The 71863-nt window shown below is 45.0% G+C and overlaps 2 protein-coding genes across 4 annotated transcripts in view; one reads left to right on the top strand and one right to left on the bottom strand.

The window, feature by feature from the left end:
• Positions 1–6351: 6351 nt before the first annotated feature.
• On the bottom strand, positions 6352–41334 carry SLC30A4 (solute carrier family 30 member 4). Of its 2 annotated transcripts, XM_075007056.1 has the most exons (8): positions 41268–41334; positions 40159–40727; positions 29791–29937; positions 13099–13252; positions 12640–12841; positions 12280–12385; positions 10667–10801; positions 6352–9085 (listed from the first exon to the last, which is right to left on the bottom strand). In XM_075007056.1, the coding sequence occupies exons 2-8, from the start codon at positions 40553–40555 to the stop codon at positions 8931–8933; spliced, it is 1296 nt and encodes a 431-aa protein (XP_074863157.1). In that variant the 5' UTR covers positions 40556–40727; positions 41268–41334; the 3' UTR covers positions 6352–8930. The 2 variants fall into 2 exon arrangements, 1 of the variants encoding a protein (XP_074863157.1); XR_012647198.1 differs by lacking the exons at positions 6352–9085; positions 10667–10801; positions 12280–12385; positions 12640–12841; positions 13099–13252 and adding exons at positions 23394–24081; positions 24688–24798.
• A 22424-nt stretch (positions 41335–63758) lies between these two features.
• Positions 63759–71863, top strand: part of BLOC1S6 (biogenesis of lysosomal organelles complex 1 subunit 6) — a 10656-nt gene continuing 2551 nt past the window's right edge. The window contains exons 1-5 of one of the 2 annotated variants that reach the window (XM_075007008.1): positions 63759–63961; positions 65138–65282; positions 67342–67429; positions 70226–70312; positions 71695–71863. The exon at positions 71695–71863 is cut by the window's right edge and continues 2551 nt beyond it. In XM_075007008.1, the coding sequence (XP_074863109.1) occupies positions 63898–63961; positions 65138–65282; positions 67342–67429; positions 70226–70312; positions 71695–71814 (504 nt within the window). In that variant the 5' untranslated portion in view covers positions 63759–63897 and the 3' untranslated portion in view covers positions 71815–71863. The remainder of the gene's footprint in view (positions 63962–65137; positions 65283–67341; positions 67430–70225; positions 70313–71694) is intronic. The other variant, XM_075007009.1, reaches the window with a different exon arrangement.

Here is a 71863-nt window from a genome sequence, read left to right on the forward strand (position 1 = left end):
AGCCCTGACTGGAATGGTTTAGTTGGGGTTGGCCCGACTTTGAGCAGCGGGTGAATTAGATAACCTCCTGAGAACTCTTCTAACCTTAAACTTCTATGAACCCACTAATCAAGATTTTCTAGGCCTATTTCATGTATGCCCTTAATCATCTCCAAGCTGAAACGTTCCAACCCTTTAAAGCTCTCCTCTCAAAGAAACTGTTGAATGCCTATGAGGTAAATAGTGAGATGGCAAAATTACTCAAGATAGTTAAGTCCAAATCAGACCACAAAGAGTTATGAAACTGGGTGACTGTGGAACAAAAGGGAGATGAAATTCAGTGTTGATCAATCCAGAGTAAAGCAAACTGGAAAACATAATTCCAACTGTACATACAAAATGGTGCAGTCTAAATTAGCTGTTACCATCAAGAGATAGCAGAGTCTTTGTGCATAATTCTTTGACAACAGCACAGCTGTCATTTCAATATATTTTTTGAAATAATGGGCATGCTGTCAACATCCCTGTACACTTCATCACGGAAAGAGTAAGAGAAGCCTCAAAACAGTGTTTATTTCTAAATAGACTCTAGTTTATTTCACGTTTAGACTGTCGTGTAGACATACCTAAGCATGCTGCAGCAATTGAAAAAGAAAATGTGATGTTGGGCATCATTATGCAAGGGATAGAAAATAAGGCAGAAAATATCATATTGCCACTATGTAACTCCCTGGTATGCCCACACCTTAAATACTGTGTGCAGATGTAGTCATCCCAAAAAGATTTACTGAAATTGGAAATGGTTAAGAAAAAGACAAAAAAATATTAGGGATATGGAATGGCTTTTGTATGAGAAGAAATTAATAAACACTGGGCCTTTTCAGCTTGGAAACGAGAGAACTAACGGGGGAATATTTGAGGTCTATGAAATCATGACTGCTATAGAGAATTTAGATAATGAAGTGCTATTTACTCCTTCCCATAGCAGAAAGGGGTGGGGTTACCAAATGACATTAATAGGCAGGTTTAAAACAAACAAAAGGAAGTATCTTCTTCACATAACACAGAGCCAATCTGTGGAACTCCTTGCCAGAGGATGTTGTGAAGGTCAAGACTATAACATGTTAAAAAAATTAGATAAATTCATGGAGGATAGGTCCACCAATGGCTATTAGCCAGGATGGGCAAGAGTGGTGTCCCATAGCCTAGCAGGGTCTGCATGGACTGAGAGGGGAGTACTTGAGCTGCCTGAAGCCATAGTTCTGAGGGCAGTGACCCCTAGCAAAAGTAAAACAGCTCTTCCTCATGCTAAGGGTATGTTGTACTCAGGACTGTGAGGTACTTTGAAACCTCCAGGGAACAGCCCACTTACTTCTATAATACACATTTGTACTCTGATGGTTTTAGTGTGCTTAATTTATTCCTTGGTTCTCAGCATTAAAAACAGTTACAAATCATTCACTGTATTCCCGTTACTTTGGGGTTAATATATTATTGAAGGCCTTCAGTACACTGCCCTCTCAAGTGACATACGAAGGGATAAAAAAGAGCCCTTGACACTGAGTATTTTATAAAGATGTAGCAGTCTGGTGCTTGGACAATCAAATCTTAATTTTCATCCAGTGATCCCCACTTCTTTTGAAGGCGCGTGTCCACACACAAAAAAATGGAGCAAAAGAGTGATCTGCTCTTTCGAAAGACAGTGTTCACACAGCCCCCGTCTTTCAAAAGAACAGGCCAAAAAATCAGGTGCCCTGAGGATTGGTCTTTCGAAAGAAGGGCCCTGTGGAGCATCTACAAGTTTTTCTTTTGAAAGCTTTCAAAGGAAGACGTTCATCCTGAAATGGGAGTGGAAGAACACTTTCAAAAAGAGCACTGCATTCTTTTGATTTACTTTTGAAAGCTTTTTGTGTGTAGACACTCAGCAGGATTTTTCAAAAAAGCCCTCTTGAAAAATCTTTCTAAAGAACTTGCGAGTTCAGACCCATCCTCAGTCATTACAGCTGTGATTAGTTAGAAGGAGCTACAAGAAGTATCTGTATTTGAGACTCTCTCTGAGATGAGACAATGGAGTCATCACTTTAGGATCTCTCCAGCCTTTTGTTCACTCTTTTTTGTAAGTTGTTCCCCAACACAGTGTTCCAAGTATCGTCTTGCTAGGTACTGAAAGGGAACTGTGACTAGCAGAACAACCTCTAACAATCTCTGTGGGTATATATTTTTCAAAGCATAAGCACTACATGGTGGAAGACAAAAGACTGATGACACTGTATAGCTACGTCTACATGGGGATGCTACATCAAAATAGCTTATTTTGATGTAGCGACATCGAAATAAGCTATTTCGATGAATAGCGTCTACACGTCCTCCAGGGCTGGTGCTGTTGACGTTCAATGTCGACGTTGGGCAGCACCACATCGAAGTAGGCACTGCAGGGGAGTGGCTACATGCCAAAGTGGCCCACATCGAAATAAGGGTGCCAGGAACAGCTGCAGACAGGGTCACAGGGCAGACTAGCACTTCCAGGGCAACAGCAAGCCACTCCCTTAAAGGGCCCCTCCCAGACACACACAGCCTGCACAGCACGCAGTCTGCAGAGCCACAGGCACGCACACCCGTCGAAGCAGTATGGACCCCCAGCAGCAGCAGCAGCCAGAGGTCCACACAGCCACCCCTGCAGGAGCGGTGCTTGCCCTGCTCCATGCTATGCAGGAGGCAGCTGACCACCTTCTATTCATGGAAGAGGAGGTGCCCCCCAGGGGAGGAGAAAGCAGCCCCGGACCTTGCTGCCCTCCAACATCCCCCCCCGCCACCCGGGCCGCACATGCCGCCGGCTGTGGAGCTACCCCAGGAGCACCAACTGGTGGGAGCGGCTGGTGCTCAGCGAGTGGGACAATGACCGCTGGCTCCAGAATTTCCGTATGAGCCGGCAGACATTCCTGGAGCTCTGCCAGTGGCTCACCCCTGCCTTACGGCACCAGGACACCTCCATGCGACGTGCCCTCACGGTCGAGAAACAGGTCGGCATCGCTGTCTGGAAGCTGGCCACTCCAGACAGCTACCAATCCGTGGGGCAGCAGTTTGGCATGGGCAAGGCCACCGTCAGAGCTGTCCTCATGGAGGTAAGAGGACCTGGGGGCGGGGGGCCCTAGGGGAAGGGGGAGCCCTGGGAGCGGGGAGCCCGGGGTGGAAGGCCAGACACAGCCTGCACACCCCTCACTGGTGCTCTCTCATGTCCTTCCCCTGCAGGTCGTCTGCGCAATCAATGCCCTGCTCCTCCACAGGCTCATGCGGCTTGGGGACTCGGATGCTGCCATCGCGGGGTTTGCCAGTGTGGGCTTCCCAAATTGCTTTGGGGCTCTGGATGGGACCCATATCCCCATCCGTGCCCTGGAGCACAGTGGAGGACACTTCCTCAACAGGAAGGGCTACCATTCGGTGGTCCTCCAGGCCTTGGTGGACAGCCGGGTCCACTTCCTGGACCTTTATGTTGGCTAGCCTGGCAGCACCCATGACGGCCAGGTATTCAGAAATTTGGGCCTGTGCCACCAGCTGGAGGCAGGGACCTACATCCCCCAGCGGGAGATCCCTGTGGGGGACACCACCATGCCCCTCTGCATCATCGCAGACACGTCGTACCCCCTCCGGCCCTGGCTCACGCACCCTTACACGGGCCCTCTCACAGCCAGCCAGGAGTGGTTCAACACGCGCTTGAACCACGCGCGCCAGGTGGTCGAGCGCACTTTCGGCCACCTCAAAGGGCGCTGGAGGTGTCTCCTCACCCGCCTGGATGCAGGCCCCACCAACATCCCCCAGGTTGTGGGCGCGTGCGGCGCACTCCACAACCTGGTTGAGAGCAAGGGGGAGGCATTCTTCCAGGGCTGGGCTGTGTAGGCTGGCAGGGCCAACGTGCAGCCACCCACTGCCCCCAGTCGCCAGGTGGGCCCCGAGGGGATCCGGGTCCGGGAGGCCCTGCGGCCCCATTTTGACCAGGCTGCAGGGTGAACGCTGGCAGGCCACCCACTGCACCCCCCCCCATCCTCCACAACACTCCCTGCCCCCCTGCCCACACCACAGAGCACCCAAGAGCACACACCCCCCAACTTCTCTTGCAAATAAAGGGACCTGTTTTTTGAAACTAAAACAGTGAAATGTCTTATTATTAATACTATATATATATATATATAAAAGAACAAAAGGGGGGAACTATTTACATGGGGGGGCAGGTACCATAACACAACAGGGGTCCAACACAAACTATATACAAATATAATGGGGGATATGTACAAAGGGGGAGGGGGGGGCCACGTCCTCGGCCCCGCACCCCTCTACTGTCCAGCACCCGGCGTTGGAGGGCACGACCCTCGCCTCGGCCTGAGCCCTGGCCGAGAGTGGGTGGGGGCTCAGCGAACCAGCAGGTACGGCCGGCGGGTGTCTGCAGGCCCCAGGCCCCCCCTCGCTGGCAGGCCCCAGGGTGGCAGGCAGAGTGGCATGGGGGGCCAGGTATTCTGCTATGCGCTCGAATGTGCGCATGAAGGCCCCCCAAGCCTCCTGGCGCCAGGCCAGCGCTCGCTCCTGGAGCTCCAGCCGCCGCTCCTCCACCCGCAGGCACCGCTCCGACACCTCCAGCTGACGCCTGGAGGGTCGCGAGCAGCTGGGGGTCCGTGGCCATCCTTTGGTGGTGGTGGCTCCACCGTCGGCCCTGTCCTGGGGCTGGTCGGTGCTCCGCCGAGGGGCTGGCCTGCTGCGATGGCTCCGGTGGGCTCTCTAGGACCACAGACACCTCGCCGGCGCTCTCCGGGCCCTCCGATGGTGCAGCTGTGGAACACGGGGGAAGAAGAGTGGAGACAGCCATTAGTGTGGGCCCCGACCCGTGGCCCTTGTCCCCCCACCCCTCTGCTGCTGGTTCCCCATCCCCGTCCCCCTGAGATGCTGGTGCTGATGATGGGTGTCCCACCCCCCCCCCGGGGGACCCTAGGTTCCGCTCCCCCCATCCCCAGGGATGGGGCATGGCGCTGTCCTGCTGGGGGGGCTGGGGCTGATGCATTCTTCTGAGGGACATGCCACTGCTGTCCTTGGGGCCATGGTCATCTGGGCACGTGGAGGGCCCTGGTCATGTCTGTTGTCCCCACCCCTTAACCCCGGGGGGGTGCACCAGGAGGGTACATACCTGACGGTCCGCTCCCACAGTCGGGGGACACCCTCTGGGCGGACACCCTGCTAGAGCTCCGGAACGGTATAGCGATCTGCAGCCCCCCGTCGCTGGAGGAGGAGGATTCTCCCTCCTCCTCCTCTGGCATCCCAGGGGTGGGCTCCTGGGGGGGCCCCTGGGGTGCGGGGCTTGCCTCCAGGGTGGACTCTGTCTCCGGGGCCTGCTGGGGCTTGTCGGCTGAGGTGTCAACAGTGGCCGGCGGGGACGTGGTGTACTGGGTTCTCAGGATGGACCTGAGCTCCCTGTAAAAGGGGCAAGTGGTGGGGGCGGCCCCAGATCGGCTGGCCGCATCCCGGGCCCAGGCATAACCCTGCTGCAGCTCCTTAACCTTACTCCTGACATGGTCAGGAGTACGGACAGGGTGACCCCAGTAAGCCAGGCCCTCAGCCAGCCGAGCGAACGCATCCGCGTTCCGCCTCTTGCTCCCCATTACCTAGAGCACCTCCTCCTCGCCCCAGAGCTCCAGCAGGTCCCGGATCTCGGCCTCCGTCCAGGAGGGGCCCTGCTGCCTCTTCCCAGGCTGGCTGGCTGCCTGGGAGCCCTGGCTCCCCTTGGGGGAGGGGCCTGGGGGCGCTTGGGGGGCTGCCTAGCGGCCATCACTATGGGGGTGGTGAAATGGGGCTGCTGCAGGCATGCAGGCTGGCCGCATGGCAGTGCTGCTGCCTGCACGCACTCTCAGCTTCCTGCACAGGAACGCAGGGGGCAGGGAGCTTTAAGGGGCTGCTGAACGCGGCGACCATAGAGCTCAGGGGCTGGAGAGAGCGTCTCTCAACCCTTCAGCTGATGGCCACCTTGGCAGACCCCGCTCTTTCGATGTTGCGGGACGCGGATCGGCTACACGTGCCCTACTTTGATGTTCAAAGTCGAAGTAGGGCACTATTCCCTCTCCTGATGGGGATAGCGACTTCAACGTCTCGCCGCCTTACATCGATTTCAACTTTGAAATAGCACTTGCCATGTGTAGACATGGCGGGCACTATTTCGAAGTTGGTGCAGCTACTTCGAAGTAGCCAGCTTGTGTAGACGCGACTTATAAGGAGGTGAGCAAGTGAACTAACTATGGTACATTAGAAGTTATTTCAACTAAGGCTTCATGTAAGCAATTCTACAAAACAATTGCCAGGAAAATTAAAAGAATAGTCTAGAGTCAGCAGTATAAATACATATTTTATAAGACAGCAATGTGTAGTTTAATAACTGATTTAATAAATCCCACAGTAAAGCAACACATCTTTGTTTTTTTCTAATTAAACAAGTGTATAGTATATCATTACAATAAAAAACTCCAAATACAATACAAGTTTATCATATTCCAACTTCTAACTACATGGACTGTAAACCGCAACTTCATAAAATCCTACTTTAATAGCCAGTATGTGCAAAATACCTGGTTTTTCAGAAAGTTCATATGGAAAGAATACACAATTTTTCATAAACTGTGATATGGCTTAATTGGTGATATCCTGTATGAATGGAAGAGTTAGCTTCTCAAAGACACTGGTACTCTACCTCTTAGTTGAAGGTGCTGGCAAATTGTATTGTTGCATTTCATCCTTTTTGGAAGAAATACAAGCATAATTCAGAGTTACATGCACTTTGTCCAAACTAATACTGTGCTGTTAATTAGTACCTCTGAAATGTTATCGTGGGAAGCTCTAACTCAAGAGAAAGCAAAAAGCCATATTTTAGTCCTAACTGGAGCTATAAATTCGTTTGTTGAAAATACAAAACATTAGCAAAAGTCAAAATGGTTACCTTGGTATCTACAGCTGAACAGCAAAGCTGTTAATGTGAGGCAAAAGTTACCTTTTTCTGATTCAGGCGCAGAATTATCACTGATGGGAATCAAAGCTTTGGCTGGAGCTCAAAGTGCAATAGAAATCTGAGGCCAAATTTTGATTTTCTTTTCAGCTTTTGCAGCCTGTTTTCATCAAGTGGTCTTTAGTGAGGCTGTAACCACAGGTAGACCAGAGATAGGGGACACGTTTAAACTCCACCTAAAGTGAAAGTGCAGAGGATCTACAAAGGACCTTGTGCCTCAGTTTCATGGTTCTGCAGTGCCAACCACGTAGCACAACGATACACTACCATTCCCATTCCTGATTGTATCATCCATATGCCAACACAAGGAAAGGCCCACCAGAGTGTAAGCCATGCAGAGTGTTTGTGGGCTCTCTACCCGAAACACAATAGAAAGGAGGATTCTGGCAGAAGATTGGTAGAAATAATAAAAGATAATGAGTTACTGAGTTCATGGAGTTTTTTAATAAAGCGAGGCTATCGGGTATAGTTGGGCATTGACATTTCGCTGGAATTATGGACATCTGTTATCATGCACAGGATGTATTTCTCTAAAGGAAATGCAAAAATTAAATTAACAGATTATTGAATTTCTAAGCTTAGGGAACATAATGTATCTGAAATCATTCCTTCCCCCTCTCCTCTTAGAATATTTATGGCATGTTGCATGTCTGATTATATGACAGTATCACTATAATTAACATGGTTTCTATAATTTTCTTTTTGCAATGCAAAATATAGTAAACTCTTCCATATCTGTCAGCCCTGGGACACATGAGGTTCCCAAATATTCAAATATTCTGAATAATAGAGAGGCATATCTAGCAATGCATAACACTAAAAAAAACAAGATTAGATATTAAGAAACAAATGTATGCAGAGTACTTTATTTACCAACAACAGTAGTAGTGTATACTGTAAACTTATACTGTATTTGCTGTACATATTTGTATTTACTTTTACTATACTGTACTTACTGAAAATGTACCTAAAACTTATAGTTAAAATGCCAGTTACTTGAGAGACCCAGAAGATAAGACTGCTGGATATAAAAGAGCTTACTGTACTCATGAAAAATGTTTCCTACAGCACATTTATTAACTCTAATTACAATGAATGCTAATTAAGTGGCCTTTGAATCAAGTTAAAATATTTTACATACTTAATTTAATAAGAAAATCATTTTAAGAGTCAAATCTTTGTAAAATAAGTGCTTCTAAGGTATAAATGCCATACTAAAATACATGGAAGATAAGAGATGACTTAAAACATTTTGGGTCCAGTCCTGAAGTCTCTAATTAGGCACTGGAAATTTTACCTGGGTGACGGCCTCTTGATTTGGACCTTTGAGTGCCTGCATTAAATCTAAATTTCTCAACTGAGTACAGTGAACTCTGTATTTGGCAACTTTTCTGAAAAGAGTTTAGCAAATGGTTTGCCTAGCACAGTATGCATCATCTTCTGAGAGATGCTTTACAAGAATACTGCATAACCACTTTAGGGATCTTTAAGCGTTAGGGACCCCTGACATAACCAACTTTTTCGAAGTTTTAAACTCCAAATACTGAATTCTTTATGCTCCATTGGGAACTCAGGTACATTAGTGGTATACAATTGGCAAAGTACAACATGGAAGTGTAATTCATGAGGTATCTGCAGAGCCATATCACAATCTGTAAACAATACTATGGAAACATCTTTGTCTGAAAATCATATCAAACTGACAGTAATTGATAAGAGTAAGAGAAAGAGAGAGCACAATTTTTTGTAAGGTACTTCCTGCACTTTTTGCCAGACCAGTTCTTCCTCTGGCATCAAATACTGGTACAAGTCCACACCTTAATGATTCCATTCAATTGTTTTAGTTTTGCATTTATTGCTCTTTAGTCTTCGAAATACAAGACAAAGAATAAGGCAGCAGTTCCCAAAATTTATGACATTAGGCACTGGAACTCTGACAACTTGCACAGGTCTTGTTTACTTCTTGCTTGTAACTTTGAAGCTGGACAGAGCATTTATACATTCCAAATGTGTTCAGAAGCAAGTGTCTGGCCTTGGACTGAACTTCCTCCCATTTACGTGAACTACCTGGAACTGGACAAAATGAAGAAAATTCACAATCCTACAAAAGATCTGACAATCCACCTGTTTTACTATGCACTACAGCTGGCATAACTGCCTCCTCATCTTCACTTGCCTTCATGGCATCTGTTAGTTTACTATCAGACTGTATTATATTGTACCCTTAGGCCCTGATTCTGAAATCAGATCCTTAATGCAGCCAAAAAAGATGATTTGGGATTTATGCTTTCTATGGACAATACATGAAGGGATTAATATGATAAATACATTACTGTTATTATACAACATTTTACTTAGCTGCTAAACATAAATCCTCATTCATTGTATTGGACAGATATCTGCTTCTTTAACATAGATGGACCCAACAAGTCAGTGGTGTTAACAAAGCCCAGTCACTCTAACATTAGATTTAAATCAACTTCATGATTTGGTATACAGAGACCTCAGCCTGCTTATCATTTACAATGGGGAAAACCACCATCAAAAATCCCTTTCACTTTTTTATGAAGGCACCAAAAAGAAGGAAAACAGTTAAAACATTTGAAAGGTGAAATATTAAGTAAGGCTTTCATTTTAACAACCTGCCTTGTTCCTTTTCCTGTGAGCTGAGTAAAGTTTTTAGAAGGAAAACCACCCTTGTTTGACCATCTTTAAGACTGCTGCTTTTCCTCAAAAGGGACCGTTCTCATTGTCTTTGAAACTATTTGATATGGGCTGGAGCTGTGATTGCTGCTCTTGTTAAAATCTGTTTCCTAAAGACTGAACAAGACAAATACATACAAAAGGGAAAAGAACAACAAAGCTACAAAATGCAGCTTCGGTCTCTAGTGTTCACTTTCCCTTGCAGCCTCACCATTGGGGAAAAAAGTACATGCTCTAACCAGCCACTCCAAGACCTAGCAAATTTATACCAATGTTAGGCTGTTTAGGGAACTGAATTCTGGTTTTAGGCTTACAACGGTATTGCACATTTCTGTCCCCTAAGGGTGTTCCACCCCTGCTCTGCCCTGACACCCCTATCTGCTCTCTTGTGGCTTCACCTCTTCCTGCCTGTTCTGCCTGCTTCCTGAGGCCCTCACCCTCTGGCTGCTCTCCACCCTGCCCCCAGTAAGCTCCCTAGCCACCAAACAGCTGACTGGGGAGTTCCTCCAAACTGATGTAGCTGGTGGGTGCTCAGCACCCACTGTTTTTTACCATGGGTGCAATATTAGCCTTGAGAGGGTAGCATGAAGCCCCTAGAGAGTTCTAGGTTAAACCATCTCTTATGGAAAAACTTTTTTCTTTTACGGCAGCAAAAAATCTGTGCAAAACCATCAACATTTTCCTTTTATATGACTCTGACCAAATGGTACTTGCTCCTGATGATGTGACACTTTAGTGTTCTAGCACAGCTCTCTACAGTATACCTATGATAGCAGTTTGGTATATTTTAAAAGCAAGTCATTTTCTATGCAAAGCATAGGTAAAGCCTTGCTCCCAAAATGGATACATCATGGCTCAGTTTAATCAGAAGCATGAAGATGGAGTCCGTCTTTTCTGCAGCTAAAGCTTATCTATAGCGTTTTATGGTTGCTATAATATGCAGTAATTTACCTAATTGCAAATGGACTACAGCAGTAGTTTTTCCTGCAGTGAGAGACCAAATATTTAAATCTTCTATTGAATAAACATCTTCAATTTTCATTAAGTCATCTTTTATGCGGTCCACATTCAAATGCTTTGGAACCCCTACAGTGACAGAATGAGAGAGAAATGAAATGTTTCTAATTAAGACACATGCTAACTTTCAAATTAAAATGTTATGAAAGGTCACAAGAAGACAAACAAATAGTTCTAATAATATTTAAAGAGCCTATTAGTATCTAAATTAGTGGTGAAAAACATGGGATTTGCCACACTGAATCAGAACAGTATCAGAGGGGTGGGTATCTGTGTTAGTCTGTATCAGCAAAAACAATGAGAAGTCCTGTGGCACCTTACAGACTAACAAATTTTTTGGAGCATAAGCTTTCATGGGCAAAGACATGCATCTGATGAAGTGGGTCTTTGCCCACAAAGCTTATGCTCCAAAAAATCTGTATCAGAACAGTAATTCGTCCAGTCTAATAACATAGAAACTGCACTATTGTCTCAGAGCCTGGGTCCAGTCAGTCTAGCATCCTTCTCTAAGAACTGCCTGCACCAGATGCTTCAGAAAAAAAAGTAAGAAAAATTCCCTTACATAGCTAAGGAATAGTTGACCACCCTGACAATCTCATACTACCTCCTGCTAGCTAAAGATTGACTTGAAGATCTTGAATCTTAGATTTTGAAACACATCCCTCTCAAAACTCATTTTGGTGTTAACTATCCTTACTCTGGATATTCTTGTTTGCTACACAACTGTCCCAACCTTCCCTGAATCCTTCATGTGACAGTGTTGTGTACCAGATACTTCAAAAAAGGATGCGAAACCTCCTCATGGTGAACAGCTATGCAAAAACATGCACCTAGGGAAAGTTTCTTCCTAATCCAAGTCGGTGAATGTTTGTTGATGTGCTGATACTTGCTGGTACTGAGTACTAGCACCTTGGCAGCCCCAGCCATGGGGTTGGTTGGAAGCAAGAGGGGGAAGCCGGCTAAGTACCGGCACCTCTTTTTTCACACTAAAGCCACTGGCTAGCAGCATGAGGATTGATATCACTTATAAATTTTTTTCTAGCTAATGTAACTGCAAATATTATTCATGCAACTTTTTAATCCTTTTCTTAAAAAAAAAATCTTAATGTGTTTTTTGTCACAAGATCTTATTGAGACTAATTTTTCCACAGGTCAATTATATGTTGCATAATTTTCTTTTATCAATTTTTGAAATTTGCTACCTTTTTAATATCATTAGATCATGAGGTAAAAAAACAGAAGCACCAAATGACTTTCCTACACCAGTCACTAAATAATATACACATCCCACATACCCTTTCTAAATATTCTTAAACCCTTTTAACCTGGGTCTGTAGCCAGGTTCTGCTTGTGATGCCATGCAAGAGTTTGTAACCATCCAAGAACCTGGACCATGATGTCTGTGATCACTTATACAATGTGATTTAAATAGTGGACACTTTGTTCAGAGAAATAACAGAATTAGCCATTACCATAAAATGTCACTTTTGCTACTCGCTGGTATGTAAAATTAAAAGAGAATTTCACAGAATTCATAGAGATCTTACCTTCCAGTATAATGATTCCTGTGTCTCTAATGATTCGGACTGTTGTAAAAACCACAAGTATTGAGAATATGTAAGTACATATAGGGTCAGCAATCTTGTATTCTGGCTGCAAGATACAAATTAAGAGTATAAAAGGAAACAGGCCTCGTGTAAAGATTAAAAAAGACTTTATTTTATATTTAGTTCCATAGAATATTAGAGAGGTCTTAATCTTTATTCATTTTGGATGAATGTATATTGCTCGAAAATAACTAAATACTGCATCTCTCACAAAAAAAGAAAAAGTGAGGAAAAAAGCCTTTTAAATCCAGGATAGACATCACAAAAGTCCACAGTTACAAAACACTAGCAACATCCTACCTTGAAACGGATGATGTATGCAGCTACAAGCACACCAATACTTTGTACCAAGTCTCCCAGGGCGTGTACGAATGCTGCTCTCACTGCAAGGCTGCCATGTCCTTGGCTTTGCCCCTGGGCTGTATTAGGAGTGTTTGATGGAGGTACGTGAGAATGGGAATGGGAATGCAAGTGACCTGACTGATTCAGTAAAAATCCCATTCTGAAAATGAAAGGAAAAAGTATAAGAGCAGAGGGATTTTTTAAATCTTTTGACCAAAGGATGGAGAAAAGTACTATGATTCATTCCTACTGCATGTCTCATTTTGTGAACATGAAGAGATTTAAAAAACACACTAACATACAAATAACATTTAAACTGATTCAATAAAAATAAAATTACAGACTGAATGAATGAATTTATATATTATACTTTGCAAACATATGCAAGGAATCTTAATGTAGGGAAATAGAGCTTACATCAAGTTTACTGCAACACCCACAGCTGCTGTAATAAGCATTATATCTCCATTAATTTCATAGTCCATATGGATAGTTCTCTGAACAGCTTCATATAAGAATACCACCATTAGGATATAGACCAGCAATACACTAATGATGGCTGACAATACCTCTGCGAACAAAAAGGGAACAATGTTACAAGAATGACCTATAGATCTACTGTATCCTATTTAAAATTTCATTTGTACTTTTTTTACCATGGAACTTGTGATTTTCAGGAGACTGTTATGCCTTGAAATACGTTCACAGAGAGGTAGCTGTGTTAGTCTGTATCTTCACAAAACAAACAAGCAGTCCTGTAGCACTCTGAAGACTAACAATATAATTTATTAGGTGATGGGCTTTCATGTGCATCTAGTCAAATTCAGAAGACACAGTCAGCAAACAGAACAACTTGTGATAATCAAATAATACATACTCTCGTCAGTTTTGTTCCTAGAAATATATTTCCTCTATTTAGATCAAAATTTCCAGGGGGTTCAGGATATTTCCAAGCTAGTAAGAAGCTTTACTTTATGCAATCTCTGATAAAGACCTAATCCTGATATGGCCGAATCTGGGGATCTCTGAAATCTAAGCCTTAGGTTGGGAACATTTTAGAGATTTCCATTTTAGGCAAAATCACATCCCAAACACTGAGCATGAGTAGCAGGGCTTAACTCATAGGAACTTTGTGGACTTGGGAGGAAAGAATCCAAAGTTGTCCAAGGGTGTAACATAATTTAGGGACAGTGTTCGTTCCTGTCTAAAGTGTAAGACCAAACTGTTTAACCATATCAGGGGACTAATATGCTACACAATAGTTTCTTTTGGTATAAGCAGGAGCTTAGAGCAAAGCTATGATCCAAGAGCCAGGCGCAGAACAGACACAGAGAGAAAAATCTCCTTCACATGGAAGTTATGAAGTATGCCTGCAGCCACTCCACAGAACCTGTTTCAGTGGGTCCTGATATATCTGTCTTCCCCAGGAAGAGAGGAAGATGGAAGAATCTACCCAATGGAGCAGTCCCCTCTGCAGCCTTTCCCAGCATTCTGCCACAGAGTGCTTGCATGGTCCTATGTAGAGCTCTTGCACACAGGAACCTCACTGGTGCAACTGCTTGGAGAACCTCCACAGACAAGGACCAATTAGTGCGTAGACACTATAATTCAACTAGACTGTAAAAACTGGAGCTGATCATCTTAGAATGTGGAGTTTGCAAGATCCACACAGGTCATTTTTAGACCATGTGCATGTTACTTGTATAACATGAAGAAAACTCAAATGAGAGAGGCAGAGGCTCATCCTTTACATTCCTTATTTTGTTCTTCCTCTAGCTTCCTTGATAACAGAAACTGTAAACAACCTGCCTTGCTTTGGTACCATCTGGGTGATGATTTGTCCCATATTAGGAAATAGGATTTAAAAACTGCTGTTAAAATGTTTTTTTGTTTTTTTTACTGACATATTTGCTTGGTTTCATCCACAGATGAACAAGTTAAACCCTATCAACACAGTTTTGCACAGCCGTATTAGCAAAAACAGCTTTTACAGCAAAGTTATATTGTTTCTTAAAAACTGGTGGAAACCATAGGGGAGATGGCCAGTTTGACCCTAGCCAAGGCTACATATTAGTTGAAGCAATTTATTCTTTCATAATTCATTTGAATCTGTTATAATTTTGCCCCTTCTCTTTGATGTGATTATTTGGACTGGCAGTAAATACAGCTTAGTATAACGCACAAAACAACTACATTAAATGAACATTATTAAGATTGCAGAGTAAAGCACTCATAAATTGGGGACTTCAGGAGCTGTGTCTTAATTTGCCTCCTTTATTTGCATGCTTTGTGATACAATCCTTAATGGCATCATCCTCTGCAATTTTTCACTACAGGACTCTTGCCTACTTCAGTGCATGAGATGGATAGCACTCACTTAAGCAGAAATTCAATGTTTTATTTTCAACTCATTGTTCAGTGTATAGCCCCAGACTTTCTTTACTGCAGAATATTCAAAGCCTATTCATGGTGCTCATCACCAGTGCTATACTTAACACTGGCCAAACAATTAGTTTTTACCATTGCCTTGTTCTCTGAAACATTTTGCTGGAAAATTTCCCATAAAACTCAACTTGAGGCAGATTTCTGGCATGGAAAACAAGTCAAGTCTGGCAAAGTGTCACAAGTAACTGAAAACCAAGTCTTACAATGCATAACATTGGAGAAATCTTAAGAAATGGTGCCACTCAACCAGCATATACATCTTTAGAACTTTATACATGATTATTATTTGTAATAATTAAAAATAACATTCAGGGCTGCTATTACAATCTCATTGTTATTTATATCAGCAAAGGCCTTCTGTAACAACGCCTCAAAGATCAAAGTTGATAATCATTTGTTCTCCTAGATGTAGAAGTGTTGCTGGTATTTCTTTGTGTTCCACACATGCTGCTATGAATTCTTTCACAGCTGGCACAATATTCTATTCTCAGAAACATAATGTACTCCTGCAGTGTGGTTCTGTGTTGGCATTTTATAATTGCCTCAGTTCCCCCATCTTACATCTGTCAGTATGCATAATATATCTTTGACAGCTGCGGAATCTATCATTCCTACCAAAGAATTGTCCTTATTTCACTCCTTCAACATCAACATAAAAAGAGTGCTCTGTACAAGCCACTGATGTCTCCAGAATCATTTGGCCCATAAGCTGAACTTTAAGATCAGATTGGCAGGAAGGAACTCACACCAACACCTTCAGCTGTTCAGTTTCTCACTGCAGGGATAAGGATCAGTATTATAAAGCTGTAACCAGGCACTAGGAGGCAGCCGTCATGATCTCTGATGATTTAATAAAGCTACCCGTCTTTAAAAAATCCTGGTATTATCCAGGCAATTTCAGGAGTTTTGTATGAAATAGGAAGATCATTCAGATTGATGTCCCTAAAACAACATAGTTTCATAGATTCGTCAGTGATGTGAAATGTTGGCATGCGCACCACATTCCATTAAAATACACCAGCAGAGTGTGTTGTTATTTTTGTTTTAATTCAAAGCAATTTTCTCTGTAGCTGCCTGAAACCAGTGCTTTTCCTGGCAATAGATTACAATGAGATCCCTGTGTTGCTGGCCATGTAAATTTGGTCTGGCTGCAATCCTTCATTTCTCATTACATTAACCAATTGCAGTCTAAATGGATCAATCAATTCTGTAGCTATTGAAATAATCTCACTGGCAATGGAGAATTGCCCAAGTTTGTATTTGTCCCGAAATCTCTTAGCTGAAAAGGGGCATCTCCACTTAAACTGGTTAAGCTGAAGTTCAAAGCTGTACCCCATTCCAAACTTGTACATATTGACTATGTTTCATCACCATTTCTCTAACCATTCTAGGATCCTGCAGTTTCACTGCAAAGAGAATAAAGCCCAGGACACAATATACATTCTGCATTTAAATATCATAGAATCACAGAATCATAGAACAATAGAGCTGGAAGAGACCTAAAAAAGCCATCACGTCCAGCCCCCTGCCCTAGGCAGGACCAAACCCATCAGATCAGCCCAGCCAGGGCTTTGTCAAGGCAAGACAACTAGAGAGGGTCCAGAAAAGAGTGACAAGAATGATTAAAGGTCTAGAGAATGTGACCTATGGAAAAAAGGTTGAAAGAACTGGGCTTGTTTAGTTTGGAAAAGACAAGATTGAGGGGAGACATGATAGCGGTTTTCAGGTATCTAAAAGGGAGTCATAAGGAGGAAGGAGAAAAGTTGTTCTTCTTGGCCTCTGAGGATAGAACTAGAGGCAACGGGCTTAAACTGCACCAAGGGAGGTTTAGGTTGGACATTAGGAAAAAGTTCCTAACTGTCAGGGCAGTCAAACAGTGGAATAAATTGCCAATGGAGGTTGTGGAATCTCCATCGCTGGAGATATTTAAGAACAGGTTAGATAGACGTCTATCAGGGATAGTTTAGATAGTACTTGGTCCTGCCATTGTTATAGCCGGCTGGACTCAATGGCCTCTCGAGGTCCCTTCCAGTCCTAGTGTTCTATGATTCCATAAGACTTAAACACCTCCAGGGATGGAGACTCCACTACTTCCCTGGGTAGACCATTCCAATGCTTCACCACCCTCCCAGTGAAAAAGTTTTTCCTAATGTTCAACCTGGACCTTCTCAACCGCAACTTGAGACCATTGTTCCGTGTTCTGCCATCCGAGACCACCATGAACAGCCTCTCTCCAGACTCTTTGCAACCTCCCTTCAGTAAGTTGAAGGCTGTTATCAAATCCCTCGTCAGTCTTCTCTTCTGCAGACTAAACAGTCGCAATTCCCTCAACCTTTCTTCACAGGTCATATGCTCCAGCCCTCTACTTATTTTGGTCACCCTCTGCTGGACCCTCTCCAGTGTATCCACATCCTTCCTACAATTGGGGGCCCAGAACTGGACACAGAATTCCAGATGCGGCCTCACCAAAGCCAAATAAAGAGGAATAATCACTTCTCTGAATCTTCTGGCAACGCTCCTCTTGATGCAACCTAATATGCCATTAGCCTTCTTGGCTACAATGGCACACTATTGACACATGTCCAGCTTCTCATCCACTACAACCCCAGGTCCTTTTCTGCAGAACTATTACTTAGCCAGACGGACCCCAACCTGTAACAATGCTTGGGATTCTTCCAGCCCAAGTGCAGGATTCTGCACTTATCCTTAGTGAACCTCATCAGATTTCTTGCAGCCCAATCTTCCAATGTGTCTAAGTCACTCTGGACCCTATCCCTACCCCCCAGCATATCTACCTCTCCCTCTAGCTTAGTGTAATCTGCAAACTTGCTGAGGATACAATCTAACCCCTCATCCAGGTAATTGATAAATATGCTGAACAGAACAGGACCCAGAACCGAACCTTGGGGCACTCCACTAGAAACCGACTGCCATCCCGACATCGAGCCGTTGATCACTACCCACTGAGCCTGACCATCTAGCCAGCTTTATATCCATCTTACCATCCATTTATCTAATCCACATTCCTTTAACTTGCTGACAAGGATATTGTGGGAGACCGTATCAAAAGCTTTCCTAAAGTCAAGATAAATCAAATGCATTGATTTTTTCCTTATCCACAGAGCCAGTTATCTCATCGCAGAAACTAATCAGATTGGTCAGGCATGACTTGCCCTTCATGAATCCATGCTGACTCTTCCTGATCACTCTCCCCTCCTCCAAGTGCCTCAAAATGACTTCCTTGAGGATCCCCTCCATGATTTTTCCAGGGACAGATGTAAGACTGAACAGCCTATAGTTCCCTGGATTATCCTTCTTCCCTCTTTTAAAGATAGGCACTACACTTGCCTTTTTCTAATCATCTGGGATCTCTCCCGATCACCACGACTTTTCAGAGATAATGGCTAAGGGCTTGTCAATGACATACACCAACCCCCTCAGAACTCTCAGATGAATTGGTCCAGGCCCATGGATTTATGTACATTTAGCTTTTTTTAGATAGCTCCTAACCTGTTCTCTCCCCAACAAAGGCTGTCCACCTTCATCCTACAGTGCATCACTTATCACATTAGTCTGGGAGCTGTCCTTGTCCGTAAAGACAGAAGCAAAGAAAGCATTAAGGACTTCAGCTTTCCCTACATCATCTTTCACTGGGTCACCTCCCTCATCCAGTAGGGGCCCCACACCCTCTCTGATCACCTTCTTCTTGCTAACATGCCTGTAGAAACTTTTCTTGTTATCCTTCACGTTCCTCATGAGTTGCAATTCCAGTTGTGCTTTCACCTTCCTGATAACTGCCCTACATTCTCGAGCTATACATTTATATCCCTCCCTAGACAGCTGTCCAAGTTTCCACTTTTTGTAAGCTCCTTTTTTGTGCCTAAGTTTTCTAAGGATTTTCCCAGTAACCCAGTCTGGTATCCTACCATATTTACTTCTCTTGCTGCACATTGGGACAGTTTCTTGCTGCACCTTCAATAGGGCTTCTTTAAAATACTGTCAGTTTTCCTGGACTCTTTTTCCCTTCATGGTAGCATCCCAGGGGATTCTGCCCGTCAGGTTCCTGAAAGAGCCAAAGTCTGATTTTCTGAAGTCCAAGGTGTGTAATTTGCTGCTCTCTTTCCTTCCTTTGCTCAGGATCCTGAAGTCTACCATCTCATGATCACTGCTTCTGAGGTTGTCACCCACCTCTACTTTCCCTATTAGTTCCTCCCTGTTTGTAAGCAGCAGGTCAAGCTGCACACGACCTCTGGTCAAGTCCTTCAGCACTTGTACCAAGAAGTCATCCCCAACATTCTCCAGAAACTTCCTGGACTGCTTGTGTACCGCCGTATTGGTCTCCCAACAGATGTCAGGGTAATTAAAGTCCCCCATGATAACAAGAGCCTGTGATCTGAAAACTTCTCCCAGTTGTCCAAAAAAAGCCTCATCTACCTCATGATCCTGATTTGGTGGCCTGTAGCAGACACCAACCACATCTCCAGTGCCACCTACACCACTAAGCTTGATCCATAGATTCCCAACAGGCTTTTCCCCTTCTATGTCCTGGAGTTCCAAGCAATCATAGTGCTCTCTTACATACAGTGCAACTCCTCCTCCTCTTCTCCCTTGCCTGTTCTTCCTGAACAGTTTATACCCTTTCATGATAGCACTCCAGTCATGCAAGTCATCCCACCAAGTCTCTGTTATCCCAATCAAGTCATAGTTCTTGGACTGGTCCAGGGCTTCTAATTCCTCCTGCTTGTTACCCAGGCTTCTGGCATTGGTGTACAAACACCTTAGGTAACCAGTCCATCTCCCTGCCTTCTCTACTCAAACCAGGGGTCCACTTTTGTTGTACATTCCTCTTTGCATTTGTTTTTATTCTGTATCAAAAAAAATCAGTGAAGCTCACTCTTGTTTGCTGAATTTTTATTTTTTGCTGCTCTCTCTAATATCTGTCATGAAATTTGGAATGAAGTACTTAATAACAAGGTTCTTATTGTATAGGACTTTTAGGAAACTGTTTCATGAAAACCTGGGGTATCTTGTGTGTTTCATTACCAGTTTTTCAACAGACTTATAACGTATTGGGCATTTAGGCCACAATGATCAAACATGGAAACCTCAAATTAAGCAAATAAATCCATGTACACATTTAAATTCTTACAGTACACAGCAGTAAAATGAAGAAAACAATGCACAGAGCTCTCACAATGGTACAATGAGGCTCCTCGAATTAATGTTTGTAAAGTGCTTTGAAATCCTTGAATGAGAAGAGTTAGGTAAGTTGAAAGTAGAATAATTGTTCTTCTTCGAGTGATTGCTCATGTGCATTCCAATTTAGGTGTGCGCCGAGTGCATGCCCAGTTGCCGGAAGCTTTTTGCCCTAGCCGGTAGCCCTAGGGTCAGTGCAGCGCCCCCTGGAGTGGCACCCGTATGGCCGCCCATATATGCACCGCCCAACCCGCTACCCGCTCATTTCCTTCTCACCATGCTGTCGGTTGCTGGAGCTCCCTCACTGTTGAGAGTTTGCTGGTAGCCTTTATTGTTTTAATTAGTTGCAAATACTTCAGGTAGTTATCTTCATAGGTAAATAGTTCCTCTTAGCACCTAGCGAGCCAAGGTGGGTCTTTAACCGCCTCGGCACCAGGGGATGCCTGGCTCCCTGGGGTTTAAAAACCATTCAAAATGTGGCAAATGTATGCCCAAAAGCGACCCACATAGAGTGTGTGTGAGTTGCTTCGGTGAGGCTCACCTCCAGGGAGCGCTGCTCTATTTGCGAGGTCTTCAAGCCCCAGACTTTAAAAGATAGAGCTCAACGGCTGAAAGTTCTTCTAATGGAATCAGGCTTGTGCCTGGACGTTTCCCCGGCGGGAACTCAGAGCATCGCATCATCGGTGCAGAGCGCTCTGGCACCATCGGTGCCATCAGAAAGTTCCCGGCACCGAGAGCAGGACTCGGTGCCTAGCGCCTCCCGGCGCCATAAGAGCCAGTCCCCGGTGCCTCATACAAAGAGAAGACGGGACGAGGGTCGATCCCAGGAGAGGAGAAGGTGAAGTCTGCCAGATCGCACCGTGACCAGGGTCATGAAGTGCGGGCATCAACTCCAGTGCAAGGCAGGAGACCGGAGACCGCGCTCTCCCAGGCTGCCCTCAACGCTGGAGACTTTTAGTGCTGTGCAAGGTCTCCTGCAAATTACAGTGCCGCTACAGATGCCGCACCGGGAGCCTTCATTGCCCCTGCTTCAGGCACCTAGTCAGGCTCTAGGGACCCCGGCACAGTTCCTGATGCCCGTGAGACCCCAACAAAAGGTCGCCTCCCTTGGTGCCGCGCAGACAGTGCAGAGTGCGCAGGAACCGGCAGGTGCTACGGGACCCTCGGCACCATCTCGGTCGTCGGCGTCAGGGTCGGCATCAGAGTCGGATTCATTTTACTCCAGCTTGGCTCGGAGTGGGAGCATGAGGTCATCCCGATGCAGCGGGCATCGACACCACTCCCGATGCCCCTTACAAGGAAAGGGGCACAATAATGGCCCTTCTGGACCCCGTGGGCGATCCATGAGGCACAGGGGCAGGATGCAGGACTGCCGTTCAGGCTGCCTGGCACCCCTCAGGTGCTGAGATCAGCACCAACAGCTGCTCTGGGAGCCCCGCCAGGAGAGCAAGCGGAGTCGTCGGCAACGGCACCAACATTGGCACCGGTGCAGTTGGAGGCAACCCAAGCGTGGGCACCGCCCCTGCAGGGACCAGGAACTGTGGTGCAGTGGGCACCAGCGCCAACAGAACCAGTGCCGTCCCAGGTGCAGAGTGGCCCCATTCTCATGGCATTGTACCAGAGACCACTGGGGGCCCTTCACCCCAGGCACCGAGCACGGCACCACAGACTATGGTGCCGGGGACTCAAATGGAAGTGCCAGAACTCTCCGCGCCAGTGGGCTTGGAGGGCGTGATGCCCTCATCTTCGTCGTCCCCATATGAGGCATTAGCTGGATCCTCTGCATCCCCGGTACTGGACGATGGAGGGGCGTACCAGCAATGGTTGAGAAGGGTGGCCCAGAGTGTGGGGGTGCAGGAAGAAGATGTCAAGGACGAAACAGACCCTGTTACAAACATCCTCTCAACATCTGGACCATCCAGGGTGGCACTGCCCAAGGACAATTGCCAACACAGCTAAGACAGTGTGGCAAACCCCGGCCTCAGCCTTGCCCATGGCTAGGAAAAATGAATGCCGGTATTTTGTCCCAGCCCAGGGAAATGAATATCTGTTCACCCATCCTCCCCCTGACTCCCTTGTCATGGATACTGTGAACAATAGGGAGAGGCAGGGGGTTCAGGCACCCTCCCCTAAAAACAAAGACACCAAAAAACTAGACCTGTACAGTAGAAAAGTTTACTCTACAGGTGGCTTACAGTTGAGAATCGCTAACCAGCAGGCCATGGTTAGCAGGTACGCATGCAATACGGCCAGCTCCATGGACCGTTTTGCTGAACTGCTCCCACCAGACGCCAAGTCGGAATTTATGGCTCTGGTAGCGGAGCAGACACTCATATCTAGAGCGGCACTGCAGGCCGCCCTAGATGTGGCTGATGCGGCCACCAGGGTCATGGCCTCAGGTATAGCCATGAGAAGTGGGGCATGGCTTCAAGTCCCAGGACTCTCACAGGAGGTGCAGCAATCCATTCAGGACCTCCCTTTTGAGGGCCCCTCCCTATTCTCAGAAAAAACTGAAAAGAGACTTCATAGCATGAAGGACTCAGGGACCACTCTACGCGCACTGGGTTTATACACACCAGTGACCCAGAGAAGGCATTTTATCCCAAGGCCCCAATTCAGACAGTTCCCATAACAACAAAGGGATGGGAACAGGAGAAGGGGCCGTCATACTAGGAGGCGTCAGGGTTGACAGACACAGGACTAGGGCCACCTTAAACCCCCACCGTGGTCTAAACACCAATTTTGATGGGGCGATAGGGAGCGACACACCGGCCACCCCCACAGTTCCAGCTCAGTGCTTATTTTCATCCCGCCTATCCCCATTCTACCATGCATGGTGCAACATAACTTCAGACCAGTGGGTCCTCCGCATGGTAGAACAGGGATATGCCATCCAATTTTCTTCTTACCCCCCTTCACAACCCCCTTCCCCATCCCTCTTCAGGGACCCCTCTCATGAGATAGTTCTCAGACAGGAGATAGGAACCTTCCTCCAAAAGGGGGCTATAGAGGAAGTTCCCCAGGAATTCCGGGGACAGGGATTTTATTCCTGCTGTTTCCTAATTCCGAAAGTGAAATGGGGGCTACGGCCAATCTTGGACCTGCAAAACCTGAACAAATTTGTAAAAAAGATAAAGTTTCGTATGATATCCCTGGGCATAATTATCCCATTGCTGCAATGAGGGAACTGGTTTGCCGCTCTCGACTTACAAGACGCGTATTTCCACATAGCACTCTATCCATCTCACAGGAGGTTCCTCTGTTTTGTGCTAGGGAAGGACCATAACCAGTTCACAGTCCTTCTGTTCAGACTCTCCTCAGCCCCGAGAGTCTTTACCAAATGTATATCAGTAGTGGCAGCCTTCTTACACAGGCAGGGAGTGCATCTGTTTCCCTACTTAGACAACTGGCTGATCAGAGGTTGGTCACAGAGATAGGTGTCAAGATATGTACAGCTGATAAGGAAAATGTTGGACGCGTTAGGCCTCCTAGTAAACGAGGTGAAGTCTGTGCTAGCTCCGACTCAAGTCATGGAGTTTATGGGCATACACCCAGATGCAGAGCAAGCCGGGGCCTTTCTGTCATAGAGCAGGGTCCAAGCTATGGCATCTTGCATCCAAGGCCTAATAAGGTTCCCAACCACAATGGCCAGGGGATGCCTCAGACTGTTGGGCCGCATGGTGGCATGCACGTTCATAGTCCAGCATGCCAGGTTACGAATGCGCCCCGTTCAGCTGTGGCTCGCCTCAGTATACAGACCTGTCAGGGACAACATAGACAAGTTAGTCACAGTCCCCCCCAGAAGTGTTGGTGGCACTACACTGGTGGCTAGAAGCCGGGTGGGTCTGCATGGGAGTCCCCTTCAATCTCCCGCAACCCTCCCTCTCCCTGGTCACAGACGCCTCGGACCTGGGCTGCGGGGCACACTTGGGGGACCACCAGACGCAGGCCCTGTGGAGCAAGACCGACGCTCAGCTCCACATAAACAGGTGGGAGCTCAGAGCAGTTCAGCTGGCAAGCCAAGTGTTTCAGAATGAACTGAAAGGGCAGTGTGTCACAGTCAGCACAGACAATACTATGGCAATGTACCATATAAACAAACAAGGGGGTGCATGTTCGTCACACCTGTGTCTAGAGGCCCACACGCTTTGGGACTTCTGCATCCAGCACCAGATTCTCCTGAGGGCGTTCTACCTGCCTGGGGCTCACAACTCCCTTGCGGACCGCCTCAGCAGGTCCTTCATGGACCATGAGTGGTCATTACACACCGAAATACTAAATTCAATTTTCCAGAGGTGGGGACGTTCCCAAGTAGATCTCTTTGCCACTCATCTCAATGCGAAGTGCAGGATGTTCTGCTCTTACCAGAACCAAAGTCCAGGCTCTTGGGCAGACGTCTTCAGCGTTCATTGGTCGGGTCCATTGCTGTACGCCTTCCCACCAATACCGCTCATCCACCAAACGCTGTAGAAAATTCTGTAGGACAGAGCATCAGTTATCCTGGTGGCCCCAGCCTGGGCTTGACAAAACACTGGTACTTGACCCTCTTGGAGATGTCCACTCACACCCCAGAGGTGCTTCCGCTGCGCCTGGATCTGCTGACACAGGAGGCGGCGAGACTGCGGCATCCCGATCTCCAGGTGCTGCATCTCACAGCATGGAGGCTCCATGGCTGAGACCAGTTGAGCTGGCCTGCTCCGAACCTGTCAGGGAAGTATTGCTCAACAGCAGGAAACCATCTACAAGGGTAGCATATGCAGCCAAATGGAAAAGGGTTTACCATTTGGGCCACCCAAAAGGGGATGTCCCCAGGAGAGGCCCCAATACCATGTATCCTAGACTACTTGCTGGCCCTAAGCCAGACGGACCTGTCACTATCCTCCCTAAAAGTGCACTTGGCACCCATTTCGGCGTTTCACCCACAGCACGGGAGGTCCTCGGTCTTCTCAGACCCGGTGGTAAAAAGGTTCATGAAGGGAATGGAAAGAGAGTCAAACCACAGGCTTGGGGCCCTCTGCCAACATGGGACCTTAATTTGGTTTTGTCTAAGCTGATGGCTCCCCCATTTGAACCTCTCACCTCCTGTTCTGTGTCGTTCCTTACCTACAAGGTGGACCCACTTTACACGATGTTGCACACAGACAAGGTCAGGCTGAGGCCCCAGCTGGCGTTTCTGCCTAAGGTGGTCTCCCCTTTCCACATTAACCAAGACATCATTTACCAGTGTTTTACCAAAGCCCCATGCCTCCCCTAGGGAGCAGAGTCTACACACCTTGGATGTCCGGAGGGCACTGACCTTCTACGTGGACAGGACCAAGCCCCTCCGGAAGTCGCAGCAATTGTTTGTTGCAGTGGCAGACAGGATGAAGGGGCACCAGTCTCCTCTCAGCAGATCTCCTCCTGGATAGTGGCTTGTATCAGTGAGTGTTACAAACTGGTGGGGGTTCCCCCTCTGCCCATCAGGGTTCACTCCACTAGGCACAGGCGTCCTCTGCAGCATTCTTGGCCAAGGTCCCTATCCAGGACATCTGCAGGGCGGCCACTTGGTTCTCCATTCACACATTTGCAGCGCATTACGCAGTTACGCAGCACGCAAGGGAAGACGCTGCAGTAGGCAGGGCTGCCCTGCACTCCTTTCGGGGCTTCGACCCCGCCTCCTAGGCATTGGCTTGGATTCACCCACATTGGAATGTACATGAGCAATCACTCGAAGAAGAGAAGACAGTTACCTGTTCTGTAACTGGTGTTCTTTGAGATGTGTTGCTCATGTCCATTCCAAAACCCTCCCGCTTTCCCTTCTGTTGGAGTAACCAGCAAGAAGGAACTGAGCGGGGGATGGGGCAGGAGGTCTATATATGGGTGGCCATATGGGTGCCACTCCAGGCGGTGCCGCATCAACCCTAGGGCTACCAGCTAGGGCAAAAAGCTTCTGGCAACTGGGCATGTGCTCGGCACACACCCAAATTGGAATGGACATGAGCAACACATCTCGAAGAACACCAGTTACAAAACAAGTAACTGTCTTATTCACAGCCAGCTAAATTCTCATGAAAAAGCTACGGAAAAATCCCCGAGACCCTTCCTCTACTTAAACTCTGAAATACTTGTTGCTAGGGTAAAAGAAGCCCACTGAGATAAAGGTCTTCTACTGAGCCCAGAGCAATATTAGTGAAAGTTTCCAGGTTCGCCAAATATTTTCAACAAAATGGTTTTTAAAAATTATTTTACATGAACTTTTATGACCCTTCATTCTTGCCTTAGGTTGGTCTCAAGACACTTCACTTCTATAGACAGATTATACACGTTAGTTTTTGAGTCCTAAATGCATACAAAAATCTCTGGAAAAATGGTAAGGGATTTTTTTTTTCTTTTTTAAAACGAGGCTTAATAACTTGAAGCACTTACTGAGAAACTTCTGTGTGTACTCATTCCCCAAAAAGTGCTCTAAGGCAAACCTGAAAGGTCATGATTCATGTAAAAGTAACTCCAACAAAATTAAAAACTCTTGAAAGAAACGTTTCTGATGGAAATGCTGGCAGACTCTTTCTCCTTAGAGCCCCACTGAGCCTGGCTACTGTATAGTATTACATAGTATTGCTTCGTGACTGACTGATAGCAGTGGGCTGTAGGGTAGGTGATGAAGCTAATGAATCTATCTACTGCTATAAAATCTGAATCTGAATTGTAAACTTCATTATACTGTGTAAGCAGTGAGGTAACAAAGACATTGGAATTCATTGTAGAAACATATTTTAAATCAAAGCAAAGCAAAAATAGCAAAGCCTGATGTTTCATAACACATAAAAAAATTAAAATACCTGTTAAAATGCTTACTATCTATGTCCTGAAATCACACATTTTAATTAATTCAGTTACAACGTAATAAGCATTTTTACTCTTCAAAGTTGTTTGTAATCATGAAATAATGAGTCTTCCCAAGACCTGAGGTTGATAAAAACTCTTATATTCTATAGATGCCTAAAACAGGGAGAGGTTACATAATTTGCTCAAAGAGCACAGAAAAAAATCATATCACAGTCAGATTAGAACTCAAGAATATGTAGCGCACACTAGAGCAAATATTGTCTCCTCTCCCCTTTGTGTTCCTAGAAGGTCCTTAGCACAACAGAACTGTGGCACAGGGAAATAATGGCTGTATAGGAAAGCCATACACACAGCAGAGTTCTTTGTGATGCTTCTTTACCCAGTAGCACGGAGTAGAGAGGAAAGAGTACAGTATTGTGAATAAGGCAGTGGACTGAGAGCCACCTCTGCCACAGACTTCCTGTGAGAGATTGAACAAGTCATTTAATCCCTATGTGCATCACTTGCTCCTCTGTAAACCAGAGCAATACTTCCTTCCTCACTCTCTTTTTTTGTGCGTTTTGTGTACTTAGACTAGATTATGATGATCATTCCTCACAGTGAGTGGTACCTTTATTTTCATAAGGAACCTCTCTGAAGTTGGTAGGACTACTCATGAAATAAGGTACTACTCAGCACAAGTAAGGGCAACAAAATCTGTCCTACTGATTGTAAATACGTTGGGACATTGACTGTTACCACATAATGTACAGTAGGGTCTCAACACTCGTGAACTTACAATTTGCAAATTCAATTATTTGCAAGCAGCCCCGAGCGGCCACTTCCCCGAGTACCCCAGGCAGGGAGCACCAGCAGCTGCCACTTCCCCTGGGACCCTGGGCAGGAAGCGCTGGCAGCTGGGCTCCAGGCAGAGTGTCTTCCATATTCGTGAAATTCAACATTTGCCAGGGTTCTCAACACAGAACTCTCGCAAATGTTGAGACCCTACTGTATATGTACTACACGTAACACGAGGGGGTCCTCCAGGTGCTGCTGTAATGCAGATAACATTGACATAATGGTAGGGGTTGTGGTGGGCCAGAAGAGTGGTCTATCTGGTTTAACAGACTTCCTCGATCTTAATCTTTCATAACTGAGGGGTGCACAGGAATCCTGCTTGCTAGGACAGCCTATGAAGATATGGACAGTAGAGTGCTGCACATCTACTGAGCTGTCTCATTAGCTGCTACCAGAAATATGCTGTTCTACTCTTGTTAGTTCCTTAGGCAACACCCATGTCCTGGGAGAAGGATTTATATTACAACTGGTAAAATTGCATACTCATCAGAACCTACTTGATGTAAAGCCAAATAAACTTTCATTCCTAAGAGCTAAATCAAGCACTAAAAACTTAACTCTGAATTTGCCAGATTCCATTTCCACACAAATTCTGCTCCCACTGAAGTAAACTGGGTTGGCAAATAAATTCCATGGAACCAGGGTGGGCTTAAAAGAAACGTGATGTTAAGTCCTTTTGGACTTTCCTTTAGCCCTTTCAGGTCTCAGACTACCCTGAGTTTCAAACTGAGGTTAATAGCATCCACACAAATCACTTGGTGTGTCTCCACCAAGCTTGCATGATTATTGGAAGGACGGGGAGAGTGTTCATAAACTGGGTTAGCTATTCCAGATTAAAACAGTAGCAAAGACATGATAACATGGCTTTTAACATGGGAGAGCAGCTCTGATGCAACCCGGACTCCCCTACAGGCAGTAACTTGAGCTGCTCATCCAAGTTAATAGCCACATTTCTTCATCTTTGCTGCAATTTTATGAGTCAGCTAACTGGGGTTAGTTACCACAGGAGAAAATCAAATCCTGTGCAGTAAAGACCTAAGTGAAGGCTTTACACATCAATGCTGGTATTTCTGTAGCCATATATGTTCAGCATACCACTTTGCAGACAAGCCGTTAGAGTAGAAGATTCTTTCTCAGGTGATAATGACTCACTATGCTAAATTATTTTTAAGAAAAAAAGCTGCACTTTTCCTACATAATTAACATGAAATAATCACTGTGACATGAGTTTCCTAAATAGGCCTCTAAGGCACAATTATTAAAAGATAGTGCCAACAGAAATAAAACCTTCTTCATATCACCCATCTGAATTCACAGCAAAGTAGTCAAGAAGAAAAAAGTTAAGGCTGACATGCCTCCCCTTTGGGTAGTTTATCAAACTGTTCAGTGATGTTAGGTCTCCTGAAAGATTACAGTCCGACAGCCAAAGAAAGCACAGTTTGTCCATACAAATCACTACAGCAATGGAGCCTCCTGCAGGAAGGCCTACCAATGTAACAACCTCGGGCTGGAAAAGCTAGGTCAAATCACGGGCCCCAGACTGTTGCTTTCGTGCCACTCTGCCTACGAAAAATCCCAGATGCCAAAAAGCCAGCATAGCCAGTTTCCTGACATTTGCTATAGACAGAGCAGGGCCATTCATGTAAATGAGAATCAGCTCCCTAAAATGCAGAACTATTTCTAGATGTAGGTAACTGCATTTCTGATCAGTTTTTCCATGCTCAACACTAGGGCTCTGCAGTCAGACTTCCCTTACTGTTACAATTTACAACACTGTTATAATAGTAAAATCTAGCAGCTACGTACCAAAGCGATGAAATCCAAAGGTGAATTTTTTTGTGGGAGATTTTGTAGAGAGCCACAAAGCAAGCAGAGTCAAAAGAATACCACTGAGGTCAGTTAGCATATGAAGTGCATCCGTCATGATAGCTAGGCTATTAGCAACGTACCCACCTGAAAATGGAATGAAAATGGAAAAGTTAGGGCATGTGATGTGAACAACTCCGTAAAATATCCTTTGGGTGTAATTTACAACAAAGTGTATCCCAAATGGTGCACTGTGGAATTAATAGCACAACTTATGAAGTGTGCTGATAGAGTTGGTGGTTTTTGCCATTGCAATCACTGTGCAGTGTTATTTCTTAAAGCTACCATGGCAATTAATCTCATATAAATACTTAAACGGATTAGGGAAGCAGGAAAGGCTTCTCCTCCAACCTTTACTCACACAAGTGGTCAGAATGAAGTCAATGAGACCACTTGCTTGAACAAGGTTCTTGAGGATCAGACCTAAAACAGCTTAATGTCTTTTTCTTTGTTATTCTGTGTGTTTGTATTTAAGCAACTGATTAATTTATTAAGCCAAGACCGCTAAGTTTTTTGACATTTTGAAACACGAGCAGAGCGCCAGTGACTAACTGGCAAAGAAACTCAACCTACTTTTTTTTTTATTACATTAAATCTTAAGCCTCATTGTTCCCTGTCTCAACAGCCATTGCCAATCCTTCCATTCTGAAATATTTCTTTCCATTGCTTTGTAATTTAACCCCTTTCTCATAATTGTATACTGTACAGAAAAAAACTTCCTTGGATCCAAAGGTCAGAATGATCAATTTGCCGTGAAGCAGGTGTAAGTATCTTTAATGCTGGGAAGGGGTTAACTTAATAAAGATGTTGTCTTCCTTGCCTTAAACCATCCTTTCCCCAAATGGAGAATAAAGCCAAAATCATGTATGTGCATTTAACATAAAGCTAGTTGAGTTATGCACATGCATTCAGAATAGGTGACACATTCAGTGTCCATTCAGCAACGGATTAAGTCTCCCCAGTGCTCTGCGATGGGGAACAATCAACCAAACACTCTTCTTAAACCTGCAGCCTCCATTACGTACATAATGCCCCATGGCAGGTTTGAATCTCCGGTTTTACAAATGAAATATCGCAGATAAGAACTCTTTTGTTTCCATCATTTCTCAGTATCTAGTCTCTATGTAATATTAAAATTTTGCATTAGAGGAAAGCCTGAGGATCCTTACTAGGTGGACCAGTATGGGCCAGGTATAGTAAAGGTAAGTTCACAAAGGGGTTGACTGATGGACCAGTCAACAAAAATCTATACTTATCTACACAAACACAAGTACTGTACATCATAATTATTGTCAGGACTGACCACTATATAGACACATTTGAGATCAGACTTCCAGTTTGGCTTCCCTCCACACTGGGTTTTAGTTGTTCATTACTTTATCAGATAAATTCCTCAAAGTTGAAATCTTCAAAGAGCCAGTATAGCACAAAGGTAATTTGTGTAAGATTTTATTTATGTGTTTCTCTTGTTTTGGTTTCTTAATTTTAGCAAAATAAGTTCAGCAGCTTTTTGAGAAAAATAAATTACATTTATTCCCACATGTTCTGAATGAAATGTTTGTACTTGCGTAATTTTAAACTGGTTTCATTTAGAAATGACAAGCTCAGCATGTTTTATACTGCTCAGTTGGGAAATTTGACAAAATTTGGCTCAGTTTTAAATTTGCAAACATACATGCATAAAACTGTATAATTTAAATGTTACCGTTTTCTTTCCTTTTGGGGGGGGGATAATTTTTTTAAAAAACTACTTCATCAAGATATGTTTTTTTTCGGGACAACTCAAGTAGCAAACTGCATTTTAAGAGGGCTCAGTTAGGGCCTCCTACTTTTAGGATGCTTCAAATAATGGTATCTCACTTAGGTTTGGGGTTAATGAATTACAGGTGTGTAAGCATTTTCTGAAAACAAAGCTTTAAAAAAGGAAATAATCAGGGACTCTAAATACTAGTATCAATGTAATATAAAGGCTGGACCAGCAAACAATTATAATTCAGGAAATTATGAGAGTAAAGGTTCTTAATTTCCAAATGTGCTTCCTTAAGCAGAGGCATAAAAGCAGCTTGTGTCAACATGATCCACAGCTTCAAAAGAGGTATCAACAATCCTTATCAATAAAGGGTCCAATGTCTCATTACTCTCTTCACTGAGACAAGAAGAACAAAGATCTAGCTCACATACATTGATCAGATAGCAAGTGTGAACAATTGGAACACTTCTTTCTTTCCTGGAGGCAAGAAGCAGGAATAGATGCATATACAAAACAAAGCCCCTAAAATCAGGATGGTTCTAATAATATTGAGACATCTGGGCTCTCTAAATCTCATGGGTGTCTGGTCATAAATACATAAAGGCATCCAAAACCTCAGAAACAAAAACAAAATGAGAGTCAATCACTAAAGACAATGTATTTTCCACCCCACCCGCCCCCAGCTCCTGATGCATTACTGTTCACAAAGAAGTCGCCAACTCATCCAGAATGCTCAACTTGCAGAATAATAGATGGCTCATCGGACTGAGAAACCATAAATACTGTGAACCTGAAACAGGCTCCTTTTGACTTCGCCATGCCAACCCCAATGAGCGGCAGAAGTTCTGTTAGTGGGAAAAGCCTTCCCACCCACATAGCACTGTCCACTCTTAACACTGATCTTAGTAACTTACATCACTCATGGGAGTAATTTAGTCCCCTCCAAGGGACATGTTATGCCAACATAAATTGTAGAGCTGACATAGCCATAGCCTGAGATAGTTTAGCGGTCCTGTTAGAAAGGACAATCAGACCTTCGGAGATCGGATGGAACAGAGACTGCTTGAAGATGAGCTCTGAATGTAAGAGTGGGGTCCTAATGGGGGTTCACAGGATGACCCTGATTTTAAATTATGTTTTTTCCTGATTTGACATCCAAAAAGGACTGATGTTCTTTGGCCAAATGGCTAAGTACTGATACATCAACCCTTGAAAAAAAGACAGTGAAACCTAACTATGGGCAGTTGGGTGGCTTGTGCCTTGATTGCAATCCAAGTGTGTCAAAGGTCACAGAAAACTGAGTATTATAATATCCTGTAGGATCAAAGGCAAAGCTTCCCAGACGACAAAGCGCTAATTTTCCTCAATGTTTTGAAACTTGAAGTCCAGAGGGTGGGCCACCATAACTAATCAGTAGAGGAGGTTTAGTTAGAGTAGTTGGGCCCATTGTTGAGGGTGCTACCCTGGAACTTGAGAGACCTAGGTTCAATTCACTTTTCTACCCCAGAGTTCCTGTGTCTTTAGGAAAGTCATTTAGTAAAATGGGGATAATATTTTCCACAAGGGTGGTAAGGATAATAATAAAACAATGGGAGGTTTTCAGCTACTATGATAATGGGAGCCATATATATGTCTTAGTTGGGCATCTACCACCTCAACAGAGCTTAGAAATAAGTGCTGACATCAGTCAGTCAAAAAAACACTGGTGATCCAATCACAATTAAAGTTTTATTTTAAACACACCCTATTTTCAGTTCTGCCCCTAAATCAGCTGTGTGTTGAATACGTGAACACAAGCTAAGTCAGAGACCACACCGAGGTCATGAAGTCTCCGACGCACCCACAAGCAGCATGGTGAATTATATAAGAGTCATCCCCATGGAGAAATCTCAGACTCAGAACCTCACAGATTAAATCAATAGGAGCTGAATATTTAAATGCCTTTGAGGATTGGGACGTCAGTGATTCCAATAGCAGGCTCAACAAGCTCAGACAGGAATTCCATTAAGTAGTGGTACTGGTACATGACTAAAATTCCCAAATTAATTTTATCCGGGGAATCTCGTAATACATGGATCCATCCTTAAGGTATTTTCGACACCTGACATCAAATCCTGCGCAATTCACTTTTTGATTGTGCTGAACCACAAAAACCATCAGAAAGAGGAGAATCAAGACAGGACAAGTTTTCATTCAGCCATGTCTCTGTAATTTGTTCAAAGTTAAGAGCCTGATTCAGAATTAGATCATGGATTGTGGCAGTCTTATCAATAACTAACCATGCACTGAAGTAGAAGCTAAAGGGCAAGGTCACTGCATGCCCTTATCACAGGCTCCTGGGAAAAGGCCTCTGATGACACTACGTGGAGTAGAGAACAAATGTCAATTACCTTGTGCCTGTGTATCTGACAAATGGATTTTCTCCTAGTTTTTCCATGTGAGGCTTGATAAAGTGTACTTTTTTTTTTTTTTTTAAGATTTGAACAATGACATCAAATACACAGAGATGGGATGCAGAATAAGGCAGTATTTAAAAGGTGCAGGATCAACCTCTCTAATCCAGATCTCTCTCATCTGGCACCATCAGTAATCTAGCATGATTTTACTTAGCCGGATGATCACTTATCATGGGCGTGGCCATATTTCCCTTAAAGGTTGTTTACAGGCACCAGTCCTGGCTCTCAGTGTTCTGTTCTGTTATTTAGCTAGAGTTTAACCCTAAGTGTCTTCTAAGAGCCCAGTAAGCAGTGGAAATGTTGGTAATGCTGGTAGACAATATTGACCTCCCATTGTCCAGCGAATTCTCTTATCAGGCACCGATCAGGTTCAGAGGGTGCTGGACGAGAGAGGTTCAACCTGTCTAATGTCAAAAGTATAATGTTGAATTAATTGCAATTTCCACTGTTTAAAATAAAGTTGCCTCACCATTGCTATTTTCTATGCTTACTTTTAAAAAGCTAAATCAAGAGAAGTTTAAACTTTCTGTTTTCAGCATGTTGTTTTTAGCTCAGTGGTCCTCAAACTTTTGAGGCTTTCCCCCCTCCTACCCTTGTCTGTTCCCCCCCTACCCCCACCCAACGCCTGGAGGCACTGCCCAGAGCAGGGTCACAGCTTGGAAGAAAGAAATTCAGACAGGGTAAAGGAGCCAAAGTTAGAGCCACATCTGGGGGTGGGTCTCAAGCTGGGAACGGGGCCACAGCCAGAGGCCAAGATCAGAAGCAGAGCCACAGCTCTAAGGTGGAGACTGCTGCAGCTCCCTTCACTCGAGCCTCGCACTAAGACTGACGGGAGTGGGGTCAGGGCCAGAGAGAAACTGCATCTGGTAGTGAGCCAGGAGTGGGGCCAGGAGCTGGGGGACACGGCTGGGGGGTGGGGATGGAGCAGAGCTGTGAGTGGGGAAGGCTGGATGGCACCCTCGCTCCGCTCACTGCAGGGGATGGTCCAGACCCACCATGTCCCTCCCTGCCCCTTTAGTGAGGCATGCCCTACATTTGCAGACCTCAGTTTTAGCTAAAAGCTCTGGATACAGATGATGTACTCCCAAAAGCCATAGCAGTGCTGGCCATGGAGAAAAATGGCACCGCAATTTCCTATCTTTATTTAAAAATAATAAAGATGCCAGATTGTCAGGAACAAAGCCCTGCATTTATCCATAGTTCATGCACTGTCACTGCCCGTCTTGTTCTAGGTTCTGACTCACCAGCAAAATGCAAGTCTGCCCTGGGAGACGACCTCCAGGAATCGGAAAGAGGTGAGCTTAGTGATCTGAATAACTCCCCCGAGACCGCTAACTCATTTCACAGAGACCGATGAAAAGCCACCCAATTTTGTCAATACTGAAATGAATTTGAAGGGGTGAACAAGAGGCAACAAGTCCTCTATACTATTTATTACCTGTCCCCGACCCATCAGTTCCTGTATTCTCAAAAGATTCTAACTTTCCCTTTTACTAGTGAATTTAAATTATAAATAATTCATGCTCACGACTTTACAGCTGCATATTAAAATTACAGCACTTACAAAGGTAGTATTTACAAGAAGTTGTGTGGTCACACATAAAAACCAGATTTGGTACATCTGAAAGTCTAATGCAGGGGTGAGCAAAGTGAGGAGCTGGCCCCTGGGTGGGAACATGAAATTTATTAAGGGGGGTGTAGCACGATCAGCTGCTGGGTCTCATGCTCATCCATCTCATTAAAAATGTTGACATATGTTTCTGCTTTTATGTATGCATATTCACATGTATATACAGGTTGAACCTCCCAGAACTGTAATTCTGTCATCCGGCAACATCTGTTGTCCACAAGGACCACATATGTTACTGGGTGAGAGACCCAGGTTGGGAGATTAGTAAGGGAAGTCACCTTGGCTGGGGCTGCACAGACACCTGTGGAGTCGGACTGCACTGACAGCCCAGCCAAGGCCACACTAAGCATCTGTGACATGGGGACTATGGTGGCTGTCTGGCCAGTTCAAAGCTGGCCTCTAGGCTGGGGCCGACACCGACTCCTGCAGGGCTGGGGCAGCATCCAGCACCCCAACCAGAGCTGGAGCTGGCCTCTGCAGGGCCCAGGCTGCACCTGCAGCTCTGGGGCCTTGCCAGGAGCCCAGTTGGGGTGAAGCTGACGCCCACGTGGCCAGGAGGCCACGGCCATGTCTAGCATGGGGCTGGGATCAGCCTCGCAGCTGGCCAGAGGTAGCTGGGTTGGTGTTGTCCCAGCTGGGGCCAAATTCCATCAGGAGCTAAGGGGCCCCAGGCCTGAAGATGGGGTCGGGGTGGGGGGCAAAGAGGAGTGGGCAGCAGAATACCCTTCGTCTGGCAAATTCCCTCATCCAGGACCAGTCAGGTCCTGAGGGTGCCGGATGAAGAAAGTGCAACCTCTACCAATTCATAAAGTTTTTACATGCTACATACTTATTTTCTTACCCATGCTGAAAGGGTTTGTGTTATTTTTAATTCATATGAACACAACCAAAATTTCTGTCAGTTTGGATTATATTAGATGGGTTGGAGGAGCCCAGCTAACTGCAGGGATGAAAAGTGGGGACCAATGTAAAACGTTTGTTCAGCTCTGGTCTAATGAGTGATTGATACACTGGTGCATTGACATTGCAATAAGAGTGGCCAAACTTACCCATCATCCAATTCACAAAAGACAATCTTACAAGTCTGGGAGCTGGGGTGTGATCCATAGCCACTGAAACCCTGAGCCCAGGCAGGAATGCCTCGCAGAGCTTAGATCCAGAGAATTCACTCCTATCCCACTGGGCAACAGCCAGAGGCGACATATGCATCCGGTCAGGTGCCTCCCAGATTTTTTCCAGGGTTTGCTGGCCTCACTTAGTCACATGATACCACTGGGCCCACTTCCTGCATGGCAGCTGGTGGTGCCAGCAAGCTGGAAGCTGCAGCAGTAGAGAAAGGCTGTGGAAAATAGCTGGGAGTTGCAGGAAGAACTGCTGCTTTTCCTATTGCCTCTCCCCATGGAGCTAAAAGGGTGGAGAGGCGCATGACTCAAGCTGTGTGTGGACAGGAACCTTTAAACTGTGCCCTCCCACTCACAGCAGGCACCAGTCATCTCTGGCAGAAGCCCATAATCTCACTGTCCTGCCACAGGACAGAAGCCCTGAGCTCCTGCCCTCACTCTAGTAGGCAGATAATGGGGGTGGGCTCTGCAAGCCACACTTTTAACTGTAAAAGAGCTTTATGCAGTTCATGAGCCATAGTCGTTCCATAGGACATTCTCTACTTCTTTTTGAAAACAAAGTGGGAAAAGAACAGGTCGGGGAAAGCAGATGGCAGGAAGAGTTTGTGTTCTTCAAGACTTAAAGTGGCACCAAGTACATGAACAACTCCAAAAGGCATGGTAGTACATTGCGATATTTAAATAAAAAGCAAATATGATTAGCAGGTAAATACTACACCTTTCAACAATGCATAAATATTGCTGATGATGTAGTTTTTAATAGTGTTGTATCCAGTCATGTACCTTTCAACCCTAGAGTTTCTTCAGTGCTTATATCGCAATTAGCTCGCCATGAATAAATGGGGGAAAAACTTCAGGAATGCAGAGTTAAAGATGTCTAATGAAAGCTCATGCTCTTCCAGTTCAGCAAAACTCAGACTCCTGAAAACCATACTTAAAGAATTAGGTTAAGTGCTTACGTGACCTCAATTCTGCTTGGAGCTGGCAGTATCCACTGGAGATTATCTGTGTGCCTTCCAAATTCTTTCAGAGCTGCAAGTGTAGCTGTAGTGAAAGGTGGAGGCTGCAGGTGGAGCAGGTTTGTAGAGGTGTGTTTGTGACAGAACAAGATCTGAGGATTACTTTGAGGAGTGTCATGGAGTTCTGACTGAGATATTCAAAGATGTGGATCTGACTGATACCCACGTGTGTTATCAATGGAAGGAGGTGTATAGGCTGTGTCAGTAGCATGGCATTTGTGCGTTCTCACCATGTGTAGAAGTGGGACACAGCAGCCTGGGGATTTAAAGATGGGGAGGGAAAATAGAGATTCAGGAGTCTCCTGTGTGCAAGTGTGAAGGAGACATACAAAAGTATGAAGTGCCTCTCAAATTTCACAAGCATGGTGTTCTGTCAGGGGAACAGGCTCAGTGTTTGGGCATATGGCAAGTGCAGGGAGCACTCATCTCTTTCTTGTACTCTGTCTTTTCACTGTAAGTGAGCCTGAGTAACTGCATCTGATGAAGTGAGTCTGTGCTCACGAAAGCTCATGCTCAAAACTTTTCTGTTAGTCTGTAAGGTGCCACAGGACCCTTCGTTGCTGTTACAGATCCAGACTAAGACGGCTACCCCTCCAATACTTGAGTAACTGTACAGGCATTCAGGCCCACCAACAGAGGGGAGGGGCAAGGTAGGAGAAAGAAGGCAGCTGCCCTGAGGCCTGGGAATCTAAAAGAGCCCAGGGCACTGAGCTGCTGCCACTGCAGCAGAAGCAATTACAGCAGCCTGAGTTGCCACCAGAGCTCTGAGTGGCATGCACTGGGGGGTGCTGAAGGGTGGCTTGGGGGGAAGCTGGCCTCCAGCCCAGCTTCTTCCTCCAGAAGACCTTCCTCCCGCACCACCCGGGTCAGGGACCTGGAACTGGCCTCCCCCAACTTGCCCAGGGCCTGCAGAAGTCTGTTGGCTGCCCAGTAAACATTAGAACACTTAAAATAGTCACACTTTAAAGAGAAAGCTGATATCAACTTTAACAATTCTGGGGCTGCTGCCACACTGTAATATAAAGCCATGTGTTTACAGATTTTCAGACTTCTGTATCATGCTTTTTGGGTTAAAATTTTACAACTCTCTTGAATGAGAAGTGCAGGAGATAACATGCTCTGATATCAGAAGAGCTCCTCAGAGACAAATAAAAACTGAAGGTGGAAAATTAGTTTGTTACTATTTGAATTGAACTGTGATAGGAACAAATTTGTAGCAAAAAAAAAAAAAAAGAAAAGAAAAGAAAAAAAAAACAAAATTGACATTTTTTTCCAACTTTTAACATTTTGGAATTTTCAGTAAATCATATAATTAAAATAGTTCAAAATCATTTGTTGCTTTAAAACAATATACAATAGACACTTCCATGTTACTCATGATGACAGTTTAGGATACAGAAATAACTAGTCTAGTGTAGACATTTCATTAGACCGTTAGGGAGAAGCAAAACAGGAAACTGTAAGCGATGGTGATCTTTATCGGACTCTAAAGCTACACTTAGGGGCAGATCAATCCACTGGCAATCATGCTTCCAGGGTTCGATTTAGTGCAGCTAGCGAAGAAAGTGCTAAATTGAACTGTCATGGCACCATCAGCAACCCCAGGATTCCTGGCAATAGCAAGGAGTAAGAGAAGTCAACGGCAGAGTCTCTCCCTTTGGCCTGCCGCTGTATGGACAGAGGCAAAAAAAAAAAAATCGATTTTGGATAAGGTGGCTTCAGCTATGCAATTCTCATACTTGGATTTGTGCATCTAAAATCCATTTTACGTCAATGTAGACTTGGCCAAACTCTCAGTTTCTGTATGATGTATCTGGGGAGTAACTACATAAATAAGAAGGTTTGAAGGCCCTAAAATTTTACACTGACACTGGTATTTTGCTATTAAAGGGAAACATTAACCTGAAAAAATTGCATCTATGCAAGAAAATGTTGCACCTGCTATAATTACACTTAAAAGATGTCAATCATTGAAACAAGTTGAGGGGGGAAAATACGTGTTTCTCCCCACTTAGCAACATATGGACAATTTAAGTGTTAATTCCAAATCGTCGATTTCCTCCTCATTGAAAAAATCCTTATAAGCATCAGCCAGGGAAGAGTTAATGTGGACAGTGTTCCTTTAAACTATTTCCTTATGCTAACTGCATACTGATTTCCCTTACCCTGAGCACTCTGTGGACTTGCTGCTGAAGGGGCTCAATAACCAATACGCTGTCTCCGCGAGCAAATAATTAAAGGAAAACTCTATAATAAAACAGTATCCTAAAAAGCATGGAGGCATTTTTTCCCCATGAACCCTTGAGAGCATAAGAAAACAAGTCCAACTCACCTATGAGCTCTCCAATCATAAAGAAGAGATAGAGGAGGGCAGCCAGGGTCAACCTTTTTTTTACCTTCCTCTGCTTTGAAAGCTCCTTCTGTTTACTGCAATTGCTGCAAGGGTCCGTCCTGGGGGAGCTAGTCTGTGTGCTTCGCAAAGCAATATCCCGGTCCAGCAAGGAGTCGTCGTCTGCCTGCAGACCTAGGGGAGCCCCATTGGCAGGTGTGTCCGGAGCTGCCTCCGAAGTGTCATCCGAAACCACAACCCGCAGCTTGTTAAAGCGGGGGAAGTCCTCGTCCCCCACTTCATCCGAAAAATCAAAGGCACTGGAGTCGTTCAGGAACAAGGGATCGTCGCTCTTCCTCAGGGCGGATCGGATGCTCTTCCAGACCCTGGATTGGGCCATAGCAGCTGCAAACAGGAGCGGAATGCTGCTGCTTAGCTGCAGCAAATTCTTCTCCCGCAGCTCAGCCTGGCAGGCCGAAATGCTTCGTTCCGCCCTTCATTCCGGACCTGGTCTCCAAGCCCGAGGAGATCACAGACTTGCTCGACAGCTGCACATCCAGTTTCCCGTGCACCTGTGTGTGGGTGTGTGGGAGGGAGAAATTACAGGTAACCCCGTTCCCAGGCAAGCCCAGGCCAGCTGACCCTCAGGGGGGCAGACCGCCTCCAGGATGCCCCGCAGGTACCGGGAGCCCCACAAGAGCCTATTCCAGGCGGCCCCGGCCTGCCCGCTGTGCAGCCCAACACCAGCAGCGAAGAGCTCCTAGACCCCGACCGCCCCTCGCCCCCCCCTGCGCAGAGCAGACGGCAGCGAACCGCCGCCCTAGCACGGGGAAGGGGCTGCTGCCTGGGAGCCTGGGCGCTTTATTGCCGCGCTCCGCGGAAGGGCTCGGGCCCGCTGCAGGGCTAACAGCACCGCTGCCCGCTGGCGGGTCGGGTGTTGGCTCGGGTCAGGCTCGGAGCTCCCAGCACAGTGATCCCGCCTCGCCTCGCCTCGCCCCGCCAGCCTGCGCTCCCCTCCCCCGCTCTGGCGTGGGGGCAGAGCCGGCGCAAGCCAGAGGCGGCTGCGGGCTTGCCAACAGCAGCGTGCGACCGCCCAGGGAGGGGCCGCTCACCCCGTGGCTCCTGGGAGCTGCATCGCTCGCTCGGGCTTTCAAGACAACCAGGCTTTGCTGCTGCCGCTGCTGACTCGCCGGGCGCACAGTGCGCGTGCGCCGCCCCCCGCTCCGGGGCCGGGTAGCCGAGCGGCGCGGCGGCTCGCTAGGGGGCTGGCTGGGTGCATTGTTCGCATTCCTCGGTCGGGACACCATGGCGCGCGCGGGCGGCCGGGTAGGCGGGCTGCTGCCGCCGCAGGTCCAAGCGCCGCTTGGCACGGTTGGCCCGGGTTCTCCTGCTGGGCCTCCGCCGCGCCACGCGCCCTCTGCTGAGCAGGCTGGCACACCCCTCGGCGTGTGCTGGGCAGGCGAGCCGCTCTAAGGGCCGCCCCCCTGGGCTGCGGGCTAGTGGCGGAGGCCGCCGAGCAAAGGGTTGCAACGGGCGGCCTGTGCGCTCCTGAAATCTGGGCTGTGGAGGCTCCCGGGGTCTGTAGTGCGGCTGGCTGAGATGGCCACTTCTGCACAAGGTCTCAGAGGGGTAGCCTGGCTAGTTACAGACAGCCCGCCCACCTGAAACATTCTCACCAGCGACTATAGACCACACCACGGTAACCCTAACTCAGGAACCAATCCCTGCAGCAAACCTCGGTGCCAACTCTGCCCACATATCTACAGCAGGACGCCATCGCAGGACCTATCCACATCAACCACACCATCGGAGGCTCATTCACCTGCACAGCTACTGATTTAATATATGTTGTCATGTGCCAGCAGTGCCTCACTGCAATATACATTGGCCAGAGTGGGGAGTTGCTACCTTAAAGAATAAATGGACACAAATCAGACATCAGGAATGGAAACATACAAAAACCTGTAGGAGAACATGTCAATCTCCCTTCACATTCAGTAACAGATTTAAAAGTAGCCATCCTGCAACAAAAAAGGTCAAAAACAGACTCCAAAGAGAAACTGCAGAGCTGCAATTCATTTGCAAATTTGACACCATCAACCAAAGATGGAACAGAGACTGGCCAGTTCCAAAAACAGTTTCTCCTCTCTGGCTGTGGCCACACTTGGCCAAAACTTCAAAATGGCCATGCAAATGGCCATTTTGACCATCACTAATGAGGCGCTTAATTGAATATTCAGGAACTCATTAGCATAGGATGCTTCCAGCCGTGGTGCTTCAAAAGCAGCGCTTTCGAACGCTCGCAGCTCAGCTCGCTACATGGGTCATTTTCAAAAGGACCCCACAGCCTTTGAAATCCCCTTCTTCCTCTCAGCAGAGGGAAATAAGGGGATTTTGAAAGGTGCAGGGTCCTTTCGAAAAGGACCCTCATGTAGCCACGCCAAGCCACGAGCGTTCGAAAGCAGCGCTTTCGAAGCGCCATGGCCGGAAGCATCCTAATGCTAATGAGGTGCTGAATATTCAATTAAGCGCCTCATTAGTAATCTTCAAAATGGCCATTTGCATGGCCATTTTGAAGTTTTGGCCAAGTGTGGCCACAGCCTCTATGTTCACACCTCTACATTAGCTGCTGATAATGAGCCACATCCTCTGTGACTGAAATTGACCTTGTCAAATGTGGCCTTCCTTTTGACTGGAACTCCTTCCTTTCCATGAGCCTATATATTTATACCCTCCTCTGGAACCCCCACTGACGCATCTGATGAAGCGGGTCTTTGCCCACGAAAGCTTTTGCTCCAAAATAACTGTTAGTCTATAAGGTGCCACAAGACTTCTTGTTCTTTTTGAAGATACAAACTAACTCAGCTACCCCCCTGATACCTGTTACTCTGTAGCTTCGTGAAAAAAACAAGCAGTCATGTGGTACCTTAAAAGACTAGCAATTTTGTTTATTAGGTAATGAGCTTTTGTGGGTAAGAGCCACTTCCTCAGATTCTGGACTTAAAGTTGCCACTTTTCCATTCAGGACAGTTGCTAGCCCAGTCAGCTGGTTTTTCATATATTTTGTGCCAACAATCTGTGGTTAGGGTTAATTTGGCCCTAGAGTCAAAATCTTTAATGTGTGTTCAGCTCTAGATTTCTGCATGCCCATTGGGGGCTGGATGTGTGTTTAACTACCTGGTGATGCTAGGGTGAGCAGATGATCAGATGTTGTAGGACAGTCTCCTGATATTCAGGTAATCAATTATATTTTGCTCCAAGTACAGTCAAGGTCCAAACTCCAGAGAAAATAAAGAAGAAAAACAACAGTAATGATGAGTAAATAAAAAGATTTGGGGGTTTGTTCAAAAGTGTCTGGAGGTCTCGATTTAGTCTGTGATGTATCTATTGAATGCAGGGTATGCTCTCTGTGTCCATTTATGGTACATTTAACTTGTAGAAGATTTTCTAGTTCTGTTTCCACCTCTAACACTGTCCTTTGGACAATTCCCTTAACCTTTCTATGTCTTCATTTTCCAGTTTATAAAATGGAAATAATCCTTTCCTACCTCACAGGACTATTGTAAGGCTTGATGTTTGTAAAGTACATTGAAAGATGGTACAGAGTGGCAATGGCTACGTCTACACGTGCATGCTACATCGAAATAGCTTATTTCGATGTAGCGACATCAAAATAGTGTATTTTGATGAACAACGTCTACACGTCCTCCAGGGCTGGCAACGTCCACGTTCATCTTCGACGTTGGGCAGCACCACATCAAAATAGGCTCTGCGAGGGAACGTCTACACGCCAAAGTAGCACACATCGAAATAAGGGTGCCAGGAACAGCTGCAGACAGGGTCACAGGGCGGACTCAACAGCAAGCTGCTCCCTTAAAGGGCCCCTCCCAGACACAGTTGCACTAAACAACACAAGATCCACAGAGCCGACAACTGGTTGCAGACCCTGTGCATGCAGCATGGATCCCCAGCTGCAGTAGCAGCAGCCAGAAGCCCTGGGCTAAGGGCTGCTGCACACGGTGACCATAGAGCCCCGTAGGGGCTGGAGAGAGAGCGTCTCTCAACCCCTCAGCTGATGGCCGCCATGGCGGACCCCGCTATTTCGATGTTGCGGGACGCGGATCGTCTACACGTGCCCTACTTCGACGTTCAACTTCGAAGTAGGGCGCTATTCCCATCCCCTCATGGGGTTAGCGACTTCGATGTCTCGCCGCCTAATGTCGATTTCAACTTCAAAATAGCGCCCAACACATGTAGCCGTGACGGGCGCTATTTCGAAGTTGGCGCCACTACTTCGAAGTAGCGTGCACGTATAGAGACGGCCAATGTTTTTTATTGCTATAGTTTGAATACAGTTACTCTGGTTATGCTTTTGGGCCTTAATCTTTCAGAGACATGTTTACCTTAGGGACTAGCCTTATGCTAAAGGCCTTGCACAATCAGAGCCTTGTAATGCAAGCCCACATAGTAGATTAAAACCTCACAATATTGGTGGTAAATTAATATGCACCTGTTGCCAGCACTTCTAAAAGATAGCCAGTTTCATTTATAGTCACCTGGTCTACACCATTGCAGGCCACCAACTTCAGCTATGTGAATAATGTATCTGAAGTCAATGTAGTTAGATCTACTTACCACAGTGTCTTCACTGTGGTGAGTTATTGGCAGAAGCTCTCCCAACCACTCTGCTTATACTTGTTGTTTAGATGACAAGAATGCAAGATGCAAGAATGCAGATTCAAGAATGTTCAGCAATTGATTTATTGTCTCTATACTAGACATGATGAATCAATCCCTGCTGGATTGATTGCTGCCGGTTGATTTGGCAGGTAGTGTAGAGATGCCCATTGAAATTGCTGAAATTGCCAGTCAGGAGTGGTTCCATTTTATGGCCCAATCATGCAAACATATGTAATTGTCATTTGCCATGCTGAAAGGTTAGCAACTATGTGGATAGGAAAATGGCTGTTCTGGATAAATATACTCATTAATATTGCAAATATTTGCAACGTGGTTTGAAAGACTTTGCTATAAAAGATACAACATAAAACTAAAATATTTTGTGTTGCTCTATAACCAGTTACTTATTGGCAAGTCCATTTACCACACAGTTTGAACCCTAATAGGATAAACATAAAGAATATTTATATATAAAGCACATATTGCATTTTAGGTGTGGAATTTAAGATGCTTGAGAGATTTGCAAATATCAGAGTTCTGTTTCAGATGACTAGAGTACTGAAACATGTCATGTAAAAATTTCTTGAATGTTGCATCTTGTTTCTTTTTTCCCCATTCTTTGTGGCAATAAAGGCAGCATTGTTTACATTCTGTTTCACATGTCTGTTCATATGACCTGGCAAAGTATTTTGCCACTTTTTGAGAAGCCCTGTGAGCACCGCTTTCCTGACTCTCCTTGAAGGAATAAGGGGTCCGTGTTTCTTCCCTTTGAAGCTGATTAGAACTTTGCCGGTGATTTATGACAGTGGATGTTCAGGCCCATACACTGGGGCAGGGGGGCTGGTAGGACAGATAGGAGATGGGGAGAAGGGTAAGGCAGCAGAGGCCCCAGTGCACAACAGGCATGGCCACTGACAGCAGGGATGCTGAGGGAGAGGGGCAGGAGAGGGCCAGCTGGAGAGCCAAGGATGTGGGGAGAAGGGCAGGGTCACATGGGGGGGTCCACATTTACGAAAAAGCACCCCTCCCAGTAATTCCTGCATGTAGGCCTAATGTGTTCAGGTACACCTGACCTTTGTAGATCCCTACAGGATATCCGTTAGTGCAAGTTTCCCCAGTCTCTGGAGCATCAAAAGTGGATGCTCCAGCCCTGCCGAGAAGGGCCTCAGAAAAACAACAAACAGAGCCAGTTAGGCTCAGATAAAAGAATCTGCAGGATTTAGCAGATCAGTTTCTTCTGTGACAAGAGAAGGGAGATTTTCTGTGGCCTGAGAATAGAGAAGAGATAAAAGAGGCCTGCTAGGAAGAAACTCAGGGAACTGGCCGCAATTAATTGGATTAAACAGTACAGGGCTGCTGTGTACAGAGTTCTTGGGTTGCAACCTGCAGTAGTGGGTGGGCCTGGACTCCCCTCCCACCCTCAAATAGGGGGTCATAAGCCCCAAGGAGGCAACAGGGCTATTTGTCTTTCTTTAGGTCTACTTAATACAATACTGTTCACTTGGTTCCCAGCCTGTTAAACACAAGAGTTTGATATTCTGCTTGTCCAAGGAGTCATGAGTAAGGGTAGCCTATAGCCGTTCCAACTCCTCTGCTTCAGACAAGAACCTCCCTCTTGCCAACTGGGAAGTTTAGCATTGGTTTCAGTAGGATCAGGAGCTGGCTTGGTGTCTGCAATTAGAAGCAGTGAATTCAAATCCGGTTGCAGACATAGTTTTATTCATAACCCTTCTTATGATTTTCTTCTGTGTCAAATGTTTTCCTACATTTTCAACCATTAATTTTTGATAAAAATATTTTGCATTTAAACAGAATTATTTTAAAAAATAATTGCTGAAGAAGTAGCATGAATGTACAGTGTCAGGCTCTTACCCAGTAATTGACTTTATACAATGTTCCATTCGTTGTGATTAATACTGGAATCTCCCTATTTTAAGAAAACTCCTAGGTTTTATGGCCCCTAGACTGCTGTTTTATGACACCAGTAGGGCCAGAGGCATCCACAGTCCTAATTTGATCTCCAACAGCCCTTGAACAACAGTGTTCCAGCCTGATCTCTGTATTTCAGATCTATAGACAGGTCCTACCTTTCCTCTATCCCACTGCCTTGTGGGTTATCCTGGAAAGGAGCAAGGCTAAGGGAGTAAACCCTGACAGAAAATCTGGAGGGGAGTCCTAAGGCGGTTCTGTGCCAACTTCTGGCATTGACCTGGCAACTTCTGCAGCTGAGCTGGTACCAGACGTAGAGGTTATCCTCTCCTTTGGACTATATCAGTAAAGCCGAGAGGGGAACACTGGTGTCTGGGCAGCCCAGGGTCCCAATAATCGCCCAAGCTCGCGCCTGGAGAGGTACTCCAGCATCGCTAACAGCGTTGAACCAACACGGGAGGTAACAGATACCGGTTATAAGCTCTTGCTCGACTGGCGTAGAAAACGAGCACCAGGGGTTGCCTCCGACGGTGGGAGAGATCATTGCATCTCACTGGACGGTCACCGCCCGCCTCAAGCTGGGCAGCCCCCAGCCAATAGGGTACTGTCCTGCCACAGTTCACCTGCCTCACTGGGTGCGTGAGGCTTAAGGTTCCCAAACCTGACAAGTGACCTGAAAGCTGAGCACCAGGCAAACCAATAAGAAAATCAACAAGAAAAGGAAACCATCAAAGTTTTAAGCTTGCTTGCTGGAATGTGCGGACCATGCCGACAGGTCTGACTGAAGATCTTCAGGACATCAGAGACACCCGAAAGACCGCTGTCATCGATGAGGAACTGAAGAAGCTCCAAGTTGACATTGCTGCTCTGCAAGAGACATATCTCGCAGATTCGGGATCTCTAAAGGAAAAGGACTACACCTTTTTCTGGCAGGGTAAAGCCCAAGAAGAACCCAGGGAGCATGGTGTTGGCTTTGCCATCAGAAACACCCTTCTACAAATGGTGGAATTAGTCAAGGGTGGATCAGAAAGACTCCTTCAGGTCATAATTCAAACTCGCGCTCGTCCTGTCCACCTGATCAGTGCTTACACCCCAACCTGTACGCCGCACTGGAAGTAAAAGACAAGTTTTATGATGTGCTTAGTGCTGCCATAGCGCAAATACCTGCTCGTGAACAGCTGTACATTCTGGGTGACTTCAATGCGAGAGTTGGAACCGATCGTGACTCATGGCCTTCCTGCTTAGGCCACTTCAGTGTGGGAAAAATGAATGAAAATGGTCAGCGTCTTCTCGAACTTTGCACGTACCACAATCTGTGCATCACAAACACATTTTTCCAAACCAAGCCACAGCACAGAGTGTTTTGGAGACACCCACACTCAAAACACTGGCATCAACTAGATGTGGTCATTGCTAGATGTGATAACCTCAGAAACGTCCTTCTGACACGCAGCTATCATAGTGCTGACTGCGATACAGATCACTCATTAGTTTGCTCCAAACTCAAGGTGATTCCCAAGAAGCTGTACCACTCTAAGCCAACTGGAAGGCCCCACATCGATGCCAGAAAGATGGCTAACTCAGAGGCAGCTGAAAAGTTCAGAGCGACCCTTGAGGAGAATCTGCGCAGCAACCGTGGGGGTGCTGATGTGACATCCAGATGGCAGCATCTGAGGGATACAATGTACAACATGGCCTTGTCGGTGTTTGGAAGAAGAGCTAGAAACACAAGTCACTGGTTTGAAGCTAACTCGGATGAGATGATTCCAGCCACCGAAAAAAAGCACGTTGCGCTCCTGGAGTACAAACGTTCACCGAGCCAGAATACCCTGCAAGTGCTCAGAGCAGCCAGAAAAACAGTACAGCAGATGGCCAGGCGCTGTGCCAACAACTACTGGCTCGAGCTATGCAGCAGCATCCAGACCAGTGCTGACTTTGGTAACCTCAGGGGAATGTACGAGAGCATCAAGAAGGCATTAGGACCCCCGCAGAACAAGACAGCACCTCTGAAATCCAAATGTGGTGATGTCATCACTGACAGAGCCAAACAGATGGAGCACTGGGTCAAGCACTACTCCGAGCTGTACTCACACAAGAACATTGTGGTCGACTCAGCCCTCAATGCCATCGAACTCCTACCAGTAATGGACGAACTGGATCAGGAACCAACTGTGGATGAACTGAAGAAAGCCATTGACAACATTGCAGTAGGAAAGGCCCCGGGCCAGGATGATATACCACCAGAGGTAATCAAGTGTGCCACAGACATTCTCCTGGAACCCCTACATGAGCAACTGTGCCTGTGCTGGAGAGAGGGAGAGGTTCCACAGGACATGCGTGACACTAGCATCATAACCTTGTATAAGAACAAAGGAGACAGAAGCAACTGCAACAATTACTGTGGAATCTCCCTCCTAAGCATCAATGGTAAACTGTTCGCTCGCGTCATCCTCGGCAGACTCCAGAAGATTGCTGAGAGGGTGTATCCTGAATCACAGTGCAGATTCCACGCAGAGAGATCTACCGTCGACATGGTCTTCTCTCTGAGGCAGCTGCAGGAGAAATGCAGGGAGCAGAGGAAGCCACTACATATTGCCTTCATCGACCTAACCAAGACCTTCGACTTGGTCAGCAGGGATGGACTGTACAAACTGCTCCACAAGATAGGTTGTGCACCACAGTTACTCAAGATGATTCAGTCTTTCCACAAAGACATGAGACGAACCGTCCAATACAATGGCACATTATCGGATGCTTTCAACATCAGGAGCGGCGTCAAACAAGGATGCGTCCTTGCTCCTACATTGTTCAGGATCTTCGCACTCCTCCTTAAACACACCTTTGGATCTTCAACAGAGGGCATCCTTGTGCACACAAGATCTGACGGGAAACTGTTTAATCTTGCAAGGCTGAAAGCTAAATCTAAGGTGCGGGAAGTCCTCATCAGAGACATGCTGTTCGCAGATGACGCTGCTGTCGTGTCACACACAGAAGACCAGCTTCAGAAGCTGCTGGATTGGTTCTCCAAAGCATGCAAGGACTTTGGGCTCTCCATCAGCCTAAAGAAGACAAATGTACTTGCTCAGGACATTGCTGATTCTCCATCAATCAGCACTGACAACTATACGTTAGAGGTAGTCCACAAGTTCGTTTACCTCAGGTCCACCATCACTGACACCCTGTCCTTGGAGATTGAGCTAAATAGGAGGATCGGTAAAGCAGCCACAACTCTGTCCAGACTCAGCAAGAGAGTGTGGAATAACAACAAGCTGTACACTCACACCAAAATGCAAGTCTACAGAGCCTGCATCCTCAGCACCCTCCTTTACGGCAGCCAGACTTGGACCCTGTACGCCCGCCAGGAAAAGAGGCTGAACATCTTCCACTTGCACTGCCTCAGGCGCATCCTTGGAATATCGTGGAAGGACAGTGTCCAACACTACTGTCCTTGAGCAAGCTGGAATCCCAACTATGCACACCCTCCTCAGGCAGCGGCGGCTCCGCTGGCTTGGCCACATCCACAGAATGAATGATGGAAGGATCCCAAAAGACATCCTGTATGGCGAGCTAGCCTCTGGCAAAAGACCTCCCGGACACCCCCAGCTGCGCTACAAAGATGTTTGCGAGAGACCTCAGGGAAGTAGACACCAAGCTAGACAGCTGGGAGGAGCTGGCAGACGATCGCAGCAGATGGAGGCAGGAACTATACAAGGGCCTTCAGAAGGGCGAGCTGAGGATCAGACAGCTAGCAAAGGAGAAGCGAGTCCACAGAAAGCACAGCAAGGACCTGCCAGACACCCATTACATATGCAACAGATGCATCAAGGACTGTCACTCTTGTGTGGGTCTTCACAGTCACAGCCGACGCTGCAAATGAGGATGCCAAATGGAACTACAAAGGGCGTGATCCATAGTCTACGTAGACTGAAGGATGCTACTACTACTACTACTACCTTTCCTCTGTTCTGCACACAAATTACAGTTCTTTTTTATGACCCATTTCCCCATTGTCTGCCTCTCTTCCTGGCCACTCCTGCACCTCTAGGTACTACAAGAATCTTGGGTTTTCCACTGTACCTCAAGATCTCTGTCCCTAAGCACCAACAGAAATCAGTCTTGACCTACCCAAATAGTGCTTTGTATCTCTTCTCTCTATGGCAGATCTGTTATTTTCAGCCTCACATAGGCATTAGGGACATAATCCCACACACACGAACACCCAAATGCTGGGTCTTTTTGTCTCCTTTTTTTGCTTTTCTAAGACCTCCCTCATGACAATCTTCAGGATTCTATGAGCCTGCTGGTAGAGATGACATGGGCTCAGAGGAACCACAATCCACCAGGAGACAGGATAGGCTGGGTAGACTATGGAGTCCCAGATCAATGTAAGGGGCAACTAAACTAGCTAATATGTATTGTTACCCCTTTTGACTAGAGTGGTTAGGTGAAGTTCAGAGCTCTGCAGGTGTTCCAGTGAGGAACAGAAATTGATGACAGAGTTTGGCATTTTCTTTGCAATCTTGGTTACGTATATGGAAGGTACAAAGTCCTGTTTCTGTGAACAGAGCAATAATGCTCAAATTGCAGGGCGGTTCTTTTGTTTGCTGTTCTAAGCTTGCCTTTACAGGCAACATTCTGCCCTTAGAAATCTCTCTTGGGTTTATCTCAGGGCTTTCTCACAGGCTGTGCTGCTTCTGACTCTCTCTCTCTCTCTCTCTCTCTCTCTCTCTCTCTCTCTCTCTCTCTCCTGGTGCTGTACTTGTCTCACCCACCTACACATACACCTTTTCCCCTAGTGGAAACTTAATCAGCAAAAATTTCTCTGCCTGAATCATTATCATTCCTGAATGGATGTGGATGTTCCTTTGTCTTGCTGCCTTTTTTTTTTTAAACAGGAATGAATGGGGGTTTGTTAAACTCATTCATTTTAAGGAGGATGACCACGTTGCTCTATGGCAAATAGGGGACACCAGCCTCTGGGGATGGAGGGCTGCTGTCCCATGTCAGGGCTCCTTGGTGATAGGATCTGCTGCCCCACAGTGAGCAGCTGTGGATGGGGGGCTCCAAAACCTCCTGATGGGGAGGCACCAGGGATAGTGGTTCTGCAGCCTCCCGAAAATGGGGAGCAGAGGATAGGGGCTTCGCAGTCTACTGGAAGGGAAGACAGGGAATGTGGCAGCCACCCTGCAGCAGGAGTCCCTGGCAGCAGAGGCTGTCATGCCAGAGAACAGGGCAGCCATCCCGCAGGGGAGATTCCCTGCAGCAGGAGCTGCCTCCCCAAGGCATGGGGCACCAGGGAACAAGGTAGCCACCCCATAGTGGAGCTTGTTGAGAGTGGGGTCTGCTGCTGTGGGCTGCTGGGGAATGGGGCAGCAGCCCCACAGAGAAGCTCCCTGGCATCAGGGGCTGCCTGCCTGGGACACCAGGTGCCAAGGAACAGGAGCCCCACAAAATATGGGACAATTTGCTCATTTTCTTAAAGAAGTTGGGATGCCTGTGACACAACTTAAATAAGGGACTGTTCTGGTAAAAACAGGACAGATGGTCACCTTAATTTTAAGTGTTATGAACCCAAACTATAACACTGCCAAATGATTGACTGTTCTTAAGTGTCTTTCTAGAGATGAACATTTGTATTCAACACACTTTTTTTACTAATGACTTCTCTGACAGTCTATTTTGAGCATGGGTGGCAAGACCATGATTGCTCTTTGCACCGTATTTTCTTTGTTTAAAATTAACTCAGAAAGTAATGTTATGCTTACTTATGAGTCACTGCTTTGCCTTTAAGGATATATTTTTGCCATTGACCCTTTATCTATTAACAGTGGCTTCTTTCTTTCCCAACTAAGCAGTTTTGAAATTCAATGGTACTTACAAAGTAATAATGCTGATGATGTAGGCAAGAAGAAAGCCAAGTGGTTGCACAGGTCTGTGGAAACCCAGGCCCCAACTTTCTTATATGCTGACCACTCCTGTTTGTGAGGATTTTCTAGGAGACTGTTTATCCTTTTAGTTTTGTTCATAATTCCTTTGGGATGTTGGCTGCATAAATTACATCTCCCATGTTGTAGACAGCTGCCAAATCATTCTGGGATTGCACTGGAAGGACCAAAGGTGTAGCTGTAATGGCAACACTTGCTGTGTACATTTGCACTGCATCAGTGAGGATTGATACATGGAAGACAACATGGTGGTTACCCTTGCTCAGAGCAGGATTAATTCGAATGGTGAAGCAAATGCCTGTTCACTGTTGGAAGTCATGTTATGTGCAAATATGAGGTATGCTACAGGAACCTGTTCCCAGAATTAGGCTAGTGTAATTTTTAACACTTTTTGGATAGCTACATGAAAGGTTATAAACTATCAGATGTGTAGAAAGTGTTCAGATCTTGCAGGGGGCAGAGGAACTACTCCTTTCACTCTACTGTATATAAACTAAATATGTGCATTGCTATTTTTAAATTGGTAACAGAAGGATTAGCCGAAGGAGATAGGGAACACACATTAACTCCAAAATCTTTCCCAGATTTAATGCTGAAATGTTGTTTCTAGGGAAGATAAAGCTAATCTCTTTGATAACGGGTGAATGAATGTCAATTGACTATAAAATCAGGCATTTCTTTAATAAACATCTGACTGGAAAAGAAGATCTTTTCTGAGCTAGACAATATACTACTAGCTCAGTTAATGACACCAAAAATACCTTTGTCATAAACCATTCTTTCTTCAGAAAGCGAAACTATCAGCTACAGAAACATTATGGGAAACAAAGAGAAGTTGTAGAAAGTAATTCATAAATGGCATACATGGGTGCAACTCATTAAAGTCAAGGGAGTTGTTCTTTCCCATGCCAGTGGCAAATTAGACCCACAAATACATCCTTTTATTTTTTGTCATGTTTTTCAGTTTTCTCAGGCCTAAAAATATGATTAATGAGAAACATGTACACAACTCATTAACACTTCAGAAAGCAGAAATAGCTCTTTGACTTTGAATGAGAGAATAAGAAACTATTAGAGTAGCAGACTGAGGGTGCAGCTACACTTACTGCAAGATCAGTCCTCTGGGGTTTGATTTCCCACACCTAGTAGGGATGCACAAAATCAAATTACCAGGGATCTAGAGTTGACCCCTGTACTCCTCATTATGATGAGGAATAAGGGAGGTCAATGGCCAGATGAGTCAATCCTAGATAAGTTAATTCCAGCTATGCAGTTGTTATGGCTGGAATTGCGCATCTAGGATTGACTTTCAGGTCTAGTGTAGACCTGCCCTGAGAAAGTACGGGCCAATAGCTGGAGTCATGGAAAATAATAATTAAAAAAAAACAGCTCTATAAAAAGTGAGGCGAGAGGAGATAAACTTTGTTTTGGGACAATGAAGTGATAAGGCTGACAAGATCATAATTCTATTTTACTTTCAGACAGAACACTTGTTTCCTGTAAGAGTGATAACTGCTCAGCAGGAAATAAATTGATCTCTTCACTCCTATTGTAAATGTGGATGCATTAAGTTATCTCAGTGATGTTTCTGTAAAAGATAAAACCTAACTTGAAGTGAATGCTTTGGAAATGAGTAAATTAACTGTAATAGTTCAGCCTTTAACTACAGGTATGTTGGATTCAGTGAGGTTATCCAAGGTCAGATATTGGCCCTAATACAGGGAACATGGAGAAGATCCATTTTTACATAAATAGCTGAATGGAAAAGGTGAGCGCATAACATTTCAATCCTGGATTCAGATTAACGTCACTTTATGTTTGTTTAAGATAGGGTTATGTTGACTTTAATTTGTCTTCACTCCATTGAATCTGGTAATATTTTCTAAAATGAGGGGGGAGGGGACTGCAGTGAATTATTAAACTGTTGTAACTCCAGAAATTACTTTCTGTACTTTATTAAACTTTTTAAAGTAATGTCTCTCTTATTGTTTATCACATCTGTGCATCATCTTTAGTTAGGTTAGTTTCTATTAATACAATTTGTTAAGGAAAAATAAAAATGAGTTTAAAAAACAAAGGATTGTAAGTTTCAAAGTACAATCAGATTCTTCCCAAATGCTTGCTTTCATTCTGACCATGTAAGCTTTTACGTCTATGGCTTTTTTCCCTTCCTCATAATGTGGAAAAATCTATCTAGATATTCACAGATGGGGCGTTTTAATACATAATCACATTATTCTTTTAAATCAGGAAGACAGAAGAAGTCAATATATGAAGGAAATTGGCAGAAAACAGTTAAACCAACCAGAATAATGGAAAATTGTTAAGGTGACCACCTGTCCCATGTTTTAAGGGGCATCCCTTGGTTCCCTTATTTCATTGCTTTGTTACATGAGCAAGAAAATGCTGAATCAAATGTTTGCAATTACTAGGCAATGAAACTGTTGATGTAAATCTTGTTTTCAGTATAATATTCAGGCTAATGAAACCTACTCTTTAAAACAAAGCCTAACCATAAAATTTTAAAAGAAAAAAAGTTCCGCTTTTGTGTCATACTAAGACTGTAGTGAATTGCACACCTGAAATAAAAATCACATATGTGATTTCTTGTTTGAGACTCTGCCTGCTACTTCTGAATATGTAATATCACATTTGGTCTCCACCACAGGCCTGTCTTTCTACTTGAAGCAGAGGTAAGGGAATGCTAGGAAGAATTTATAAAGTTTGGAAGGGTTTATCGATGAGATAAGTAAATCACAAATGCTTGCCACATATGGACACTAGTATTTTTTATTGCAACAGGTCACTGAGTACTGTATATAGGGGAATGGATGAGGCTTTGAATTATTATAACTAGCTCCTGATGGCAGGGACAGGCAGTTTGAAGTTGGAGACTTAAAAATTCCCACCAGAGCTCTTTGGAAATTTCCGTCCTGGCTAAGCTGCCTATATACAGAGGCTGTGCATCTGATGTGTTCTGACTGAGGAGGAAGAGGGCTTCAGTCAGAACCATTGTGATGGATCTGGAGAGAGCAATGGTCTCCTATTTTGAAATGAGGTCAAGGCCTGGGTGAGAGATTCAAAGGAAAGCTTAGGTAGACGGTTCTCCTAAAATGAAGGTGGAGGATTCCATCAAATCCTACCCTGAGATTACTGTCTGAAGATGAAAAAACCTGGCCAGAGTGAGGCAAAGATCTGGGAAGAACTCAGAAGTATTGAATACTGCCCTAGGGAGAGGGACTTCCTGGGCGATGAATCTGAACTATTTTTGCTAAAGGCTGTTGCATTTCCCCCTAATTAAAAAACAAAACAAAACAAAACAAAACAAAACACAGTACTATTTGAGATCAAGTATTGTATGGTATTATATTCAGAATCCTAATCCTTATGATATAGTCAACAGCTATGCCACCCTGTGTTTAAATACATTTATTGGTATAACACATTATGCAGCTGTTGGAAGGGCAGTGACAATAGTTTACATTCATGTAGCTTCTCTAAAACCAGTGGATCCTAATTTATTTTCAAAGTTTATGCTGAAATCACTTCAGCCATCCCTGGAATACAAAATGATAAATTTTAAAAATGTATCTGCAGAATAATTCTAGTTTGCCAAAAAGACTTGCACCTGATGTGCTTGATCTTTTGATTTTAAGAGATTTTATTCCACATATTTACCATGTCTAAATAATGGCTGTATGGAGCACAGTATCTGTGATTTATTGGCCCAGTTGCAGAAGGGGATGCAGACAAAGCAATCATGTTGTAAGGTTGACTCAGTGTTATGAGTTTTTAGTTGATTGAGTTACATCCCTACATGGATCATGACTGTGACAGTGACTGCAAGGATAGTATTCCATTAGCAAGTCACAATACAGCCCTTAAAAAGAAGAGGCTTTGTATTTCCTGGAAAGAAGGGAGATATATTTCATATGGCTCAGCAAGAAAAGCAGCAATTGTTCTAAGGTTTACTGTAGCTTATGCAGACATTTCTCAATTGCTCATGATGGACTGTTGGATCCGAGCAAACTAACAGAGCTGATCATAAAAATAATTGTAGAGTTGTTTTTAAGAACAAAACTCCGAAACTTGTCTTTGTGCCTAAAATTAAAATACAGAAAAACAAGGTGGCTGCTGCAGAAGCACCAAAATTGTACTATTCATATCTGTAATATCCGTAGTTATTTGCTTGATAGTGGCAGCAAATTAAATGTTTGGTTGGTTGGTTGGTTGGTAGGTAGGTGTTTGTTGTTTGTAGGAAGATCACCCACAGCTAAAATAATAGATCTTGGTCGGACAAAAGCTTTGTGTTTGGCTGACAATATATTAACTCCACTTTCAACTGAGAAACAATTAGAGACTTGGCTGAAGAGGTTCAGACCATGGAAATATCAAAATAGTGTTTTTACTATACAGTTGAATAATCCACTATCTGACTATTTTCAAGACAACAATGAAACCACATTAGGAATATTTGAAAATGCATATTACAATAAGTTTGAATTTTGACTTGAATCATCATTAGCCTCTGATAATTCTAAACACTAAGTTTTAGAGACACACAACCTACAAGCTAATGAAAAAATAGAATGAATATTTGCTTCCAGTTCATATACTGCATAGAGTAGCAGTCTTTCACAGATGAGTCATCATTTAATCTTGAAGGTCCAAGTAACAAAAGTGCACAATCACTTTTCTTTACCTGCCAAGAGTTTCAAGATACTTCATTTTGTTAACTCAGCATTTCCAAGGCTATATCCCCACAAGACTGTGGCCCACATACCATAAAGCTGAAAGTACAGTAAGATAAGGGCCTAAAGCCTAAGCCTCAAGCCCATCATGAGGCCTGAGGCTTAGTCAACAATGGTCAAGACTTTGCTAATATAAAGCAAAATTAACCTGTGAGCAAGAGACAGGGGCTGCTCACAGAACTTGGCACAAACCGGGGTGACAGTGCAGAAATACTAATGGGTACTAGGAACCCTCTGTAAGCACATTCCAGGGGATGATAACAACACCTTGTTAAGAAACAGCTTGGTACCAACACATTCCCCACAGATAACAAGAACATATCAATCGAGTTTCAGGACAGGATCTAAAATGACAACATGATGGATAGAGATAGTATGATCAAACCACTGGGTACAAGGTAATGGTGGTATCTAAGTTATGTCAAAGGGTGGCAACCTGATCCATCAGGAGTGATGTGTAACTTGTTTGTGCCTGTGTAAAAAGATGTGTCTTAGAGGAGCTGTCTTTGTCTAGCCCAGGAGGCAATGGAGAATCCCACTGTTGACTGAGGTGGTCTATTGCAACAAACATACATATATTAGCCTAACTGTTGACATATGACCCAAGGAAGCTAGGACTTGCTTTACAATAAACCTGGTCTGGTGCTGTTTATCCTTACCTGATTTTATGGTTTCTGGAGGCTCTCTGAGTCTGCTGTACTTGCTACCCCTGCAGAGCCAGCATAGCATACAATGGGAGCACAGTTTGTCAAAGGAGAGAAAATCTAGTATTATCTATAGAGCTCAAGATTGTAGGTTGGTTGCTCCATTCTTTTGTCAGTCCTATTTGGGTATGCTACTGTAACTGATTTGTGCATAGTTGCACATGAAGTAAAATCCAGAATGTGTAATAATGCAGATGCATGCAGGTTGTAAACATCTGAACAGGAATTGCTATGAAAAGCTGGCTTAATGTTTTACTGTTGCACTGATGCATATGTAAGTATTTGTGTGGCTAGCTGCTTGAAACTTGTCATTGTTCTAATGGCTGAGGCCCTGCACCTGCTGAAGAAGTAAGAGATACAAAGACTTGTGTGGCTAGGTCAAGAGAGATACTTAGGTGCTTTGGCAGAGATCTGGTGGTACAGAGGGGAATCTGGGGTTGCAAATGGGATCTGGATCTGCAGGAATGGGAAAGATTAGTATAGAGGATGGAAAATGGGACATGGAAAGTCTTAATTTTGTGTGGAGAACAGAGTGAGAGATTGTAAGACATCTGGACATGTAATATAGGGATCAGGCTGGAATGCAGTTCCTTGGGTTGTTGGGAAAGGTATCAGGTTAGGATTCAGGATTCCTTGCAGACCTCGTTATGTTAGCTCTGATGTTGTGAAGGGGCCACAAAGCCAACTGAACTAGAAACCTAGGAATGCTTCATCCTAGGGAGATTTCTATATGAACCCACAAAGGGTGGATTATTGTGTGGCGTCAATGGCTGGCTAAGAGCTCGACACTGTGTTTAGTTTCCTTCAGCAATGTGTTTTTATTTTAAATGTAGAGTATTTTTGAATAGCAAAATTAATTATTGAAAATGCAGCAAAACATTTTATTGAAGAAAGAAAGAAAGCTATGAATGAAAATTCATCTACCACAGGATCTGAACTCATTAGGCGGACACAGAGCCAGCTCCCAATTGGCCAAATCTTCAAGTCTTTGCTCAGCATATAGTCAACTGTCCTCACTCCAGCAAAACTCCAAGTCATATCAAAATAAAATGTAGGGACTTTGAGAGGAAGGTGCACAGATTTCAGTGGGAGAAGAACTGAGCTATTTTGTCCAGTGGTTAACATCCATGAAAATTTGTCACTTTTGCAATCAGAAGGACAACAAAGTAGTATAGAAGTATATTCAATAGTTAAATTTAAAGATATTAACCATTAGGAAAGCTATTTCATCATGAAAATACAGTAAATACTACAGAGTTGAACAAAATGTGTTCCCATACTGTACAAGCACAACTACTTTTAATAAGGATCATACTAAACTTAATCTGTCATATGCCTCTTGAGTGAGTGAGATGAAAATAACAAGAATTTTCCTAAATTTTAAGTGTCTCCCCACACAACTGCACCTTTTGAGGTGAGCTGTATGTTTACAGTGTTTGAGTAAGGTATATTAACCTTCCCTCCCCTTGCCCTCCCTCCATGTACAAAGATCCTTCACTGTTGTATGGAACCTGAGACAACACGTTCATAAAATGAAAAGGGGAGAACTTTGTGTGTGGCTGAAGGATTGGTATTTTGCACATATTTACTGATCCTCAAATTCAGTCTTGAGTAGATAGCAATGATAATGATATTATTAACTTTGCCTTAAATTCACTCTTATAATTCTCAGCCCTTCTTCTCAATGTCTTGTGGCAAATTTTGGAGTTGGACAATCAAACCAGCAAGTAATTTTCCTTGTTAACTTTACCTAACCAAGAATTTAAATTCCAAGTTCTAGGGTTCACTTAATTTCGCTTTGATCCTTCTGTTTTTGAAGGAAAGCCTTGTCTGTTCCTCTCATGTGACAATGATTTGGTAAATCTTTGACTGCAGAATAACTAACATGTTCACTAAGCTTTCAAGTCATAACTCAGCTTTGGATGAGACATCAGGTGGTGCAATTCAGGTCTCTGAGCTTCCTTTTGAAACATAAGGTTGGGGAGGAAATTTTTAACTTGAGTATATAACAATACTTAATAGTAACCTGTACCTGAAGAAAAATGTGTAAACTACTTTACCCTTATTAATCACCACTGCTGCTGATATAAATATTATTAAGCAACAGATAATCTCAAATACCCAACTTTTTGACTCAGGAGGTTTCTGAAAGATGTCAGTGGGATGGGTACTGATTGAGCCTCATGGTAATTAGTACCGTGTGGTCTTAATATCTTGTGGGTCTATTTGCAGATATAAGGACTTGTATAGCAATCACTGATCCACTGGATCATAGTATATGTGTAAAAGGTCGCATCAGGTCCTGATGAATTTGCTTAGGACTGACAAGCCAAACTGAGACCAACACAGCTTGTTACAAGTTTCACAGCTCCATGTATTGTCAGAGCTGAAATTCAAGATTATGGAACACTGCTTTCTTCTATTATACTTTGCTTCCATTTTCTGAATCAAAGCTGCTTCATGTTAAATTGCACCCATTGCCAGATGTTCCCCTCCAGTTTGAATGGGATTCTGCATACTCCTCCCAGCTTTGTACATTGAAGATACACTACTTCATACGATTGCCATAAGATTCATATCACATCACATATCATGTCATAAGATTTACATATCATGTTTTAGATTCAGGATGACTCTAGAGAAAGCAGGATCACCCTTTATGATAGTGTAAGGAATTAATCTTTCCCAAAAGGTATAAATGAGTGAGAGGCAAGACTCTTGGGCTCACTAGGATCTTATTGTGAAGGAGTGATTTTCAATAGTATATTCAAAGTGATCTCACTCCTGGAAGACTCTCTGCCTGCTCCTGACACACTCTGACACATCCCCTGCAAAGTGCTTTGGAGCTGAAAAGTGTTGTATAAATGCGAAGTACAGTGGTCAAGCTTTGGACGATTTGAAGACTTCAGGTATGTGAAGATTACATAAAACAGAGAATGTGGCAGGAACTGCTAATAGCTTTTCAACCCACAAGAAATGTTGTAAGTGCACCAACCTTATTATGCTAATGAAAATTACAGTGACAACTTGACGTTCCTAATTAGCAATTCATCAATTTCTCAAAAGCATATTCAGTTTTAAGTGCCTGAGAAAGATTTACCTGTTCACTGTCAGTGATTTTATCATACATGATTAGATTAGTGTTCTTCAAATTTTGTTATAACATTGATTCCTTAATACATGGTAGACAAAAATCAAGCCTCTCTTGATGTAAATTGAAAGACTCTCCTGTAGTGGATATTTGTTTGCACTATGTGCAATGGCTAACTGGAGCATTTTCATTTCCTGTGCAGTTATTTGAATGTACTCACAGTTCTGTATAATTCCAATTCAGGAAATCACTTTAATCAAAACAATACCTGAATTAATCCTGGATGGAATTCATCCTTGTGTTGATGTAGGGCAGGATGGGGAACCCCTAACCCATAGTGCAGATCCGGCCCCACAAACACTTTGATCTGGCTCACTGAGGTATTGAGGGAATTCCATTGAATCTGGCCTGGAGGGGGCATGGTTGCTGACCCCACCCCACTTTACCTCACCTGCAATGTGGACACTTCCATGTCCTTGTCCTGCATGTGTGCATATGAGGAGCTTGTGTACAGGTGAGGTGGCTGGAGGGAACAAGCAGCTGCACCACAAGCACTAGAGCCACTTCTGTGCTCCCACCAGCCAGCCAGGCAACAGCAGCTTGAGTGCTCGCTTCCCAGGTGGCAGCAGGGAAAGGCAGGAGCCCCTCCCCCGCCTAGGGTGGCTGCAGCAGGGACCTCAGCAGCTGCTTGCTAAGGTAAGAGGAGCCCCTTGGGGAGTGGAAGGGGAGGGGAGCTCCTGCAATCCCTTCCCATCCAGACCTCACACCCCCAGCCTGCTCCCGTACGTCTGCTCCTGAAGCCCCCTCTCTCCCATACCACCCAGTCTGTAGCCTGCTCATGCATCCTCCCCGCAACCCAGACCCCACATGCCCAGCCTGCTTCTGCAACCCCCTCGGGCCCAGACAACCCCATGCCAGACATCCCCAACTCCCAGCCCACTTCTTGGCAGTCCCCTCCCACAAAAAGAGGCACCTCAGAACATAGGACCATTGTCCATGTCATTAATATAGTGCTTCTGCAGGCAAACAGTCTTCCACTGCATTTGTTGAAAGAGTATTGAGGTCTGAAAGTTCCTAGCTCTTTGGACCTTCCCAGATCACCCTGAATTTGTCTGTGAACCTGACGTGGGGGTCAACCCATCCTTGGATCACAATGAATAACCTTTTTCTGTTTATAAATCAGGTGCCCTAGCTGTACATATGGGGAAAATTATGGGCACTTGGAGTCCATCATTTGCCCCAATACAGTTTGAACCACATGCATGCAAAGCCATGGATAATCTTCTGAGTCTTGTAACCTAGCTAAATAGCACCTTATCAAGGGCATAGCAGACTGGGATGACAATGACTCCATCAGTTGATCTCCCCATGCTAAATTGGTTGGGCACAGACTGGTAATGTTCTTGGGGTACAGGGGAAGCTTCCAGGTGACAGTGGTGATTCGTTATTCCCTAGGGAGCATCACAGGTTGGTCTGTTGTCACTGAAGCTCCATGGTCAGTACCCCACAGATCTCAAAAAAGGCAGATTTCCAGGACAATCTTTTGCCCTGCCAATCCACACTGGTTTCTTGGGCCCTGAACTGCACTGAATGTGTATGTGATCCAGAATTAGTCCTCTTTTACCAAAAAGATCACCATTTCCTGCCTCATACTGCCTTCAGGGCTGCAAGTATCCTCCTGTCAGAGGAGATACTGCTGTAGAATATTTTCATCTGTTCAGTGATGCAACAGACCAACTTCAATGCGGAATTCCTCTAGCTCCAGGCTTTGTAATGCCCAACAAGCAGGCTCCATATGAATCCATCTTATGCCATATAAATGTTTTACATAGAGAAGGTTCATAGAGTTTGCTCCCTTTATCAAGGAAAGAGAGAGGCACGTTTGTTAGACAGCCTCCACCCCAGCACACACATCTATTAGTTACACTGGGTTTGGTAATATATATGATTTTAAATATAAGTGGTTGCAACTGATGACAGAGTGTGTGCTGACATTTGAAAACTGGACCTTCCTCCCAGCCAGCGATCACGTCAACTTCAACTTGACAAACTGTGTCTGAAAACTGCCTTCTCCCTAGGCACAGGCGATACCAGCTCTTAGTGCTGGACCTTGGACCACTCCATCTCCTGTTGCTAAGGGCCCTGTCGTAACAACCAGCACTGTCAGGTGACTTCCTCTATGGGAGCGGGGTCACTTCCGGCCTGGGCCCGCATCTACATCCGGGGTAGTAGGCGGTCGGAACCCAATCTCTGGTTGGGGGGGTGTTTCTGTGGTCAGGAGGGCTCGGAGCCGGGCTGCCCCCTCCCCCCAGTATGTGTTAGACGGGCCCAGCCGCCTCTGCGTTCCCGGGTGTGGGAAACGTCTCTCCCCGTCTGCTTCGCCCTTCCCCCACCGAGCCCCCAGAGTCTCACCGGGGAGCCGCTTCCCGCCGGACACTGGTGGGGGAGTCTGGCCCCCGCCTCGCGCGACTCCGTCCCCTCAGCCAAGTTCCGGGCGCACCCTCCGCTCTCCGGGCGCCGCGAGCGATGGGCTCAGCCGCCGGCTAGAGACAGCGCGGGGAGCCGCGGCGCCCCCTCAGCAGGAGGCAGCGGCTGCTGGCGCTCGCGCTCCTGTCTCGCTCCCTGCCCGCAGCTGGAGCGCCATGGCGCAGCCCGACGGGTTCCTGCTGGAGGCCGCCGCCCCGAGGCCGCTGGCACCCGCGCTGGGTATGTGAGCAACGGCCGCCCGCAGCTCGGCTGCTGCTCGTCAGCATCGCCAGGTCCCCTGGAGTGAAGGCCAAGGCCTTGTTACTCCTGTCTGGATGGGGGGAGGCTTTGGGCCTGGCTCTTCCCTATCTTTTGAGTAGCAAATGGCATGGGAAGCTGCAGTCAACTGGTCCCCTGCCTGTAACTGACCCGCACTCACTTCCTGCCCATGTTTGACTTCTGTAAGGGAAGAGCCTTTGGCATATACTTGAGTCAGAGGGCTGGTGTACACAGTCTACTTTGTAGTTTAAATCCAGGATGAGCCAATGTTTTTATATCAGGCCCCACTTTTTATCCCTGTAATTAGCAGGACCCTCCTAGTTTGTCTCATGTAATCTAAACCAATGTACATTTTGGTTATGTTTATATTAAAAAAAAAAACCCTTTTGGCATGTGTAAGAAAATAAATATGTACAATATAAAATTTCTAGTAATCAGTACGTACAATAAACTCTTTCATATCCAGCAGCCCTGGGACTCAGAGGTAGCCAGATATTTAAATAATGCGGATAATAGAGAGGTATACCTAGGAATTCATAAAATTAAAGAAAAAAGGGTTAGATATTAAACAACCAAAATGCTTGCAAAGTATTTATTTACCAACAACAGTAGTATTGTACAGGGTAAATTTATACTGTATTTGCTGTATATACTTGTATTTACTTTCACAATACTGTACTTATGGAAAACATAACTAAAATTTACTTGTGGTTAAAATACTGGTAATTTGAGAGTTCCAGACAATAGAATGTCAGATATGAAATAGTTTATTGTAAATGTGAACACATATACTTAAAAAAATTAATACATTTCAACATTTTTAATGAAACAGATGAGCTTGAGACCCAGCAGCTGATCATTTCCCCTTAGGAAATTTCATGCCCCCCACTTTGCGTACCCCTGGATTAAATCTCACTCTTCAACTATGGTCCAACATGGTATGATTTGGCAACTGCAGTTTTACAGTGGAGGGAAGTGAAAGGAGCATTTGTTAATGGATGAAGTGTCAGGAATGGCAACTTACACTCCATTGCTGAAACTCCCCACCTTTATTTCAAAATGAAAATATGTTAGTCCTAGCAGATAAACTTATATTAATAGTTCTTAATAGTTTATAGTTGCTGCTTCTTGTTACAGATTCCAGTGAAGCCTCTCCAGATGAGGGGCTAATAGAAGATTTGGCTATTATAGATAAGAAAGCTGTAGAACAACTAACTGAAGGACTGATTTCTCATTATTTACCTGATCTTCAGCGATCAAAACTAGCCCTCCAAGAGCTCACGTAAGCAAACTGAAAAAAGCAACTGTCTAATGCATATTTTCTTCTCTAGATTTTCTTCAGTCCAATCTCCTTGTATGTAAGTAGACTATACTTCTGTGTAGTATGGTTTACTATAAAATACACTTTTCTGTTTTTCGAGTGGAGCACTTTGAACAGTGAGTGTTTATTTGGCAGAATATAAATATAATCTTAAAAGAACCTTTAGTCAGGCATGGAGAAGGGTAGGGAGGGATGAAAGGGACAGTTGCCCCAGGCATGGCTCTTCAAAAGGGCCCTGGGGCTCCCACACAGGAGCAGTGGCAGACAGAGCCCTGGGCCTTTAAATCATTGCTGGAGTGTTATATTGAACAGTCCACATGGCTTTGAGAGCTGGCAGGGGGGGCTGGTGTAGTGCGCTCCTGGTGGCACTCAGGGCGGGCTTTCCCAGCCATGTCCCTTCCACCTAAGGTCCCATCCCTTTCAGGAGCATGGAGGCTCCCTGAACTTGCCCAAGGGCCTGGCAAGTCTGTTGATCCTCCTGCCGCCTGTCATATAACCTACCAGCAGTTGAGATGAAGAACAGTTTTAAAATTAAAGCATTGTAAGCCATGCACCACGTCACAGCAAAAGACACGTCTACTTTCTAAATTCTTTTTTTTGAGAGAGATGTGACCTAGTGCTGTACAACTTTATTTGGAGGAAAAAATCCAGTATTTGCAATGTTCTATTAAACTGGCAATTGCAAGAAAGATTTTTTTAAACATTTTTCTTGCCTGTGTGAACCCCCATCTCCTAAACTCTACTTTCAATTAGTATATATGCTTGTTTGTTTTGTTCTTAATAATGTTCATAAGGTTTCCCTATATGTGTATGGTGGGGTGGGCAAGAATTTTGGATCGGGGACCACTCCAAGAATTTGGTCAAGGGATGCACTCTTCCATGATGGTAATGGAGGAAGTGTGGGGTCTGGGATGGAGCTTTGGGGTAAAGAGTTGGGATGCATGAGGGGGTGTAGGGCCTAGGAGGGAGGTTGGGTGAAGGATAGATTTGTGATGGAGGTAGAGTACTGGGGTGCAGGAGCAGGTGCAGGGCTTTGGGTTATGACTAAGGTCGAGAGGAGTTTGTGATCCCCTGGGCAGAGGTTTGGGGCACAGGGTTTCGAAGGGGAATATAGTGGCAGAGGGTTTGGGTTATTTGGGGAGGTGGGCAGTTGTGCCTGAGGAGGCTTTGGCTGGGAGACACTTACCTGAGTGACTCCTAGCCAGCATCCTAGAAGATTCCCTGCCTTCTATGCCCTGGCAGGCCTCCCAGAGCAAACTGGTTCTGGAGGCCATGTTCATCTGGGAATTGCTGAGAGCCCAGGGGGAAAGGGAAATTTGAGCATTCAGCTCCCATTGTCTGGTAACCAGCCAATGGGAACCGCAAGATTTTGCTGAGGAGGGGGACACAAAAGCCTTCCTCCCTCACTTTCAGGCTCATAGCTGTTCACAGGAAAACAGCCCTGCAGCTAGTTTTTCTGAGCCTTTTGCAGGAGCACAGCAGGTAAGGATTCTGACTGAGGTTCCCGCTGTGTCTGTGGTCTGGGTCTGGCCTGTGGGATGTATTTTGCCCAGCTCTGGTGTATACACTGGTCTAAGTGCTGCTATTTGGGTTTTCCAGAAAATGCTAGCGGATGTCTTGTTGTGCCTGGAATTTTCCAGATAGCACAGAAGAGACTAGTATCAGGAAGAGAAATAGTGCAATTTTTTATAACTTTTTAGTTATGACTCAGTTAAATGTCAGTTTAAAAAAAATCTGCTGACTCCGTTCCTGAATCTACTTCTTCAGGTTTCCTGGTTGTTCGTTATCTACTAATGTGGGGGAGAAAACCTATTTTGTACAAAAGAAAGTTAATCTGAAAAATTGTCTTGGAATATTGATTTATATACAGTTTACACAGGATTTTATCCTCATTAACAACCAATACAAGATTTCAATGAAGACTTGAGCAGTAAGCCTCAAAATTGTTTTAATTTAGCCAACATAGTCTGTTTTACCTGATTTTTTTATGTGTCTTAAAGTCTTTGTATTTTTGTTTCAGACAGAATCAAGCAGTGTTACTAGACACATTAGAGCAAGAAATTTCAAAATTCAAAGAATGTAATTCCATTCTTGATATCAATGCCTTGGTAAGTGTATTCAATTCTGACTTTGCAAATTGTGTAACAAAAATGTGTGTTATGTACATGTATTAGTTTTCATCCCTTGAGAAAATGTTATAAATATACTACTAATAATCACTACATAGGGTGACCATATCTCCCTGTCCCCTGCAGACAGGGAGATATGGGGGGAAGGGTGGCTCCTTCCCGCTCATCCAGGCTCTGGGGAGCCAGGAAGGAGGCAGCAGCCGCCAACCCTCCCCAAGTCCTGGGCTGCAGCAGCGTCCAGCGCTCCCGGGAGCCCTGAGGAAGCAGCAGGGACGGGGCAGCCATGGCGTTTCCCCTCACTACCCCCCACCCTTCTCTGAGCCCCAGGGAAGCAGCCGGGATGGAGCAGCCGCTTCATGCTCCCCCTGCTTCCCTGAGCCCTAGGGAAGAGGAAAGTAGGTTAACCTTTGGGCTCCCTGCTCTCCAGCCAGCAGCTGCTGGCAGAAAATGCAGGACAATTAGTCCCTTTTCTAAAATAAATAGGGACACCTTTTTAGCATCCCAAATATGGGACTGTCCCACCAAAAACTGGATGAGTTGTCACCCTATCATTACATCAATAAGTCTGCTCTTTGTAAATGGAAGACACAACAGAAAGTGCAGCTTTCGAATTGTGCACCACTCGTGGAGACGGGGACCTTTCGAAAGGACCCCCTGGTCTTCGAAAGCCCCTTCTTCCTATCTGGTGTTAGGAAGAAGGGGCTTTTGAAGACTGGGGGTCCTTTTGAAAGATCTCCGTATACACATGCGGCGCGCGATTCGAAAGCTAATGAGGCACTGCATATTCATGGGAACGCCTCATTAGCATATTTTGAACTCACTCATTAACATGCCCCTTTCAAAAGGAAGGGGCTCATGTAGACACAGCTTATAAGTCTAGAAGCCGAAATCAGTACATAAAGATTGTATATGGTATGGAGGCTCCAGAAGCTGCTGTGGGGTGCCCATGATGTCCTACCCCCAGGCTGATGGAAGGATTCTGGTTCACTCTCCACCTTTTGGAGGGGTAGCCGTGTTAGTCTGGATCTGTAACAGCAACGAAGGGTCCTGTGGCACCATGATGATCAACCTCAGCCTGGAACAGTCTACACAGGAGATCCACTTCCTGGACACCACGGTGCTAATACACGATGGCCACATCAATACCACCCTGTACCGTAAACCTACTGACCGCTACGCCTACCTTCACGCCTCCAGCTTCCATCCCAGACACACCACACAATCCATTGTCTACAGTCAAGCACTAAGATATAACCGCATTTGCTCCAACCCCTCTGACAGAGACAAACACGTACAGGATCTCTACCAAGCATTCTTGAAACTGCAATACCCACCTGAGGAAGTGAAAAAACAGATCAGCAGAGCCAGACGTGTGCCACGAAGCCTCTTACTACAGGACAAGCCCAAGAGAGAAACCAACAGAACACCACTCGCCATCACCTACAGTCCTCAGCTAAAACCTCTACAGCGCATCATCAGGGATTTACAACCCATCCTGGACAACGATCCCCCACTTTCACAGGCCTTGGGAGGCAGACCAGTCCTTGCCCACAGACAACCTGGCAACCTGAAGCAAATCCTAACCAGCAACTATACACCGCACCACAGTCACTCTAACTCAGGGACCCATCCATGCAACAAACCTCATTGCCAGCTCTGCCGACATATCTACACCAGCAACACCGTTACAGGACCTAACCAGATCAGCCACACCATCGTGGGTTCATTCAGCTGCACATCTACCAATATAATTTATGCCATCATGTGCCAGCAATGCCCCTCTGCTATATACATCGGACAAACTGGACAGTCTCTATGTAAAAGAATAAACGCACACAAATCAGACATCAGAAATGGCAATATACACAAACCCGTAGGAGAGCACTTCAGTCTCCCAGGCTACACAGTAGTAGACTTAAAAGTAGCTATCCTACAGCAAAGAGATTTCGGGACCAGACTCCAAAGAGAAATTTCTGAGCTACAATTCATCTGCAAATTCGATGCCCTCAGCTCTGGCTTAAACAAAGACTGTGAATGGCTGGCTAAATACAGAAGCAGCTTCCCCTCCCTTGGTGTTCACACCTCCAGATCAACTGCTGGGAGTAAGCCTCACCCTTGCTGACTGAGCTAACCATGTTATCCTCACCCCTGCTCTGGCTTATTTATACCTGGCCCTGCAGATTTCCAAGACCAGCATCTGATGAAGTGAGTCTGTGCTCACGAAAGCTCATGCTCAAAACTTTTCTGTTAGTCTATAAGGTGCCACAGGACCCTTTGTGCACTGGGGACCAGCATCTGGGATATTGAAGGGATATTCCAACAACAACAACAACAACAAATTCAATTGTACTTCATGATTGCCATAATTTAAGGTGACGTGAAGTCAGCTTTGTGTTTGTAAGAGCTACTTCAGGCAATTTAGGCTTGAGAACTAAGTATGGAATCACATAAGAGAGTGAATTTGAGAGTAGCACTTCCTAAGCTTCAGCCTGGTTGGAGTATAAAATGTAAAACTAGTGAGTGTACAAGTAATAAAATACTTTTTTCTGCCTTACATTATAACAGTAATTTGTGCCCTTTGATAACATAATTTTCATAAAATTACTGTATATAAGTGTTTAGAGTTAAGACCTTAAACTATTCAAGCCAATCTCCAACTCACTGGTCTTCAGTGTGTTTTTGAAGTTGCTGTCTTAAGATATAACTTTGTATTCCAGACTGACTAACATTTTGATCCACTGAATCTTATCTTTTAATTGTCTTATGTTTTTAAAGTTTTTGGAAGCTAAACACTATCACAGCAAGTTAGTGAATATTAGAAAAGAGATGATGTTGCTTCATGAAAAGACAACAAAGTTAAAAGTGAGTAGAGTGAGTTTTGGTTCCTCATTTCCGCTACCTGTTGTACAATTTTAATAGCATACTGTCACATACTCTTAGGCTGTGCCTACACTAGCATTGTGCTTTTGAAAGAGGCATGCAAATGAGGAGATTGAAAATGCAAATGAAGTGCAGGTTTACATATCTGGCACCTCATTTGCATATTTTTTCAGGAGAAGAAAAGCCATGTTGACACGGCTTCTTTGAAAGTGAGCCCCATCATCCAAAGAACCTGTCTTCCCCTCAAAATTGGTCCCATAAAGTTTGTTTACAGTCACCAGTCCTGGCTCTCAGGGTATGTCTACACAGCAAAGTTGTTTCAAAATAACAGCTATTATTTTGAAATAACTTTGCTAGTATCTACACAATGCAACTTCTATTTCAAAATAATTTTGAAATAGCGGTTGTCTTATTTCGAAATGGTAAACCTCATTCCATGATGAATTGCGCCTATTTCAAAATAAACCACAGTGCATCCAAGGGCTCTCTTTTGAAATAGGCTCTTTTGCATGTAGACGCTCTGTTTCATAATGGCTGAGGGGTATTTCAAAATGTATTTTGTATGTAGCAGCATTATTTCAAAATAAGCTATTCTGGAAAATCTCTTCTGGAATAGCTTATTTCAAAATAAGGCTGCTGTGTAGACATACCTGCAGTATTCTGTGCTGTTAGTTAGCTCTAATGTACCTTTAAATGTCTTCTAAAAGCCCAGTAAGCAGTGGAAGTGTTGGTAATGCTGCCTGACAATAGTGACCTCCCATGGTCTGGCAAATTCTCTTATTCGGCACTGGTCATGTCCTGAAGGTGCTGGACTAGCGAGGTTCATTACATTAGGAGTTTGTAAATCCCCCTTCTTTGTGTAAACTTGTTTGCCTGGTATTTCCAACTGCATCAAAACTAACCATGGCTGTTCTTAACTTTCACTTAAATTTCCTTATGTTAAAATATAATTGTATACTATTGTCACTGGTGATGTTGAATCACTAAGAAAAGTTAGATGCTGTCTGAAAGGTGAGGCTAAGAATTTCTTCTCCCACTCATCTTTAGAAGGGCATAGCAAGTCTGACTTCATTCAGGTGTTAAATTTTGTCCTTAAGTCCTCTGTGGAGGCAGCGACTTCTGTAGTATATGTGCCTCTGGTATACTTAAAGAGCGTTGATAGTGGGATTTGGAGGAATTCATTTCATCCCTTAGACAGACAATCTTAATATAGGTTTGGTGAAAAGGGCAGGAGAAGAAGATAGAGGGAAGGGTCTGCTGGATTAAGAGGGCCTGAGAAGGTTTTGACAAGATCTGTTATGTATATTGTAAACTTGGAATCTAAACCCCAAAGCACTTCTGACTGATATTTTTTTCTGGTTCAGAAAAGAGCACTCAAACTGCAGCAGAAGAGGCAGAAAGAAGAACTAGAACGAGAACAGCAACGTGAGAAGGAACTTGAAAGAGAGAAACAGTTAACAGCAAAACCAGCTAGAAGGACATGAAAGCTTGAACATACCTCAGCTTGTCCAAATTAATGATTTTTTAATTCTC

This window comes from Carettochelys insculpta, chromosome 12 (assembly GCF_033958435.1).
Source record: "Carettochelys insculpta isolate YL-2023 chromosome 12, ASM3395843v1, whole genome shotgun sequence".
NCBI classification, from domain to species: domain Eukaryota; kingdom Metazoa; phylum Chordata; order Testudines; family Carettochelyidae; genus Carettochelys; species Carettochelys insculpta.

Coding starts and splice junctions, on each gene's coding strand:
- SLC30A4 (XM_075007056.1), bottom strand. CDS start 40,555: ATGGCCCAATCCAGGGTCTGGAAGAGCATCCGATCCGCCCTGAGGAAG. Junction 12,386..12,639: donor CATACATCATCCGTTTCAAG/GTAGGATGTTGC, acceptor TGTATCTTGCAG/CCAGAATACAAGATTGCTGA. Junction 10,802..12,279: donor AGGAATCATTATACTGGAAG/GTAAGATCTCTA, acceptor CTGTCACTGTAG/GGGTTCCAAAGCATTTGAAT.